Here is a 72,089-nt window from a genome sequence, read left to right as displayed (position 1 = left end):
TTTTAAATTTAAATTTAAAATGTCAATCATTAGGGTTAGGGAAAAGGGGGATTTGGTTAGGGTTAGGAAAAAGGGAAGTGGTTAGGATTAGAGAAGGGGAAGTGGATAGGGTTAGGATCTAGGGCTAGGTTAATGGTTAGGTTTAGGCATGGGGCCACTGGTTAGGGTTAGGGTTAGGGGTTAGGGTTAGGGAGTTAGGGTTAGTGTTAGGTAAGGGGATAATAGCCAAGTGTGTCCGCGTCCGGCTCTGCGGACACGCTATTTCCCGGGGTGCCAGAGACTCGGGACTTTGGCTACCCCCCCATTTTCAGGGGTGCTCTTTCCATTGGTGGCAGTGGCCGGCAGCTATGACCCATGGTTGTGGAGATATGGGCGAAAAACGACTCCCCGTGATAAGCAAATGGGACGGTCGGGAGTGAAACAGTGTGGAGGCCCAAATCGCTCCTCCAGAATAGTGTTAGGAGTACGTTTCAGGTCATATGGGTTAGGGGGTCAGGGTGTAGGGGCGAGAGGGGGTAAGAAGACGGCACAAACACTGAGATAAGCCATTCATCATGTGACCTTTGACCTTTGCGGAGGTCGCACGGGTCTGAAACTCGGCACAGCTGTCAGACCCCGACCCCTGACAAGCATATAGAGATTTCAGATCCCCGGTCCAAAGCCTCGATGAGTTATCAGAGATAAGGCCTTAAAGGGCCTGAGAGGCTGTATAGAACAAAAAGAGGGGTGTGTCTGACCTTTGCGGAGGTCGCACGGGTCTGAAACTCGGCACAACGGTCAGACCCCGTCCCCTGACAAGCATACAGAGATTTCAGATCCCCGGCCCAAAGCCTCGATGAGTTATCAGAGATAAGGCCTTAAAGGGCCTGAGAGGCTTTATAGAACAATAAGAGGGGTGTGTCTGACCTTTGCGGAGGTCGCACGGGTCTGAAACTCGGCACAGCGGTCAGACCCTGTCCCCTGACAAGCATACTCATTTTTCAGATCCCCTGCCCGAAGCCTCCATGAGTTATCAGAGATAAGGCCTTAAAGGGCTTGAGAGGCTTGATTTAAAAAAAAAAAAGCTTGGGTGTGGGTCTCTGAGCGGCCACCGGAGGGCCCTCCCTGAGCCCGAGCATCACATGTGCTGCAGACTGTAGCGGCTTTGCACAGACAGATCCAAAGTGTGTCTGGTGCGGGTCCCTGAGCGGCCACCAGAGGGTGGGCACGGCCCTCCCTGAGACCGAGCATAACATGTGGTGCAGACTGTAGCGGCTTTGCACAGACAGATTCAAAGTGAATCGCTTTTGATAGGAAGCTCGTAGAAAGATGAAACCCACGTTCCCAGCAGCACAACAGACACATATTACTACTATATTATTATAAATGTGATCATTATATAGTGTTATTATTATTACATACACACAGACAGATTCAAAGTGTGTTACTATTATTACTTTATTACATACTGTTGTTAACAATCACACGACCATCATGTCATCAGTACGGTTGCCATTAGTAGTAGTAGTAGTAGTACAAGTATATCATTCTATGGTTGTATTTCATTCTAATGTTGTATTTCATTCTATGGTTGTATTTCATTCTATTGTATTATGTATTGTATTTTAATTCAATAAAATCAATGTATTCAAGGCATTGTCCTTTGTAGCAAAATAAAACATGGATTTAAAACATCACACCAAACAGCAGCAACAGCAGCAACAGCAGCAACAACAACAACAACAAACTAAGTGAACAATAAATGATCATGATAATGAATGGGACGGTCAGGAGTGAAAAACTGTGGAGGTCCAAATCGTTCCTCCAGAATAGTGTTAAGCCTAGTTTATGCTTCTGCGCCACGTCTACGCCGTACCTACGCCGTAGGTCGTTGAGCATTCGAAGTTCTGCGTCGAGGGAACGCGTTGCTCTGCAATTCACCGCCATGCCGCTAGGGGGTGTAGCGGTGTGTTTGTGTGGTTATAGCCGAATCCTCGCTTTTTCTTCCGTAAAGTAAACAACAGTAAACAATGGTGACCGAGGTGGAGCAGCTGTATTTGTTGTTGGAGCTCATCAAAAATGAAGAACAAATGCTTATATTGCAAATGTTGAAGCGCAAGCTACAAAGAAAACGTTTGCGGAGTTGGTTTTTACGACGAGGAAGAAAGACCGGAAAAGCAACTGCCGGAACTTACGTTCTGAGCGGACCAATCACAGCGCTTACGGTCCACGTCGACGTCCGCGTAGTTAGGATATATGGGAGGCGCACGTCAGGCTACGGCGTAGGGGTCTGCGTCTACGGCGTCGACGTGACGCAGAAGCATAAACTAGGCTTTAGGAGCACGTTTCAGGTCATTTGTAGTCGTGGTGGTGGTGGTGGATTTTTTTTGGAGAGCATCCCATTTCTATTTCTACTGTAATTCTGTTCATATTTCCATATTTCTATTGATATTCCACTGATAATTTTGTTTCTATTTATACCGTTCATTCTGTTCATCCCACCATTTCTGCAATATTTATACTCTTGATATCATCTAGATTTGCCACTGCCTGTTTCTATCTTTGAATGACTTGTATTTTTGATATTTGATATTTCATGTTGAATGTTGTTTGCACCGGGGATAAGAGGGAAACACTATTTCAATTCTCTGTATGTCCTGCACACATGGCATTATTGATAAGTGACAAGTTGACTTGACTTGAAGACTGATAAAGTTGATTCAAGATGTTGAAGCTTGAAAAAACTGTTGTGATCAGTGGTCATTGACCTCCATCTGGTGGACGAAAAAAACCATTGCACCCACCTGATCAAGTCACAATCCCCATGATTCCCACACTCACAAAGCATTAAAAAGCATTGATTTTTAGTGAAAATCCAATGGAAATGCAGTCAGTGGAAGCCAAAGACTATTGTTAGCCAAAGTCAAGTGTTTTAGTGTTTCATCTTGGACAGGGCCGAGTGGCTGAATGTTTTTTTTTCCAATGAAGCAGCAGCAGAAGCACAACACATATTTCTAATATATTATTATAAATATTATCATTATATAGTATTATTGTTACATACTGTTGTTAACAATCACAATAGCATCATGTCATCAGTATACTCACCATAAGAAGTAGTAGTAGAACAAGTATTTCATTTTATTGTTGTATTTCATTCTATTGTGTTTTGTAATGTATTTTGGGGGGATGCCTTGCTCACACGTGTTCCTATTTATCGTGGTTAAAACAAAACGTCTGAGAATCTCAGTGTATTTACCATTTTTTGGTTAATTAGTGGATAAAATATATTTGTAAAGTTTAATTCTCATTGTTTGAGAGTGGGATGTGTATTTTAAGGAGAAAAAATTATTTTAAAGTTGTAAAAAATTCATAAGTAATTGAAATTTCTGAGTATGTTTTAAAATATTTTTTTTAATTTTAGGGAAATCCTTATTGTCTGTGCTGCTACTGAGCGAGTACCCTGTGCAGTCTGTCGATCGTCTGACTCTCTTGCTGGAAACCAGTGGTTTTAGCAACAAGCGGGGCATAGCCAAATATGGAGCGTCCGGCCGTGGCGTCACCAGACTGACACAGCCACAGTATTGCAAATTACTATACAGCATGCTGTCCTGCTGAGGTCATCCGCCACGCAATCAACCTTACTGATGTATTATTAGTTATTATTGTTATTCATATTATTGTTATTATTATTATTATTGTTGTTGTTATTGTTATTATTATTTCGACGTTTTGGTCAGTGTGGTGGCAATTTCTGTGAAACAAGCACAAAGTCAAACACTTCTTTCTGAAAGTTTAATTCAGCATCTGCAGATGGACTCATCAGTACACATCACCTGAATGACATGCACAAATGAGCAAAGAACATAGGAGAATCTGTGTTCTTATAACTCTCTGCCCCCTCCCACTAAGCATTCAAAGGTATATTACCCTCCTGTAGTTTCACTCAGTGGAGGAGACGTCCTGTCCATTTGTTTACATGTTCTGTGGATGACCCCCCTGTGAGACCCCAGGTGTGAGATCCCAATCAGAGATACCATGAGACACCATAAAGTTTTGGTTTCTCGGGGCCATACAACTCAAGTCTCTTAAGCCACCATCGTAAACCTTAAGGTTGCCCTTTCAGATAAACAATTTGGTGAACCATTTGGTCAGTCATCCACATACATGTCTGCTCATGCAATTACACATTCACAATACCAAGATGGCGCCACGAACGGTCGCCTCGGTGTGTTGGTGCGCACTTTTGTGTTTGTTTTTAGTATTTAATTCTGTTTACTGCGACCCTACTCGGATTACTTTCACGATGGACGAGCTTCTTTCCATCAGGGACACAACACCATCCAATTTATGTCCCAACTTTATCGCCTCTTCCGTGGATTTAGTGGACTTACTCATCAAAGGTGCGGCGGTCCTCGGACACGCAGTGAGACTTCGACGGAGACGACGAGGGAAGCGCGCTGGGGCCCTGGTGCGCTTCAGGGAGCGGGGACTACGCTCACCTCTCCCGAGCATCCTCCTCTCCAATATCCGCTCGCTGTGCAATAAGATGGACGAACTGCGCCTCCTCATCCGGACAAATAGAGACTTTTCCCTTACTTCTGTCTTGTGTTTCACGGAATCGTGGTTGACTGAAGCCACACCGGACTCCGCCGCACAGATGACCGGCTTCCAGCTGTTACGCGCGGACCGCGACCCGATCCTCTCACACAAGGCAAAAGGCGGAGGGATTTGTTTTTATATAAACCAGGGCTGGTGCAGCGACGTGAAAGTCATTTTACAGTCCTGTTCTCCGGACCTGGAAACTTTTTTCATTACCTGCCGACCGTTCTACTCTCCCCGTGAGTTCACCTCTTTCACCCTGGCCGGCGTGTACATCCCCCCGCAAGCTGACGTGCGCGAAGCACAAAGACAACTCGCCGAGCAGGTACTGGGGGTGGAGAGGAGGAGAGAGAACACTTATTCCCCTGTTATTGTCCTCGGGGACTTTAATAAGGGGAACTTATCTCAGGAACTCCCGAAATATAAACAGTTGATCAAATGCCCGACCAGGGGGGAGAACACTCTTGATCACTGCTACAGCACCATCACCAAGGCGTATCATGCAGTTACCCGCGCTGCTCTGGGCCTGTCCGACCACGCTCTTATTCACCTGATCCCAGCTTACAGGCAGAAACTCAAACTTTCTAAACCTGCTGTGCTGAGATCCAAGAACTGGAGCAACAGAGAAGCTGTGGAGGAGCTGCGTGATTGCCTGGATAACACTGACTGGGACATTTTTAGAACTGCTTCCAACAGCCTTGATGAATACACAGATGCAGTGACGTCATACATCAGCTTCTGTGAAGACAGATGTATCCCAACACGCACCAGGGTGAGCTATAACAACGACAAGCCCTGGTTCACTGCAAAACTCAAACAGCTTCGTTTGGAGAAGGAGGCGGCCTTCAAGAGTGGGGACATGGATAGTTTCAGACTGGCAAAATACTCGTTTGGCAAGGAGATTAAGGAGGCCAAACGACAGTACTCAAAGAAGCTGGAACAACAGTTTGCAGCCAACGACTCCTCGTCAGTCTGGAAGGGGCTGCGAGTGATCACCGGCTGCAAAACCAAATCCCCCCACTCTGTGGAAGACCTGAAACTTGCAAACGAACTGAATGACTTTTACTGTAGATTTGAAAGACAATGGACCAGTTCTAACCCAGACTCCCAGCCCCCCCACACAGCTATTACACCTCTTCACCCCAGCCTGGACAAAGACTCAACCCCCCTCCCCCCCATCACACCTCTCTCTATTCAGGAGAGAGATGTAAACAAGCTTCTGAAGAAGTTGAACCCCCGCAAGGCACCTGGACCCGACGCTGTCTCCCCCTCCACACTGAGGCACTGTGCAGACCAGCTTTCGCCAGTGTTCACGAACATTTTTAACACCTCACTGGCTGAATGTGCTGTACCCGCCTGTCTCAAAACATCCACCATCATCCCCGTTCCCAAGAAGCAGAGGATCACAGGCCTTAATGACTACAGACCGGTCGCCCTGACCTCTGTAGTAATGAAGACCTTTGAGCGCCTCGTGCTGACCCACCTCAAGACAATAACCAACCACCTCCTCGACCCACTGCAGTTTGCCTACAGAGCCAACAGGTCCGTAGACGACGCAGTCAACATGGGACTCCACTTCATCCTCCAGCACCTCGACTCCCCCAGCACCTACGCCAGGATCCTGTTTGTGGACTTCAGCTCCGCATTCAACACCATCGCCCCAGCTCTTCTCCGGGACAAGCTGACACAGCTGAGCGTGCCTGAGCCCACCTGTAGGTGGATCTCTAACTTCCTGACTGACAGGAAGCAGCGCGTGAGGCTGGGCAAGCTTGTCTCTGAGTCACGGACCATCAGCACTGGAGCCCCACAAGGTTGTGTGCTCTCCCCTCTACTGTTCTCCCTCTACACCAACAACTGCACCTCCAGCCATCCCTCTGTCAAACTCCTGAAGTTTGCAGACGACACGACCCTCATCGGATTAATCACCAATGGGGACGAAGCCGCCTACAGAGAGGAAGTTAACAGCCTGGCTTCCTGGTGCAGCCAGAACCACCTGGAGCTGAACGCTTTGAAAACTGTAGAGATGGTGGCAGACTTCAGGAGGAGCCCAGCCCAAACTGCCCCCCTCAGCCTGTGCAACTCCCCAGTTAAAACAGTGGAGTCCTTCAGATTCCTGGGGACCATCATTGCACAGGACTTGAGGTGGGCGGAGAACATCACCTCCGTCACCAAGAAGGCCCAGCAGAGGATGTTCTTCCTGCGGCAACTGAGGAAATTCAACATGCCGCAGAAAGTGATGGTTGAATTCTACACAGCCATCATTGAGTCCATCCTCACCTCATCAATCACCGTCTGGTTCGCTGCCTCCACTGCCAAGGACAAGGGCAGACTGCAGCGGATCATAAGGTCAGCTGAGAAGGTCATCGGCTGTGACCTGCCGGCCCTCCTAGACCTGTTCCACTCCAGGACCAGTAGGAGAGCAGGCAAGATCATTGCTGATCCTTCACATCCCGGTCACCACCTGTTCCAGAGACTTCCCTCCGGAAAAAGGTTTCGGGCCATCAGGACTAAAACCTCTCGCCATCTGAACAGTTTTTTCCCCGTAGCAGTGGGGCTCACAAACAAGCCCCCTGCATCACACTGACTCTGCACCGCACTGACTCTACCCCACCACACCCCACCCCCTGCACATAATTTATAATTTATTACTTATATACCACTAGCACTATCACCAATCTCTGCACCTTCGCACAGCACGTGCCCATAACCCTGTTAATCTGTTAATGTATATATGTATATTCTTTATTTTATTTTATTCTATTTTATTTTATTCAATTTCTTACATATTGTTGTTTTTTTATATTGTTGTTTTATGTACATAAGTAGTGCACCAATGACACCAAGGCAATTTCCTGTATGTGCAAACATACTTGGCAAATAAAAGAATTCTGATTCTGATTCTGACAAATGTAAAATTTCCATTACATTTCCCCCCTTTGAGCATTTCATGCTCACTAAACAACAATCATTTTTAGACAAACGCATCATCTTGAAATTGAGAATTTCATTCTAGATGAGGGCCCGGAAATTTAACATATCCAATTGCATTCTTGATTAAAGTACACAAATAGTACACAATCAATACACCAGACCAACAACACTTAAATACAAACAAAAATCTGAATCGATGTCAAAAATTCCAATGACACATTTTTTCACATTTAAAATTCACTATGACCACCAATTCCATGCTTCAGGAATCTGTGTGTCCTTGTTCTTTTCCTCAAACAATAGGCAATTTAAATGAAAAACAGTATGCATCAAATTGTCAGATGTATGTATGTATGTATGTGCAGCAATCAGATCAGATTATGTGACCAACACCTCCTTGGCTGGTGAGCATAATGTCCAAAGCCATCCTATTTCGCAGAGCCACATTTCTGAGGCCCTGAATATTGGGAGAAACAAAAATGAAAACCCAACCCCCACTAAGTACACTCCCATCTATTCTGTGTGTGTTGTTCGCACATTTCCCCACCATGGGAAGAGTCCCCCAAATCCTTTGGAGACACTTTCAATGTGGAACACTCAAATCTTCATAATAGTGAGTGCAATCTGTATGGAAGTAAGTGAGGTTAGGTCTCTCATTGATGATCTTTCCTCGCAGTTGTCTTCATGGCTGCATACCATGAATTGACTTCAGGCTTTGTCAGTTCAAACAAGAGTTTCCATTTTTTGTTTTTGCTTATGATGCTCAGTTTAGTTTGGTGTTGTTCTTCCTGCCAAGGTTTCACCTGCCATAGCAATGTTGGCAGGACGATGATGACTGTGAGCAAGGACAGGGAACACATCTTTTCCCTCGAACTGCATCCCAGTCGTCCCATCAGGTGTCACTTTTTGTCTGTCGGCGTCATCGTTTATCAGCAGCGTCACCCTAGCCAACCCCCTAATCAATGTGCCGCCTCTTCGTGAGATTGGAGACGTGTGGACCTAGAGATTTCCACCCCCTCCTTGCTCGCGGACACAAAGCAGTTGAAGGCTGAGGTGCACTCACTGACATCAATGCACGCTGTGTTCTGAAGAATCCACTCCTTGCTCAGGAACCTCCCTGCAATGGCTTGCAAACATCCAAGTTGATCTTTCAGCAGCCTTCACTGCCATCTATGGATTTTGGTAGGGCTTCCTTCACCTATCTGTGGATCTCAAAAAGCATAGGGGACAGGTTGCACAATAAAACATTTCCCTGAGCAGTGCCTTCGCAACTGCTGAAGAGTCCTGTTTAAATGTGGAGAAACACACATGTCAATAAAACCAAGACAGTATTGCTTTCCCTCACTTTGTTCTTCCATAAAATCCCTCAAACAGTTCACTTTATATAATCTGGATTCCTCTTTGTATATTATTATAGTACCAATTATATAACTCTAATGAAAATTTTAAAATAATTTGTGAGTAATTTGTGAGTTTGACAATTCTTTTGTAAACCAATATATCTGTATCTCTTCCTACATTTGGCATCCCCCCTTTGACACTTGGTTCTGACCATGTGTCAACTATGAGGAAACAGATATCTTTCTAAACAGGATTTCCTATTTGTTCCAGACCAAAATGTATAGCCACCAAACAATCCACTTTCCTTCAAACTGTTTTTTTGTTTGTTTTTAACTGAGCTGCCCTTATCTGCAGCTCCTGTAAATCTGTATTTAAATGTTAATGACCCATCAAATACATTAGGTGTTAATGACCTATCAGATTCAGAAACGCCTCGGACAAGCAGACTGTGCTTTGCTGCAGCTTTTGCAGCAGCTTCTGCTCTCACATTCCCCTGTGAAACTGAAAAGTCTTTAAAAAATAATGCTTCACATTTGCAGAACGCAATTAGTTTGAATAACAACACAGCATCAATCAGAACAGCAACCAATGTATGGTAGGTAATGGGTTTGAGAATTTCCCTTTAGCCAAAAATCTGCCAAATCATATACCACTCCCAATGCATACCTGCTACCAGTGTATATGTTGACACCTGTCACTTACATATTTGCATTTCTCAATCAATGCAACCAATTCTGCAGCTTCTGCAGAATAATGTAATGAGTGATTCAGCCAAATTTGTCATACAAAGTTGTAACGTCAAAACCCACTTGGCTTCTACCAGTTGCTGGATCTTTTAATGCTGAGTTGTCCACAAACAGCTTCATATCTGCATTTATCAGCTGTACTGTATCTGAGTCACTTAGCTTTTGAAAAGTGTTCAGTCTGACAATAATAAATTCCACAGTCCTAATTGCATTTATCACTGCAGAAATCTTTTGTGATTTACCTCTAAACCTCTGATTAAGTTATTTTTATTATTGGGATCTGATGTTTTTTCCCTTCCCATAACCCCTTTTGGTCCAAAGTTCCAAAACTTTCAATACCAATTGTTTTTGTTCTCCTTTGCTTAATAGAACATGGAGATCAGAATTTGATACCTTAAACAATTTGTCCAGTGAGTCAATCTAAGCTACTGAGACAACACAGTGATTACTGTTCTAGTATAACCAACCTAACCTATCGTTAATCTTTAATCTAACTTTCTCTATCACATTCTTTAACTACTTACTCTAACCTTCTCTACCATCCTTTGTGTTAGCATAACATCTGTAATTACATCTGGGTGAGTACCTCAGCATCTCACAAGTGTTACTTAGAGAGGTGAGGGAAGAGTTCAGAATCTTCAATTGATATGCATATATCAAATCCTCTAGTTACATCTACGCCTTGTGATGTTAAAATTAGCATATTACTCAATGAACACATCAAATCTCTACCAATAATATCTATCAGCCAGCGTGGTGACAACAAAAATTAATGTTTAAAATTTCCTTAACCTCATTTTTTTTTTTTTTTAAACAATGGTACAGTGTATCTCTCTAGCACTGTCGTACCTGTTGCTTCAATTGTTTTAAAACATCTCTAACATTCATTTTTGGAGTTATATTAAACTCTTCACATTAAATGACTGATTCTGTTTCACCTGAATCTACCAAAAATGTGGTGTCTTTACCATTTACTTTGATTGTGTGTTTTTGCATATATGCATAAGTTCTAACAGTAATTCACATGGTGTGCGTGTTACAGTGCTCTTACGAATTTGGTGAGTAGGTTGAAACTTTCTCTCTGTCTCCGCGTCTGCACCAGATGAATCCTTCACTGTCCCCAGCTCCACCGCTACTCAATCGCACTATGTGTATTGGTTCTCAGGGCAATCCCTGATCCAATGTCCAATTTTGCCACATTTGAAACAAGCGTCAGTTCTTCCACGTCCCCTTCCTCTCCCTCCATGACCTTTCTTGTGCCCGCAGACTTGGTTTCGATATGCTGTCAGCTGTGCCACTGCAGTCCCTCTGTCAACTGCGTTGCCTTTTTCTTTTTCTTGCTGTTCAAGAGTTTTTCTGCATGATCAGCATGACCCCATGCTGGATTCACCATTCTCCGCTCCTGTGCAGAGACGGATCTTGCCACTTTCGAATACTGAGTCCCCATCTCAGTCATCAGCAGTCTCTGCTGTTCAGTGCTGGTTCCAGTTGCACTGCATACCGCTCCCCCACTTAACACTTGTGGGAGAGATGAAATGGTAGGTTCTTTCATATTGGTGAATGTCCATGGTCTATAGATCAGCTGAGTGTTTCCATCTCCTGCAGCCACCTCCACCATCGGTGCTTGCGGGGTTGCATTCAAATCATAAATTGCCTCCTTCCCGGTGCGCCGTGGAGTATGTGCTGCCACATATGGAGTGGTGCATGATGGAGGCCTGTCCACCTCCTCTGCTGCAACAAGGTCGAGGTCTGGATGGAGGTTAGGGACGGCTGGAGCTGCCGCCTGCGCCCTCTGCACCGGTAGCAGCTGAGTGTCCTGCTGGTCATCACACTGCACCGCTGCTGGCTGTGGTTGTCCTCTTGGTGGAGCTGAGTCCAGATCAGGGTCTAGTCGGACACACTGAGACTTGGAGATTAGTTCAATCCCTACCTTTTGCAAACTGTCCCTGATATTCACTTCAGTTAACCAAAATTCACACGCTCCAGTACAAATATCCCTACATTTCTTTTTTCCTTCTAATTTGTCCCCACTAACTCATTCCTCTCTAACTCTACGCTTACCATCACTTATTAACATATACTGAACATTAAGAAAAGAAAGCTGAAGTGGATTAGCATTTTCCTTATCTTTCTTTCCTTTACAGATGTTTAAACCCATTTCTCTAGTAGGTTGTCTCAGCAGTTTTAACACAACTCTTATTTATCAATTTAAACTCCCAATTTGTTCAACAAAATACAAAATTTGGAAGACCAAAGTTATGCTGATATGGGAAAAGACATTTAGAAATTCCCTAATTTATTTTAATCCGTTCTTTCTTTTTAATTTCCTTTTGTTAAAAATTTGTTTTTAGGATTTTAATTTTAGGATTTAAGTCTTTCTTAATAACCTCAAAAAACCAATTATACCCCTAATATACTTAAGTTTACTTAAATTTACTTACCTTTACTTACCTTTGGCGGTTGAGAACTTCTCTCACTCTCTCTTTTTTTTTTTCTCTTATTAAAGCAGATTCATTGCAGTGTCGAGATTATCCTGGCTCAGGTCTCAGTCCTTCAGTCCCAGTCACATCTCCAGTGCAAAACTCTATTTACTATATTATATCATAGTTTGTTAAATCATGAGCTCGACGTCAGAACCCAATATAACAAGTGTATTAAAATCAACAAACACTACTCCTTAACTCTGTGACCTCCTCTCAGATCACCAACCTGTTTACTCTAATAACTACGTGATCTCCAAGATCATCAACAGGCTTATTCTATATTAACTCTGTGGTCTCCAAGACCACCCGTGACCTCCAAGATCACCCGAAGCTTCCTTGATTCTACATCGGTTCCAAACCTTGCCATGCAGACACGTCTGTCACACACGTCTGTCAAATCCAGAGTGTCCTCTCACACGAGTGATCCTGCCGACAACGCCAAAATTGTGGTGGCAATTTCTGTGAAACAAGCACAAAGTCAAACACTTCTTTCTGAAAGTTTAATTCAGCATCTGCAGATGGACTCATCAGTACACATCACCTGAATGACATGCACAAATGAGCAAAGAACATAGGAGAATCTGTGTTCTTATAACTCTCTGCCCCCTCCCACTAAGCATTCAAAGGTATTTATTACCCTCCTGTAGTTTCACTCAGTGGAGGAGACGTCCTGTCCATTTGTTTACATGTTCTGTGGATGACCCCCCTGTGAGACCCCAGGTGTGAGATCCCAATCAGAGATACCATGAGACACCATAAAGTTTTGGTTTCTCGGGGCCATACAACTCAAGTCTCTTAAGCCACCATCTTAAACCTTAAGGTTGCCCTTTCAGATAAACAATTTGGTGAACCATTTGGTCAGTCATCCACATACATGTCTGCTCATGCAATTACACATTCACAAATGTAAAATTTCCATTACAGTCAGTCAGCATATAATTATTGGACACCAACCAATCACAGCTATGAAATCAGCTCTATTCATTCATTCATTCTCTCACTTCACCTGGCAGATTCTTTGAAATCAAGTGAAAGAAAGAAACATGGAACATCTGTAACAAATTCCAAGTAAGTAACTGAGGCTGATTTCAGAAAAACCATTGTTGCAACAAAGTCCTCAAATTACAATGCATGCTCCAAATTAAGGGCTTCTATTACCTCAATACAAAAGGCCTGATATAACAAGTTTTCTTGTTCTGTGAAGGTGAGAGACAGTTTATAGGCCAACGTTAAACAATAGTCCACCTGAGTCGCAGTGGTTTCTGTGAATATTTCTGCTACCAACACCTGAACTCTTCTTCAGTATTCAACAGTTCAACATTCATTCCACGCTGCTCTACAACCCTCACAGACAAAAGAGATCAAATAATCAGGCACATGCAAAAACTTACATATTGCAACCTTGTAATGGTTGACTTGTTATTTTTAGTGACACTGTTGCGGTGTAATGTTCAATAACATGATTCAATCTTGTGATTGAATTAAGTTTCCAAGTGTTAATAATTCAATCATATGTATTTTCCAAGTTGACGAAACTATTACACTTGAGTTCGACCAGGAACATATCAGATGCTATTATATTCCACTGTTTAAAAAAACAAATCCAGGTTTTTTTTTAAAAAAGGTGGTTTGTGATAAACAACACAATAGTTTCCCCCCAGTATTTATTGTATGCAAAATAATTCATTAGACTTATTTATCTCAAAATGAGTTTTTCATTTGGCTCAATATTCATATATTTGCTTATTATTTTAATTACCACAAGAAGTTTTAAAAAGATGTAACAGGTGGTGAATATGTTTCATGACAGATTTATAAAAATTTTAATTTGGTTGGTCAATGTTCAACAGACACAAAGATGTTGGTAATGTGACTCAAACCGAGAGGTATAGTAGGTTCAGTGTCGTCATAGTGGGAATGGAATGGATGACATGCTTCCCGATGGTATGTTGACCATACAACCCTTACTACAGCGTGAGAGAACCTAAATATTCTAGAAGCTTACAAGCTCTGACCAGGTCGATGGCATCATCATGTCTCTGCAGAGGACATTAGTCAGGACTTCCACTAAGAGCTCAAGTGGGTGATCTGGAGGTCTATTCATAGACTGAGTGGTTTAGAGTTATGCTTCCAGACATACAGAGACACTGAGAGTGAGTTTGGACTGTGGTATGTTAATAGAGAGGTTTATACTGTGTTAACCACAGTTAATATTCCACGTTACTGAAAGGGAAGCCCTCTGTTGTTTGTCTTTGCTCTCATATGTACAGGGTGGCCAGCCTTTTCAAATCAGTCTTACTACTACATTACTTCACCACACACGGTAACCTGTTCAACAATGTAACTGTAATAAAATCTCTGCAAATTCAGTTTCACATGCAGATTAAATCAAGTGAAACTAGCAGCAGGAAGGTTGGAATGCATGTACAACACTATAGCTTTGTGAGATGATTAGGAAGGACTGTCAATGATTTGTAGCAAATTTCAAAGCAGAGACAGTGGTTGTTTAATGTAGACGGCAGTTTTTCTTCCCATGGAGTTGGCACATGTGGCACTTTGCCAGAGCTCCTCCCCCTGCCCCATTATCCTTCTAGTCCGACAAGCCCCCCCACCCCTGGCAGTGAGGGGCCTGGCTGTATTACACTTCACCGTGGCTTGAATACCAAGGAACACTCCGAAGGGAAGGACTGAATCCAAATGACTAAATGAGTCCACCAACTGTTTACACAGGATAAAGCTTCAGGAACACATGCACACATACCTGCACACGCACACATGTCAAGAAAAGCAACAACAGCAGAGTTTAGTGATCTGTGTTGATGGGTGAGATTAAATTTAAATACCAGAGAAAAGCTTAATGCTCCCAGACCCTGGTGAATTATGTAATTCTATTTCAATTTCTCCCCCCAAAAAATCTTACCTTTATAGTACTGACTTCAGTGCAGCAATCAAGCATTCACTTGGCTCTGTGGTCCATTGCTTCTTTAGTCTTAGTCTCAGTGAACTTTATTGTCAACCAAACAATGCAACAGGTCACAGAGGATTCAAATTGCGTTTCCCCATACTCCAAATGTGCAAGTAATATATAACACACAACTTATAACAAACAACAAATAGTGCAAACAAACAACAACAAGTCAAACAGACAATGGACCTATAAGTTGTATAAGAAAAAATAAATGAATAAATAAAATAAAATGAAAATAAAATGAAATTCACAGTGTGACAGAGTGTATTCATGACAATAAAAGTAATTCTTCTTTTTCTTCTTCTATTCAAATTTTGAGGTATGTTATCAAGGGGCTATAATGAAGATGCAACACGGAAAAGTGCAAAGTGTAAAAAGTGGTAAGGGGGAGGTGCAGCCATACAGTATATCTGGGTGTCAAACACTGTTGGATCCACCTGAGATTTATTTTCCTTTTATTTTCAGTGTATAATCTTCAGCAGTCCTTTTCAACTGCAGCCCATTGGGCCAAAGTGTGTTTGGGTTCTGAGGGTTCTGCTTCCCCCCCCAACACAATAGAGGTATTTATCTCAATATACAGTACAGACAAATCCAACAACAACTCTTTCTGGGACACTTTACATCCCTTAAGTCCCTGTTACTATAATCAACCAATTGCAGACTACTTTTATTTTCTGAATCTGAATAATGCTTTAGAAAGTTTCTCCAAATGGTCTTTAGAGTGAATATCCTTTCACAGCCAATGTCTCATCCATCTATCAGTTTATCAAATGAGTAAAACCAGAGGTGGGAAGTAACAAAGTACAAATATTTCATTACTGTACTTAAGTAGATTTTTCAGGTATCTACTCCTTAAATTCTCAAAACTGGCTCGTTACTTGTTTCAACCTCCACGGATGACAACACGACATAAGAAAACACATCAACACAGAGAGGACCTCACTAAACCATCCAATCTATGGTAGTGACAGGTGGTGTGTACAAAGGGCAGGGACTTAATCAACCCGAACACATTCCACATCCATTTATTCCCTGTAGTCTTTATTATTCTGTCTGAAATTTGGCAGCAAAACTAGATGTGTGTCCAGTGATTTTTTTTCTCAGTACCAGTTCTGTGTAGGTTGATACCAAAAGAGGAAAACTATCCTATATCCTAGAAAAAGCATTGTGTATCATTGAAGTTAAAAATTCATTTTTACTTTTTACTCATATACTTGAGAACATTTCAGAGCCTGTACTTGAGTTAAGGAGTTGTATCAGTACTTTTACTTTTACCAGAGTCTTTTTTTACTCAAGTATCTGTATTTCTACTTTAGTAAAGAATGTGAGTACCTTTGCCACCTCTGAGTAACACAGTGTAATGCTTAAATATGCAGTGACAACCTGAGCTACTGTCCCGAGATTAGAAGTTCAGTGAAAGGTTTCACAATGAACTACACTGGCCATGCTCTTTCTGCAGATTTATTGCAGAGTTTAAACAGCAACATGGATTTGTTATTATGTTCAGTTAATAATGAAATTGCCTTTACACCACAGTGATGGACATGAATTGGAAAGAGAGAGAGAGCTGAGGGAGAGTTCAAGACAATAAGAAAACAATTACTCTTTCTTAAGTAATTATTCACTGACAAAAATGATCACCTCCGATAAAATGTGAAGATCGATACCTAACACCATAATTCTCACAAAGTCATCAGGATTAATTGTTCTCTTTAAATTTACCAGCTGGGGGCAGATGTTTATTTAACACTGTGCCATCCTCTCTTTTTATGTTGTTGAAAGATAAAAGGATATTCAAATTTCTTCTGTTATTCTATTGAGGAAATGTCAAAGACAAAGGCCTGTGAGGCTGGACGTCATCCAGCACTTCCTGTTTTGCAAACTTGTTACTTATGGCATATTTACCAGGAGCATAAGCCTGCATCCTCTAAGAGAGGATGTGGTCATCTTAGTATTTCATGTAAATGAATTGGCAAGTCACGGGTCCTTAAATATCTATTGACAACATTAAACAACTTTACAATAAACCTTTGAATAATATTGACAAGCTGCGGGAATGGGGATTGTCTGTCTAATGGAAGGAGACAGTGTGTAAACTGAGGTCTGCTGGGAGTCAGTCAGTAAGCCACCATCGTAAACCTTAAAGTTGCCCTTTTCGATTAACAATTTGGTCAACCATTTGGTCAGTCCTCCACATATATCTTTGCTCATGCAATTATACATACACAAATGTAACATTTCCATTACAGTGCTAAAAGTGTTCGAGCTGAGCAGGGATCAGTGAGGATGAGGTCGTATTTAAAGAGACCACTTTGGTGAGAGAATGGGCTGTGATTGGTTCGTGACTGACGAGCACCCATAAACCTATCGGTAGCTGAGCATATGACTCTGTGTTCTGCATGAACTAACACAATGCTTCATTAGTCACAATTCAAGTTCAGGATTTCTACGATGACATTCTCACTTTAAACTTAATGTCCCATGATGATAGTATTCTAAGAGTTTGAGGACTGATGCCTAAAATTTATGTCCTTGGTTTTTGTCACATTTAGTAGTAAAAATGCACAGTCACACCAATACAGATTCACAATCCACAATGGGACCATGGTTGTTCTCATCTGCATGGAGGAGACTGACTGTCACAGAGTCATCAGCAAATTTGAAAAGTAATCTGTTGTCATGCCAGCTGCGGCAGTCATCAGTATACACATTATAGAGGGGAGGTGAAAGGACACAGGAGGAGACCCTGTGGATGATGACAATATGTCTTACATGCATTACTTTCTGTGTCAGTTGTCAGTTGCAGCTCGAGGCATGTATCCAAAATTATCTTTTCCAGGCACTATACTGATACTGTAGTCACTACAAGTTACGCATGTTGCCTGGGGGGACATTTAAAACAAACCAGTCTACAACACAATAAAAATCACATGAAAATCAACCTCCCTCCTCATCTTTTCATATTTTTTTACTCCTCCATTTTTTAATGTGGATTTAGAATTTAATACTGAGCATAGCCGTGAAATTGCCCCCCCAAATAGAAATGGTACAAGTTGTCAAATAAATGTTATCTACATAAATCCCCACAGATTTCAAAAACATTCTCAGAACACAGTTAACATCACAGTATATTGTAAGGTATCACATTTTTTATTACTCACCTTATTGATGGAACCTCAACCATATTTACTGTCCCTGGCTCAGACTCTCTCTCAAGCATCTACAGTGGGTGTTTTCATTCCCAAAACACAGGCTCTCTTGTGGTTCCAAGAGTCTGTAAGAGTAGAACAGGAGGTAGAGCATTCAGCTACCAGGCAGACAGCTTCTGTGCATTTACGGTTAAACTTAAAACATTCCTTTTTGATAAAGCCTTGCTGGATCAGGTGAGTCCTGAACCATCCCTTAGCTGCTATAGGTCTAGACTGCAGGGGAAACTCCCATCATCCACAGAGCTCCTTGAGATAATGTATATTATGATTTGGCGCTATACAAATAAAATTGAATTGAATTGAATAGGTGTTGGGATGATAATAACAATAATTAATTGAACAGTACTATTGCAATATATTCAGTAGACTTTTCAAAAATAATGTTTTTTTTTCTTTCATGAACATATTTTCCATTTCATATTATGCACTTACCAACCTTTAACTGTGGGCTGAGTTTCCTGAGCACATATACACATTCACCTAACACACTGGTAAATATTAACCATTACTATGAGGAACTAATACCTGAAAAAGGGAGTATTTGAATGAACAATACATGGACACAAACTTTTCTCAAATCATGTGCATTATGACTGAAGGGAGTAAGCAAGGTGTCTCTTAACGTTCCTCAAAAGCTACATGCTCCCTCTGCTGGATCCCTCTGGTAACTACACCTGCTCTTACTGCTGCTGGTGTTAGAATAACTTGTTGAAAATAAAACACAAGAATACACAAAAATACTGTTCTCTAACTGCTGCAACTGACAGTAAACATTATAACCATAACATGAATATGCTCAAGTATTAGAATATGAGAAATTTAATGTTACTCTGCTACTTCAGCTAACTTGCTGGTGAAGCACAATATTCCTTGTGTCACAAAAGCAACACGTGTCAGAACCTGTCTGACTGCCTAATTCAACCAGCTACAACTTTTTTTCTTTCGCGCCTGAGGACACCAGGCCGAAATAGGTGGATGGGCTTTCTGTAAAGAAGGCTCCTGTTGTGGTTTCAAACCTCTCCATGCTTTCTGGCATTTGCTGGAGGCCCGTCAAATTGCAATCTATAATGAAAGGGGAATCAGAAGTTAGTGTAAATCCCATTATCAATGCCTAGTATATGCTGGCCCCTCATTTCAGCCAAATAAGCCTCAAACTGTTTGAAAGTTACACCTTTGCGATCACGTAGGCCCCCCGATCAACATTCTTCCCTCTCATACCCATATGTACTCTGTACGGCTATGAAAATGGAGCCCTTAGAAATGGGCTTAATTGATACCAAAGGTCACAAAGGTCACCTGGGACCTTCTGCGGTTTTGGTGAAAATCAGTAATGCAGGCTCAAAGAGCCCCTCATGACCAGTGGGTCAAATTTGGGGCTCCTAGGCCCTTGGGAAGGCCCCGAAAGGGATCGTAATTTTCCCAAAAATCTCCAGAACCAAGAGGCTGCGAACCCTGTTTAGGCCCCTGACCAGCTAGAGGGCTGAAATCCAAGTGACAACTCATGTAGCGTTGATAAGAAATTCCCTCAAGCAGTCCAAGTTACCAGATATAATGACATTTCCCTTCTGACAGTCCTAACATATCACATTGACAGTGGCGTTACGCTGACCTTTAACTTCGAAGGGAATAAAATCCTTCATCTTTGAATTGAAGTTAATATTTTTACCAAGTTTGACGACATTCCCATAGGCTGATCTTGATATATCATTTTAAGGAAACATATTAACATACTTTGTGAGAACACTGTGACATTTGGCTACCAAAATGAAATCCAAATTCATGTGAATGTTTGTGCCAAATATGAAAGAATTCCCTGAAGGCATTTTGGATATATATCGCATATACAAGGCAAGAAGTGTGCTTTGTGAGGTGCTAGTGACCTTGCCATTTGATCTTTGACAACTTGATTGAGTCCAAATGAATGTTTGTGCCACATGTAATGATATTTCCTTTGGACAATCTTGATAAATTGTATTCAAAACAATGCAAAGTTATGTGAGCTTGACCTTTTGACCTTTGACTAATATAACGTAGTTGTTCATGAGATATCGCATTCACATGAATGGGACAGACAGATGGATGGACAACTTGAAAACATAATGCCTCTGGCCATACTGAATGTGAAAATGGTAAAGAAATAAATATAGCAATACATGATAAATAATTTGTTCCATGTTCTTTTATTTTACATGGATGATTTCTTGACAAAACAAGCCAACTCTATAAATGTGAACTGAGTGTCAGAAATTAACATGACATTCATAGCATATGCAAACAATTTTCCCCCACAAATTTCTGTAACTTTCTGAGAATCTACATCACAGTATATTGTAAAATATCATGTGTTTCAATACTCACCTTATTGATGGAACCTCAGTGATGTCTACTGTCCCTGGCTCAGACACTCTCTCACGCATCTACAGTACATGTCAAGACAGGTAATGGTAGCATTAAAATAACATTAGATATCTACAATTCAGTTGAACTATTATAGTTTCAGATATTAACCATTTAATTCCGAGTTCAGTCAGGAACCCTTTGTTATGATTTACCCATTTGTTGCAAATGGGGACACAGTTATGATTGGCGCTGAAGGCTCCATTCTTTGGATGTTCCCTGGTTAGCCGAGCAGCGTGCTAAGATAAAACAGGGAACATATGCAGAACCCCCCAGTGGGCGTAGCAGGCAAGGTACTTTGGTTAAGATGATTTACCACAACCGTGTTTGTACTCTGAGCTGTGGTGGCAATTTCTGTGAAACAAGCAAATGTCAAACACTTCTTTATCTAATTTTAATTCAGAATCTGCAGATGGACTCATTAGTACACGTCACCTGATTGACATGCACAAATGAGCAAAGAACATAGGAGAATCTGTGTTCTTATAACTCACAGCCCCCTCCCACTAAGCATGCAAAGGTATATATTACCCTTCTGTAGTTTCACTCAGTGGAGGAGACATCCTGTCCTTTTGTTTACATGTTCTGTGGATGACCCCCCCCCCCCCCGTGAGATCCCAGTTGTTTGATCCCAATCAGAGATACAACGAGATACCATAAAGTTGTGGTTTCTCGAGGCCATAAAACTCAAGTCTCTTAAGCCACCATCGTAAACCTTAAAGTTGCACTTTTAGATTAACAATTTGTTGGTCCTCGACATACAGTACATGTCTGCTCATGCAATTATACATACACAAATGTAACATTTCCATTACAGTGCTAAAAGTGTTATAGCTGAGCAGGGATCAGTGAGGATGAGGTCATATTTAAAGGGACCGCTTTGGTGAGAGAATGGGCTGTGATTGGTGAGTGACTGACGAGCACCCATGAACCTATCGGTAGCTGAGCACATGACTCCGTGTCCTGCATGAACTAACACAATGCTTCATTAGTCACTATTTAAGTTCAGGATTTCCACAATGACATTCTCACTTTAAACTTAATTGAAGGTATCTCGAATTGAGGCAAATTAAAGCTGACCTTGAATTGTGATCAGTCACAATCAAATTGTCATATATCACAAATCATAAACTGGATTTATTTTCATAATTAATTATGGATAAAATTACAAGGTATGTTGCAGAAATCTGGAATGGATATCTATATCATTGAGCATTGTACAAGTTACATTGTACAAGTACATGTTCTACTGAATAAGGGATCAGCCACTTGCTATCTGTAAACCCCCAACCCCCAAGTGAATCTCCTAATATTATGCTAGGTGTTGTTTGGGCAAAGAAAAACTTAAAAGAAAAAAAGTCTAATTTCTGCATTTCAGCAGGTGCTCTTAATAAAAATGTTCCCTTTTTAGCACCATGCATCTTATCCACTGAAATATCCACACTTACATCACTGATATAAACATATACCTATTGAGATTTAAATAAAGTAAATGGAGAATTACAGGATTACCTCCACATTTGCTATGGTTTGAGATACTGCTGCTAGTGCGACATCTAGTGGCAGTGAATATCGCTAATGAATATCATATGTACATAAACACTCTCAGAGGTGGGTAGTAGAACCTGTGGTGAACTTCAGCTGACATAAAAACTCAAAAGCTTTAGTTTGTCCAGTTTGGACGCGCTCCTGATGTAAATATAAAGTATTTAAATCTAGCAGGGCCCATTCTGTTCAATCTGTACAATTTTGACGATTGCCCACTGGTGGATTATTTTATATTCAATTCTTGCCAATAGATCACTTTCTCCTAAGTCTTATACACTGGACCTTTTAAGAAAATACTTCATTCAATACATTGTACTCATTTTCTTGTGGACAGTTTTTCATGCTCAAAAATCTTTGCTTTAACCCTCCGTTTAAGTGAATTGTTCTTTACTTTATTTGAAGTAAGAGTAGTTCAGTTAAAGAAGTCAAAGTACATTTCAGAACCTGTACTTTTATACTTTTACTTGGTTAAAGAATCCGAAACAGTGGTTAAACTTCTTTATTTTTAATACAAGTATCTGTACCTCTACTTGAGTAAAGAATGTGTGTGCTTTTATCACCTCTGCACACACATACACACACACAGTGGATTTTTTTTAACAACAGGGAGACCACAACTTCACAATAACACAACGATACCCACAAGCAACAGTTAAATTCGAAAAAACAAGCTGCAAAGCAACCAAACTCACGCCATGCAGTAGCAAACTGTCAATAACAACTGCCTGGACACTGCCTGGACACTCCAAACAATTTGTAGAGCAACACATAATGTCCTGAGCACGTACTTACATAGGCATCAGGACAAACACCAAATGTTAGCTCTCAACTTGAACCCGGTTATGATGCTGTGGCAAGACTTTAGAGTACAGCATGAATGTACAGTTCATGCTCAAAAACCTATGTGCTGGATTTTAAAAAGTCCTGCAATGGCAATGGTTCAAAAATTCCTCCACAGGGATGTAAAAGACTTAAAGTTATTGCAAATAGAACAGTATTTAGGTTTTGGGGTGGATTACCTTTTAATGGGGGATTTAGATTAACTCTTTCCTTTCAATAAATCCAATGATATACTCACATTGTCTTTACCTTATATTAAAATGTGTTTGATGATCTGCAACATTGCTCGAAAAACATTCCTCTGTTACGTCATGCTGTCAAAAAATAACTTGATGATGTGAAGAGCTATTTGTTTCTCTTATCTGTGAAGATAGTTCTTGATAAATCTTTATAAGGCTATATGTTTGGAGTCATTGCTATGTGCATGATTGTATTATGCATGTTATTAATTATAATATTTTTGCACGGCACTAAATACAAACGATTTCTGCATCATCATGCCACTTTCAATTAACATACAGAAACAGAAGCAAATGAGACAGAGCTGTGGTTGTTCTCTAAGATGTGATACAGTTACATTTTGTTCTGTTGTTGCCTTTTAACTGAAGTGCCAGTATGTATGACATGTGTCAGATCAGCCTATGTTGTGGTGGCTGGTCATTATCCTGTCTGGTCCATCGGCCATCACGGACCAACATCCTGTCTGGTCAACAGACTGAGGCCCCTGCTGAAGAAATACAGAGTCACTGTGTACTTGTCTGGCCATGACCACAATCTGCAGGTATGTAAGTGAGTGCACGCTCAATCATAAAAAATATCATGTGTAAATGATACACATCAAGGAAGTGTATCTCAGTGTGTTGTTATTTGTCTGTCTGTCTCTTTGACAGTTATTTATTCTTTTTCATATCCCACTTATCACACTGTGTTTGAGAAGAGCATGTGCAAGATTGCCCCTCTCTGTACAGGAGGTGGCATTCACTAGTGGGTGCTACAAAGACTGTACTTGTTGATAGTTCAAAGCTAGTTTGCATCATTTTCTGGCACCAAGACTGGCATGTCACAGGTTTTATACATTTCCAAAAATTAGAAACCATCCAGATAGTTATTGGGTTAAATGATACTTTGTTTCAACGGATATTACTGGTCAATATAATTAGTCATAAAGATGAAATCTTATTTATTTTATATGAGCACAGTGTTGACATATTGTTCCAGGAAGATGAGCATTTGTTTTTCCTGCAGTAGTATAACTTACAGTCCAACAATTGGCTTCAACTTATCTCAATGAAGTAAATGATTGCACAATGTGATGGCTACTGAGTAAAGACAGCCTTAAGAATGGTACACTGTAAGCCTTATCTTCACTATGCAAGTCTGTATGGCACAAAATGACCGTAAAAAAACTAAAGTCACTGCACAACAGAAGCAGAAAGGGAGGGGGGATTGAAAAGATGGAAACAATAACATAGAATGATACACTGTGATGGAATATCTGGTAACTTCATCTACCACTTGTATGATATGGTTTTATATTTAATTTTATAATTACCACAACATTATGAAGTTATCTGTGTCTCTGTAAAACACGTTGGAGCAAGCGGAATCTACTGTGCAATGTGAGTGTTGCAGTCTAAGCATACAGATGTGTTGATTGTCAATATGTGTGTGTCAGTGTAAGAGGGAATCAATGTGCTGCATAAAGCCCTACAATGAAATAAGATTGGAAACAAGTGGTTGATATGAGAACAGTTAAATCAGGAGAGACTTTAACTTGACAGTTGAATATTTTTTTTTATTTCTATGCAATTAAGACTTTTGGCATTTTGACCCCTATGTGATGTCATTGGCATCAGAGGGGTTGATGGAGAAATAATTATGAATGACTCTGCTGGACTGGACCATGGCTTCGGATTAAACCGGAGGAGATTGGGTTGAAGGGGAGTTACAGCGGATCACTAATGACAGCTGACTGCCGGAGAGAGGAGAAAGGATTTCAAATTTGATCACAACCGCACGACTGGCTGGATGAGATTGCGGCAATATCTGAATGGGCATTCAAAATGCCCACAATCAGCTGATTAATAAGAAAAAATATATATAGAGAGATAGATTTGTGAGTAATTGAATATTTCAAATTTCAAATTTATATAGCACGGTATCACAACAAGCAGTTGTCTAAGGGTGCTGCACAAAAGTCCAAGTCCAAGAAGAAACACAAAATCCAACTTGTTCCACACCGAGCAAGCATGAGCAACAGCGGGGAGGAAAAACTCCCAGGTGTAAGAAACCTCCGGCAGAACTGGGCTCTTTGTGGACGGCCTCTGCCAGGAACGGTTTATGAGAAAGTTTTCCTGAATTATACTTCCTACTTATACTGTGCAGCTTCATGTTGCAGCTGAATACCCCTCATCTTACCCTCCTCTTCCAAACATGAAAGAGAACCTGTGGCAGCCTTCACTTGTCATAAAAACTCAAGAGGCGTTTAGTTTGTCCAGTTTTTACTACTGTAAAAACATGGCGGCCTCTGTAGAGAGGACCTGCTCCCCATGTAAATATAAAGTATTTAAATATAGATGGCTCATTCTAAGAAAACAACAATCATACAATTTAGATAAAACACACTAGTGAAAACATCACTAGGATTGCTTTGTATTCACTTTCTGCTCCCTTTCACCTAAATCTTACACACTGAACCTTTAATGAATTTTGTCGCTGTATCTTGGTCTAATTGAGCACAACATTGATGCCTTTAATGCTGTCTGTCTCTGTACTTTTAACAGTTCATCAGAGAGGATGATGGGAGCTCATATGTAGTCAGTGGGAGTGGGGTGGTCAGCGATCCTGACACCACTCACAAGGACAGTGTTCCTCAGTCCTGGCAGCTCTACTCCAGTCCTGTCAATCACACAATAGGAGGCGTGGCTTACTTCCAGGTCACTGAGCATAAGATGACAGTCACCTTCATGCAGACTAACGGGAAATGTGTTTACTGCACAGAGCTGCCAATACGTATAGTCAGAAGTAATGGCATGCTCTAAAACTGAAGATATGATTACTGATATCTTTGGGCGATGGCATGTTACTATTAAGTGAAATGTGTATATATTAAGATATATTCATAGTATTTTGTACTGTATGTAATGTTTGACACATGTAACAAAATACAAACTGTTTTATGTCTTTTGTTGTGCATTGTATTTCATGATGGAGGCCTCAATGTGCAGGATAAAATATAGCTCTACTTGCATACAAGTAAGTAGTAGTGCAATAGTAGAGCCAAGTAGAGCATTGTTAGGTTTGCAACCAAAACATCTGCTCTGCCATTTTCACTCAAAATTGGACCAAATTAATATTTGATTGTCATATTACTGCTTTTATTTGTTCAAGTTTGTATTTACTTTGCTTGCTTTTCAGTCAAAGCACTTCCGTTTTTTAAAGTGCTATATGAATAAAGTGTATTAGTAGTATCAATATTATTATTATTATTATAGTATTCAAGTGAGTTTACTATGAGTGAGTGACTACAACAAGTTTCTGGAATCAGTGTGGGCGCCCATCTGCCTTGACTAGAGGAGAATAATGGAGGAGAGGAGAGATGAGTGGATAAGAGGGGAGAGAAGAGAGAGACAGAGAGAGACTGTTGTTGTCATAAAAATATAAATATAATGAATAGTGATACATTGAGATGCAATTATATTATTAATAATAACAGTTTATCATCATCATCATAATCATAATATGGTGGTAGTATTAGTAGTGAAATTTGGAGAGAGAGGGAGAGAGATAGATAGATGGAAGCACAAACAATGGACTTTAATTACATGAAGTAATATGATAAAAATATGGGGCCACAGGCACAGTTCAGTGCATGTTGGGAGTTGTAGAAGAAAATTGTTGTTGTTTTCTCTATTTCTTTTGATATTTTTATGCACCTTTCAAGTTCCTGCTTTTCTTCATGACATCGATCTTTGTGTTTACTGTATCTACTTTCCCAGGAGGATGGCTTTTGAGACAGCTTTCCTGATTACATGTTGTTATGGCCTGGCTGGCTGAGACCATAACAATAATAATAATAAATGTATTTATACATAAAATGCAGCTAAAATGTATTATCATAGCAACAAGTCTTGAGTTGTTTCTTAAAACTATCAACAGAAGAAGCATGTCTGATGTGTGGTGGGAGTTTGTTCCAAACCTTTGGATAGCATAGCATAGGAAAGAGAAGCAAGAGAAAGCTGCTTCCCCAAACCTTTTATAGTTTGTTTTGGGGACATTGAGCAAGCCCGCTGTAGACGACCTGAGGGAATGATTCGTAACATATTCCCATAAACAGTCAGAGATGTATGACGGTGCTGTACCATTAAGAGAATTAAAAACAAGCAAAATAATTTTAAAATCAATCCTCAGTGATGCTAGAATCCAGTGTAAAGACACTAAAATAAGAGTAATATGGAATCTTTTCCTATTTCTCATTAAAACCATGGCTGCTGAATTTTGCAAAAACTGTAGGCGATCGATGGATTTTTTCGGTAATCCTGAATATAGTGCATTACAGTAGTCCAGGCGAGAAAGTATAAAAGCATGAATCAACTTTTTGGCAGTTTCCAAAGTGAGGTACAGTCTTACTCTTGCAATGTTTCTTAAATGATAAAAGGCAATCTTTGTGACATTGTTTATGTGTGGATTAAAATCTAGTCCTGAGTAACACCCAGGTTCTTTATTTTTGATTTGTTTTGCTGCTCCAACTTTGCCGATAATCTTTTGTCCTTGAACATTACAAGATTTTCAGTTTTATTTTCACAGGCAATTTATAACTTGGTTTGGCGCATCAGAGTCATCTGGCACTAAATAAGGGAAGACACATGATGGATCAGATTTTTCTAACAAAAAGTAATTTTCAAAGAACTAAAACAAAAAAGAAATTCAACTGATAAGGCTGACAGGAACTGAATTCCAGACCAAAACAAGATCAAATTAATGCTACAGAAATCAAAACTCATCTGAATGGCAGGATGAGCATGGCTATTATTATATGAGGCAGTGGCCAGCTACCTCTACTTCACTGATGGCCCCCAGCTCCAGCCAAAGCAGGATCTTGCAACACAAGACACACAAGCAAGTAAACCTAGGCAAGATGCTGAACCCCAAATTGCCCTTCATTGAAAAAAAAACTGTATGAATATGTGTGTGAATGGGTGAATTGCAAACTGTATTGTAAAGTGCTTTGAGTGATCATCAAGACTAGAAAGGTGCTATATAAATACAAACCATTCACAAGCTCTCACATCACAGTGTGAATTCAATTTACTTGAACCCCCAATGCATACAGATATGCCACATCAGCAGGGGTGCTGAAGGTGTTTATCACATGACTTAGTGAATGATTGGAGCATAATTGTATAATAAATTAGCCTGTCCAGGACTTCCTGGAGTTGTATTCACATTTGTTTTCACAGAGACCCCTCCATCGGCAAAGAGATGAGTAGATAATGAGTGAATTTTCTTTTTGCGTTGAACTATCCATTTAAGTGATGATACAAAAACCTAAACTCTGAATGTTGTCCATTAGAAAGAATTGTACCGCCTTGTGTGATGTCTCTCCCCACTCTGCAGTGAGTAAAACACATCTGAACAAGCCACAACATTTTTATTCTTTCACAGAATTCCCCAAGCGGTCGACAGGTAACAAATGCATGGACTACTTTTTCAGCATTCTTTGAGACGAGATGTTTCTCATTTTCATATTTTGTAGGTGGAAGAAGGCTGTCCCAGAGGCTTGTTTTCATGTAACTCCAAGGTTCCCCACAGTAAAGCTGGGGGCCAGGCTTAAGCCATGCAAGATAACTGGGTTCAGACCTCTTTATATACAGTCTATGGTTCAGACAATGTTTCTCTGAGACATTTAAGTACTTCTCTTTTGTTTGCCGTAAACCATATTATATTGTATGGCATCAAGATGTAATTATCTGTAGAAATGTCAGTCTGTGAATGTAACAAATGGTTTCATTTGAGGTTTAATTGATGGGTGCAGAATGGCCCTGAAACACGATATTTCCTTTGATTACTATCCTACCTCATTACCTCTACCTTCACTGTGGCTCTTCATATTGTAGGCATGGACAAGGCTATTCTTAATTCTTGGTTATTTACCCAAATTTGTAAAAGACTATGGTTTATCTTTTCTACTTTGTATTTGTATTTTGGTTTTCTTACATGATGCCCATGGGTGATCATGACCATCTCATTGCTGAATATTAGTTGTGAAAACTTATTGTTGTTTCTATCTTGGCATAGAAATTGTGTTATCTCCCTGCTAAAATTTGTAGAATCAACAAAATGCATTCTGTCCACTTTACTGTTTGGATTGACTAAATGAAAATAATGAAGTTAATCTGGGTAACTTTACAGCTTTAACTGTAACTGGTGAGATAGTAGTAATATGTGTCAGTTGTGCTGCTGCTGCTGCTTCAATCATTTCAGCTTTAAATACCTCGAGGTCCACTTCAGTGACGACCTCACCTGGACATTAAACGCCACACAGCTAGTCATGAAGGCTCAACAGCGGCTGTACTTCCTGAGGAGGCTGAGGAAGTTTGGGATGACTCCTAAGATCCTCAGCAACTTCTACAGCTGCATCATAGAGAGCATATTGACCAGCTGCATCACCGTGTGGTACGACAGCACATTTACTATGGACCGCAAACGCCTGCAGAGAGTGGTGAAGACAGCAGAAAAAATCATCAAGAACTCACTCACATTTACCACCGCAGGCAGGGTTCACAGGAGAGCTGCCTCCATTATTAAACTATCTCCACTTGCACAGTTTACATTTACATTGCATACATTTGCACTGCTCAGTTTTGCAAAATCCTCACCCTATTCACCTCATTACCCTTGTTTTCACCTTACTCTTAAACATGTTTCATATTCTTACTGTATTTGATGTCAATATTGTATTTGAATGTCAATTTTGGTCGGCTGGTTTTCCAGAAAGGACAGCACAAGAATTTCAATTCACAGGGGAACGTGTGTTCTCGTGTGTATTGGACAGTAAAAATTGTTGAATCTTGAATTGGCAAGAAAACATTCAGCCACTCAGCCCTTTATGGAATAGTTTGGACATGGCTACAGACAAATAACAAAGGCCGTGTCCAAGATGAAACACTAAAACACTTGACTTCTGCTAACGATAGTCTTTGGTTTCCACTGACTGCATTTCCATTGGATTTGCACTCAAAATCATTGATTTTTAATGGTTTGTGAGTGTAGGAATAATGGGGATTGTGACTTGATTAGGTGGGTGCAATGGTTTTTTCCGTCCACTAGATGGAGGTCATTGACCACGGATCACAACAGTTTTTCCAAGATTCAACATCTTGAATCAACTTTATCAGTGTTCAAGTCAAGTCAACTTTATGATCAATAATGCCATATGTGCAGGAAGTACAGAGAATTGAAATAGCTTTTCCCTCTTATCCCCAGTGCAAACAGCATTCAACATGAAATATAAAATATCAAAAATTGAAGTCATTCAAAGATATAAACAGGCAGTGGCAAATCTAGACCATATCAAGAGTATAAATATGGCAGATATGGCGGGATGAACAGAATGAATGGTATAAATATAAACAGAATTATCAGTGGAATATAAATATGGCAGTATGTACAGAATTACAGTACTAATATAAATGTGATGCTCTCCCAAAAAAGTCCAGCACTACAAACCACCACCACCACGACTACAAATAACCTGAAACGTGCTCCTAACACTATTCTGGAGGAACGATTTGGGCCTCCACACTTGGTGAAACTTTCACTACTGACCATCCCATTCGCTTTTAATGGGGAGTGTTTTTCCCTGAATATCTCAGGGACCGAAGGTCATAGCTGCCGGGCACTGCCACCGACAGAAAGAGCACCCCTGAAAATGGGGGGGGTTTGCCAAACTAATAATAATATAGTAGTAATATGTGTCAGTTGTGCTGCTGCTGCTGCTTCAATCATTTCAGCTTTAAATACCTCGGGGTCCACTTCAGTGACAACCTCACCTGGACATTAAACGCCACACAGCTAGTCATGAAGGCTCAACAGCGGCTGTACTTCCTGAGGAGGCTGAGGAAGTTTGGGATGACTCCTAAGATCCTCAGCAACTTCTACAGCTGCATCATTGAGAGCATATTGACCAGCTGCATCACCGTGTGGTACGACAGCACATTTACTATGGACCGCAAACGCCTGCAGAGAGTGGTGAAGACAGCAGAAAAAATCATCAAGAACTCACTGCCCTCTCTGCAGAGCATTTACCACCGCAGGCAGGGTTCACAGGAGAGCTGCCTCCATTATTAAACTATGTCCATTTGTACTGTTTACATTTACATTGCATACATTTGCACTGCTCAGTTTTGCAAAATCCTCACCCTATTCACCTCATTACCCTTGTTTTCACCTTACTCTTAAACATGTTTCATATTCTTATTGTATTTGATGTCAATATTGTATTTGAATGTCAATTTTGGTCAGCTGGTTTTCCAGAAAGGACAGCACAAGAATTTCAATTCACAGGGGAACGTGTGTTCTGCTGTGTATTTGACAGTAAAAATTGTTGCATCTTGAATTGGCAAGAAAACATTCAGCCACTCGGCCCTTTATGGAATAGTTTGGACATGGCTACAGACAAATAACAAAGGCAGTGTCCAAGATGAAACACTAAAACACTTGACTTCTGCTAACAATAGTCTTTGGTTTCCACTGACTGCATTTCCATTGGATTTGCACTCAAAATCATTGATTTTTAATGGTTTGTGAGTGTAGGAATAATGGGGATTGTGACTTGATTAGGTGGGTGCAATGGTTTTTTCCGTCCACTAGATGGAGGTCATTGAACACGGATCACAACAGTTCTTCCAAGATTCAACATCTTGAATCAACTTTATCAGTGTTCAAGTCAAGTCAACTTTATGATCAATAATTACATATGTGCAGGACATATAGAGAATTGAAATAGTGTTTCCCTCTTATCCCCGGTGCAAACAGCATTCAACTTGAAATATAAAATATCAAAAATAGAAGTCATTCAAAGATATAAACAGGCAGTGGCAAATCTAGATGATATCAAAGATTCGCAGTTTGGACCCCTGACCAGCTAGAGCTCTGACATTTTGCACACTGGATCTCCTCTCACCCCAGAAGGCTCCATATGTGTTATTAAAGCTCTGGGTGTTGCAGGTCAAGAGATCTAATTTTTTCCACCTACCTCCTACCTCAGTTCGAGCCCAAAACCACCCAGGGGCCCCAAGTTTTCAGTAGAGGTTCCCCCAGGGACCCAGGAAGCACAACTACATTCGGGTCGCCGTAGCCGGAAGTTGTTTTTATAGTGTAAAATACCTGAAAAAGGGAGTATTTGAGTGAACGATAAATGGACACATACCTTTCTCAGATCATGTGTATTATGACTCATTATCAGGGTAACCACCTACCGTAAATACAAATGCCACAATGTGTACAATTACTGCTGAATATCTACCGAACTGAAATATTACATACGTCAATAGACTATACTGAAATATTACTATAGACAATGTACATCCAGACAGACATTTAACATGTCTTATCTGTCACCTAGCACTTGCATTCATCAAACAACTTTGGATACCAGTAATAACGTAAACATAAGCATGTAAGATAAACAAATACAGCATTTCACAAAATATTCTTTAACTCGGCTTACTTCTAATATACTGATAATATATTGCAACTCACAATTTAGAACAGTACACTCACTCAGTAACGCAAATATTTCTGAAAAAATAAATTTAAAATACCCTGCTTGCAACAACACTAGTCATATAGTTTTTCCACAGCCACGGTGTACTACTATTGCACAGACGGCGCACAGTTAGCATTGCAGGAGATTAATGTGCCTTATGTTGACTTAATCGTCGTCATGTAATTATCAATATTACTTCACGCTACACGAACAGACCGTATTACAAATAGTTTCCTGAGCACATATACACATTCACCTAACACACTGGTAAATATTAACCATTACTTTGAGGTACTGCTGTCAAAATGGAACTTCAAAAATTGGCTTAATTGATACCAAAGGTCACAGAGGTCACCTGGGCCCCTCTGCGGTTTTGGTGAAAATGGGTAATGCAGGCTCAAAGAGCCTCTCGTGACCAGTGGGTCAAATATGGGGCTCCTAGGCCCTTGGGAAGGCCCCGAAAGGGATCCTAATTTTCCCAAAAGCTCCAGAACCAAGAGGCTGCCAACCCAGTCACACTACCCAAGTTGGAAGCACCTTGTGAGGCATGCCTGCTGGACAATTGGTGGCACTTTTCCTAGATGTAAAATGCCTACAAGTTTCTGAGTCGTGTCTTTTTGGCCCCTGTTTAGGCCCCTGACCAGGTAGAGGGCTAAAATCCAAGAGACAACTCATGTAACATTGATAAGAAATTCACTCAAGCAGTGACTCCAAGTTACCAGATATAATGAAATTCCCTACTGACAGTCCTAACATATCACATTTACAGTGACTTGAGGTTACTCTGACCTTTAACTTCGAAGGGAATAAAATCGTTCATCTTTGAGTTGAAGTTACTGTTTTTACCAAGTTTGACGAGATTCCCATGAGCTGATCTTTAGATGTCATTTTCAGGAAAAATATTAACATACTTTGTGAGAACACTGTGACATTTGGCCACCAAAATTGAATCCAATGTCATGCGAATGTTGGTGCCAAATGTGAAAGAATTCCCTCAAGGCATTTCGGATATATCGCATTTACAAGGCAAGAAGTGTGTTTTGTGAGGTCCTAGTGACCTTGCCATTTGATCTTTGACAACTGAATTCTATTCAAGTTATCATTGAGTCCAAGTGAATGTTTGTGCCACATGTAATGATATTTCCTTTGTATTCAAAACAATGCAAAGTCAAGTGAGCTTGACCTTTCGACCTTTGACTTACATAATGTAGTTGTTCATGAGATATCGCTTTCACATGAATGGGACAGACAGATGGATGGACAAGCTGAAAACATAATGCCTCTGGCCACACTGAAAGTGAAAATGGTAAAGAAATAAATATAGCAATACATGATGAATAATTTGTTCCCTGTTCTTTTAATTTACATGGATGATTTCTTGACAAAACAAGCCAACTCTATAAATGTGAACTGAGTGTCAGAAATTAACACGACATTCATAGCATCTGCAAACAATTTTCCCCCACAAATTTCTGTAACTTTCTGAGAATCTACTTCACAGTATATTGTAAAATATCATGCGTTTCAATACTCACATTATTGATGGAACCTCAGTGATGTCTACTGTCCCTGGCTCAGACACTCTCTCAAGCATCTACAGTACATGTCAAGACAGGTAATGGTAGAATTAAAATAACATTAGATATCTACAATTCATTTGAACTATTGTAGTTTCAGAAATTCATTTTATTCCGAGTTCAGTCAGGAACTCTTTGTCATGATTTACCCATTTGTTGCAAATGGGGACACAGTTATGATTGGCGCTGAAGTCTCCATTCTATGGATGTTCCCTGGTTAGCCGAGCAGCGTGCTGAGATAAAACAGGGAACATATGCAGAGCCCCCAGTGGGCGTAGCAGGCAAGGTACCTTTGTTTAAGATGATTTACCACAACCGTGTTTGGACTCGGTGCTGTGGTGGCAGTTTCTGTGAAACAAGCACAAAGTCAAACACTTCTTTCTTTAAGTTTAATTCAGCATCTGCAGATGGACTCATTGGTACACATCACCTTAATGACATGCACAAATAAGCAAAGAACATAGGAGAATCTGTGTTCTTATAAATCACCGCCCCCTCCCACTAAGCATGCAAAGGTATATATTACCCTTCTGTATTTTCACTCAGTGGAGGAGACATCCTGTCCTTTTGTTTACATGTTCTGTGGATGACTCCCCCCCCCCTGTGAGATCCCAGTTGTTTGATCCCAATCAGAGATACGAGATACCATAAAGTTGTGGTTTCTCAAGGCCATAAAACTCAAGTTTCTTAAGCCATCACCGTAAACCTTAAAGTTGCCCTTTTAGATGAACAATTTGGTCAACCATTTGGTCAGTCCTCCACATACATGTCTGTTTATGCATTTATACACACACAAATGTAAAATTTCCATTACAGTGCTAAAAGTGTTATAGCTTAGCAGGGATCAGTGAGGATGAGGTTGTATTTAAAGGGACCGCTTTGGTGAGAGAATGGGCTGTGATTGGTGGGTGACTGACGAGCACCCATAAACCTATCGGTATAGCTGAGCACATGACTCCGTGTCCTGCATGAACTAACACAATGCTTCATTAATCACAATTCTAGTTTAGGATTTCCACAATGACATTCTAACTTTAAACTTCATTTAAGGTATCTTGAATTGAGGCAAATTAAAGCTGACCTTGAATTATGATCAGTCAGAATCAAATTGTCATATATCACAAATCATAAACTGGATTTATTTTCATAATTAATTATGGATACAATTCCAAGGTATGTTGCAGAAATCTGGAATGGATATCTATATCATTGAGCATTGTACAAGAAGACAAGTAAATTATTTTTAAATAAACAGCATGGAACATGGACATGTTACTACATGTTCTACTGAATAAGGGATCAGCCACATGCTATCCGTAATACAAACAGCCATCATCAGGGACATAGTCATCAGAGAGATCATAGTTAATGTTCATCCCAAGGTACTTGTAGTTCTTTACAAAGTCTATCACCTGCCCCTTGATGATAGTACTCAGAGTTTGAGGGCTGATGCCTAAAACTCATGTCCTTGGTTTTTGTCACATTTAGTAGTAAAAATGCAGTCACAGCAATACAGATTCACAATCCACAATGGGACCATGGCTGTTCTCATCCGCATGGAGGAGACTGACTGTCACAGAGTCATCAGCAAGTTTGAAAAGTAATCTGTTGTCATGCCAGCTGCGGCAGTCATCAGTATACACATTACAGAGTGAAAAGACACAGGAGAAGACCCTGTGGATGATGACAATGCCTCTTACGTGCATTTGTTTACCCTCACTTTCTGTGTTACTTGTCAGTTGCAGCTCGAGGCATCATGCATGTATCCAATATTATCTTTTCCAGGCACTATACTGGTACTGTAGTACCTACAAGTTATGCACGTTCCATTTTGCATGGGGACATTTAAAACAAACCAGTCTACAACATAGTAAAAATCACATGAAAATCAACTGCCCTCCTCATCTTTTCATATGTTTTTACTCCCCAATTTTTTAATGTGGATTTAGAATTTGATACTGAGCATAGCCGTGAAATTGGCTCCCCAATAGAAATGGTACAAGTTGTCAAATTAATGTTACCTACATAAATCCCCACAGATTTACAAAACATTCTCAGAACACAGTTTACATCAGAGTAAGGTATCACATTTTTTATTACTCACCTTATTGATGGAACCTCAACCATATTTACTGTCCCTGGCTCAGACTCTCTCTCAAGCATCTACAGTAGGTGTTTTCGTTCCCAAAACACAGTCTCTCTTGTGGTTTCAAGAGTCTGTAAGAGTAGAACATGAGGTAGAGCATTCAGCTACCAGGCAGACACCTTCTGTGCATTTAAGGTTAAACTTAAAACATTCCTTTTTGATAAAGCCTGGCTGGATCAGGTGAGTCCTGAACCCCCACACACACTCATTTATTTATTTTAATAAATGTCAATAACTATGTTATTGACGTGTCTTTTTTCTCCCATGTCCCTCTCTCTGTTTCTCTCTCATTGCAGGTATCTCTGACTCCAGAACTGAAGGAGAACAACTATTATTATTATCATTATTATTATTAACAACAATACTTAATTAATTATTATATTAATTGTTGCTGCTATCATTAATAATCAATAACTTCTTTACACTGTTATCGTTTACATTTTAACTAGTCAGAGCTGCTACCTGATGTTGCTCAAGTGTTCTGGTCTTTCGCCTCCCCCTCCCCACTGTTTCTCTTCTCTCCCCATTTTTCTCTGCTCACCCCAACCAGTAGAGGCAGATGACCGTCCACATTGAACCTGGTTCTGCTAGAGGTTTCTCCCTGTATATGAGGGAGTTTTTACTCTTCACAGTCACCAAAGTGCTTGCTCATTGTGGGAACTGTTAGGTTTCTCTATATTAAACAATATTTTAATGTCTTGACCTTCTATGTAAAGCTCCTTGAGATAATGTATATTATCATTTGGTGCTATACAAATAAAATTTAATTGAATTTGTAGCACCGGTATCACACCACTTACTGCGCCACTGGACCAGTTCTAGGTTCTAAGGCAGGGGTGGGGAACGTCCGGCCTCCGGGCCGTATACGGCCCGCGAGGCCATTTCAACTGGCCCGCAATGCAATACAATTTTTATATTTTATATCTTCATATATGCATACATGAATAAAAAAAAAAATCAGGAAAAAAAAAATATCGCCCGTCATTAGTTTTCCGAGAGAGAGTCCTATGTCCGAGTCAACGTCAGGGTCAGTGAACACAGCATGTGATGTACGTACCACTGCATTGGGTCGGAGTGACTGACACATGACAAGTACCGACACAAACAAGTGATGCATCATGGCGACTGTCAAGAAAAGGAAGGTGGACGGAGAATGCCGCGTATTTCAGGAAAAATGGACAAATGACTTTTTCTTTGTTGAAGTGAAAGGCAAGCCAGTGTGCCTAGTTTGTGGCGAGGCGCTTGCGGTGATGAAAAAGGCCAATGTCGAGCGCCATTACAGCTCGAAACATGCTAAACTCGACGAGTTGAAAGGACAAATGCGTTTGGATAAAATTAACGCTCTTCGTCGGAGTTTGGGTGCTCAACAGGCAGCTATCACACGGCCACAGACTGACAGAGAGAATATTACGCGTGCAAGTTTTGTGGTGAGTGAACTGATAGCCACGAAGCTGAAACCTCACGCTGAAGGAGAGTTCGTGAAGGAGTGCCTCGTAGCCGCCGCGGAGCTGCTAGCCCCCGACAAAGTGAAATCATTTCAAAGCGTCAGTTTGTCCCGGAGAACCGTTTCAGAAAGGATTACTGATATGGCGCAAGATATTGAAAAAACACTCAAGAACACTGCAAGAGACTTCGAGTATTTTTCTCTGGCCTGTGACGAGACAACAGACATCACACACACAGCGCAGCTTGCAATTTTTCTGCGTGGGATTACGTCTGAGTTTGAAACAAAGGAGGAGTTGCTGTCTTTGCAAGCCATGCATGGCACTACTAAAGGTGAGGATTTGTTCAATCAAGTTATTGTGGCCATGAACAATTTTGAACTGCCATTTGAGAAGTTGAGCGGCATCGCCACTGACGGAGCTCCCGCAATGGTTGGCGCGCAAAAAGGATTGACTGCTTTAGTCAAAAAAGAAATGAGCCGACTGAGTCTGGATCCAAGTGATTTAGTTGTATGCCACTGTATCATACATCAAGAGAGTTTGTGTGCACATTCCCTGAAGCTTAACAATGTGATGACAACAGTTGTGTCCACCATAAACTTCATTAAAAGCAGAGGGCTGAACAACCGCCAGTTCAAGGAGTTACTCAGCGAGCTTGAGTCAGAGTATGGTGATCTGGTTTATCATTGTGAAGTGTGATGGCTGAGTCGTGCAAATATGCTCGCACGGTTTTATACACTGCGGGAAGAAGTCAGACGCTTCATGGAGATGAAGGGTGGACCTGTCATGGAGCTCAGTGATGGCAAGTTCCTCCGTGATCTGGCCTTCATGGTGGACATCAGCAAGCACCTGTCAGAGCTAAAAATCAAGCTGCAAGGTCCCAACCAGCTCATCAGCTCTCTGCTTTCAAATGTGAAATCATTTGAAGTGAAGTTAAGGCTGTGGCAAGGACAGCTGGAAAGGGGAAACACTGTGAACTTTCCCACCCTACAAGAACAAAAGCCTGATGTTACGACTGAATATGCTGGTGAGTGTGCAAAACTCATCCAGGCACTTGATGAGAGGTTTCATGATGTGAAAAATATACAAAAGGAACTCGACGTGTTTGCGACACCATTTAATGTGCAACCGTCTGATGTGCCAGACAACCTCCAAATGGAAATAATTGATCTGCAAAACAACAACGAGCTCAAAGCCAAGTACCACAACCTTTCTCTGCTGGACTTTTACAAACTGTATGTTCGTGCTGAGGATTTTCCCATCCTGAGGAGACATGCCCTGAAGTTTGCATCTCTGTTTGGGACAACGTATCGCTGTGAACAGTTCTTTTCAAAACTGACTCTTGCAAAGACTCGCTTCCGCTCAAGACTGACTGACTCAAACTTGGAAAACCAGCTTCGAGTAGCATCATCATCACTGCCAGCTAATATCAGACGCCTTGCTAGAGAAAAACAGTTCCAGCCATCACATTAGGTGAGTCTAGACATGCAGCAAACATGAGGCTTAGTAACGCAGCAGTTATAGACTTTTTTTGTCTTTTTTTTCATCTTTAGTTATGTGTTCATAATGGTATGGCCCTCTGAGGACTTTGGAAAAATTGAAATGGCCCTTGATGTGAAAAAGATTCCCCACCCCTGTTCTAAGGAGTGGGAAGCAAGACTAATCACACCAGAGACCGTTGCTCTAAGTACAAAAGGCCGGCAATTTACTGAATGCAAAACACACATATAAAATACAGTACACAAAACAAAACAAATACCCTGCAGGTTCCTAATACTAAGGCAAGTATAATTGAAAAGAGTATTTCACTTTTTCCTTTCGTAGCTAATCTAAGTTAAGTTAGACCAGTCTTTTTTCTCCTCAGTTCAATTTAGTCCGAAAAAAATAACAAATCAATCAGTTCAGTTCAAACTAGTTCCTGATACTCCTACCACTGAGTCACCATACGCCGAAGATTTCCTCACTGGCGCGAAGGAGTAGATGAGTTGAAGGTGAAGGTCTGGGTCTGGCTCGCCATCTTGAATCCCGTCTGTGTGTGCACAGTCCTTGCTCCGACCCAGCTTCAAACCGAGCAAAAACCCTGACCTGTGTAACATGTCATAAACACAAATAATCTCTTTTTAAATCCTCAAATCACACAATTAAATGTTTCACAGTTTCTGAGTTGTAACGTTACTGCTGCGGTGTTTTTTCGTCTCAAAATGGCAGCGGAGCGGTCTCTTTCAACTCACGGCTCCGTCTCCCACACAAACTACAGCGCATACCTTTCATTTATACAGCTTACACACACTTTTGTAACATTTACAGTCTTCATAAACCCAAAAAAATAACTGATAAACAGGTTATGACGGAGCATTTCCTTGTGAATAGCTACGTTTTTAGCATTAGCTTTCCGCTAAAAAGGTACAACGCAGCAAAATTGCAAGAAAATAAACACAAAACTCACCAAAACCGGTGTGACTTAGTTCTCATAAAATCCCCGTCAGTTCCCGACCAGGTAAGTTATATTTTTCAACTGCTAAATCAACTTTTTTCACTCTTTTTCTGCTTATTAATCGCAGCTCGTTTTTCTCCGTTTTCTCCTCTGCTCTCTCCCTATGGTCTCTGCTGCAGCATCACGCAGGCGCTGCGTTGAGTGTCACTAGTCCCTTAAAGGGGCAGGCATGAAATTTCTGTCAGCATACTTTTAATCTTAAATAGACATTAAATTATTGTTGTATGAACATTTCTAATTAACTTTGATGAATTGACTTACATAAAATGGATCACTAATTTTAAACTTATTTATGCAGCCTTTAAACTATTTATTCTTATTTATATCATATCTTGACATGGGTTACAAATTGAATAGGTGATGGGATAATAATAGTAATTAATTGAGCAGTAGTCAAAGTCAAAGTCAAAGTCAAAGTAGCTTTATTGTCAACTATTTCACATGTAAACATACAAAGCAGTCGAAAGAACGTTTCCCACTCTCCCCACAGTGAAACATATAAAGTGCACAGGCACAACAGATAAACAACAGATAAACATTACATTACAGCAGTGCAAGTTAAAAGAGGTAAAAGTGATAAGTGATAAAAAAGTGATAAAGTGATAAAGTGCAGAGACAGTTTGTTTCAGAGTCCTGAGTGATTTTTGGAGGGGGGGGGGATTTCAGCCTGTTGTCAGATGGTCGGATATGGCTGGGGGGAGTGAGTGGAGAGAATTTAGCTTCCTGACAGCTTGGTGGATGAAGCTATTGCTGAGTCTGGTGGTGCGGGAACGGAGGGTCCTATACCTTCTTCCAGAGGGTAGGAGGCTGAAAAGGCTGTGTGCGGGGTGGCTGGTGTCCCTCGCAATCGAGGTGGCTTTCCGGGTGAGGCGGGTGGTGTATATGCTTTGCAAGGAGGGGAGTGGGGCACCAATGATCCTAGCAGCTGTGTTCACCACGCGTTGCAGTGCTTTTCGGCTGTATTCAGTGCAGCTACTGCCCCACACAGTGATGCAGCATGACAGGATGCTTTCAATGGTGCCCCTGTAGAATGTGTTCAGGATGGGAGTGGGGGCTTTTGCTTTCTTGAGCTTGCGGAGGAAGTAGAGGCGCCGCTGGGCTTTCTTCGCTAGTGATGCAGAGTTGGTGGCCCAGGAGAGGTCCTCACTGATGTGCACCCCCAGGAATTTGGTGCTGCTCACTCGCTCCACAGCAGCACCATCGATGGTCAGTGGTGGGTGTTCAGTGTGTCTTCTCCTGAAGTCAACCACAATCTCCTTTGTTTTGCTGACATTCAGCAGGAGGTTGTTGTCTCTGCACCACGTGGTCAAGAGGTTGACCTCCTTCCTGTAGTAGGTCTCATCGTTCTTGGTGATGAGACCCACCAGAGTAGTGTCGTCCGCAAACTTTACCAAGTGATTGGTGCTGTAGGTAGGTGTGCAGTCGTGAGTCAGCAGGGTGAAGAGCAGGGGACTGAGCACACAGCCTTGTGGGGCCCCTGTGCTCAGTGTGATGCTGCTCGAGATGTTGTTGCCGACTCGTACTGCTTGTGGCCGCTCGCTGAGGAAGTCCAACACCCAGTTGCAAAGGGAGGTGTTGAGCCCCAGCTGGTCCAGTTTACAGATGAGTTGTTGTGGGATAATGGTGTTAAAAGCTGAACTGAAGTCTATGAAAAGCATTCTTACATGTGAGTCTGCTTTTTCCAGGTGTGTGAGGGCTGGGTGGAGAGCAGAGCAGATTGCGTCTTCTGTGGAACGTTTGGCCCGGTATGCAAACTGAAAGGGGTCCATGGTGGGGGGGAGGATGGTCTTGATGTGTGACATGACTAGCCGTTCAAAGCACTTCATTATGATGGGGGTAAGTGCCACAGGGCGATAGTCATTGAAGCAGGATGGAGCCGGTTTCTTTGGTACAGGTATGATGATGGAGGTCTTGAAATGTGATGGAACAGCAGCTTGACTCAGAGAAGTGTTGAAGATAACTGTGAAGATATCCTTAAGCTCCTCTGCGCAGTCCCTCAGTACACGGCCTGGAATGTTGTCTGGGCCTGTTGCTTTTCGGGGGTTGATAGTGGCGAGTGCCCTCTTCACACTTTCTGCAGACAGGCAAAGAGCCTGGTCGTGGGGGGGGGGGCTGGAGTTTTCTGTGGGCTTGTGTTGTTGGTTGCTTCAAACCTTGCAAAGAAGCTGTTGAGGTCGTTGAGCAGAGAGATGTTGTCGTCGCAGGTCTGTGATGCAGGCTTGTAATCCGTGATGGTCTGGATGCCCTGCCACAGGCTGCGCGTGTCTCTGCTGTCCTTGAAGTGGCTTGTAATCTTTTTTGTGAAGTCCTGTTTAGCTGTTTTGATGCCACGGGACAGGCTGGCTCTCGCTGTTCTTAGGCCAATCCTATCCCCGGCTCTGAAGGCTTTGTCCCTGGCCCTCAGCAGCTGATGGACAGCTCCTGTCAGCCATGGCTTCTTGTTAGCCCGAGTGATGATGGTCTTTGTGTGGGTCACATCATCCATGCATTTGCGGATGTAAGAGCAAACAGTGTCTGTGAGCTCCTCATTGTCAATGAGGTTGTTGTGAGTGGCTGCTTGCTTGAACATGTCCCAGTCTGTTGTCTCAAGACAGTCTTGAAGAGCACTCATTGATCCCTCCGGCCACACTGAAATCTCTTTCCGAACCGGTTTTTCCACTCTCACTCTGGGCCGATATGCTGGCATTAGTATAACAGTGATGTGGTCAGAAAGTCCGATGTGGGGGAGGGGGGAGGCTTTGTATGCACCTTTGTGTGAAGTGTAAACCAAGTCCAAGGTGTTTTTCTCCCTTGTTGGGAAATTAACATGCTGGTGAAGTTTGGGGAGTAGTGTTTTCAGATTGGCATGATTAAAGTCTCCAGCGACGATAGTGAATCCATCTGGGTGTGCTGTCTGTTGTTCACTGATGGCCTGATGTAATTCACAGAGTGCCGCATTCCTGTCACTGCTGCTGGAGGTTGGAGGGATATAAACCGCGATTATCAAAACCGCAGTAAATTCCCTCGGCAGGTAGAAAGGACGGCACTTTAGAATCATAAACTCCGCCAGTGGTGAACAGTGTCTGCCTACTACCACAATGTCCTGGCACCACGCGTCACGAATGTAAACACAGACTCCTCCTCCGCGTTGTTTACACCCGTTAACGTGGGCTCTGTCCGCTCGATAGCATGTTAGCTGCTCAAGATGTACAGCAGAGTCGGGGATGTTGTCAGTTAGCCATGTTTCAGTGAAGACAAGCACACAGCAGTTACTCACTGTTCGGTTCGCTGATCTCAGCAGTTGTATGTGGTCCATTTTGTTGTCCAGGGATCTTACGTTGGCCATGAGGATGGATGGTATGGCTGGGCGAGTTGGGCTAGCCGCTAGCCTGGCTCGGATACCTCCACGCTTGCCCCTCTTCTGCACTCTCGCACACCGCTTCCGACGTCTCCTGATCGGGGCTGTAGTCCGGTGTGGGTCCGGTGTAGTCCGGTGTGGGTCCGGTGTAGTCCAGGGCTGGCGAAGTAGTCCGAGCTCCTTGATTGTTTTCTCTGTTGTAGTGTCCAACACGTTGTTATTGTTGCTTTTACGGATGTTCAGCAGAGCCTGTTGACTGTACTTGTAATCCAACGCATACAGACGAGACGACAAGACAAACTTTCGGACAAACACTTATTAAGTAAACAAAACACCGCTTTTTCGGGAGCGTGGGTGGTCGCTGCGTCTACACGCGCCGCCATCTGGGTCGCAATATATTCAGTAAACTGTACAAAAATTGATATTTATTAAAATAAATAAATGAGTGTGTGTGTGTGGGGGGGGGGGGGGGGGGGGGGGGGTAGGATTAGGGGTTAGGGGTTAGGGTTAGGGTTAGGGTTAGGTAGGGGCATAATAGCCAAGCGTGTCGGCGTCCGGCTCGGTGGACACGTAATTTCCCGGGGTGCGAGAGACTCAGGACTTTGGCTACCTCCCCATTTTCAGGGGTGCTCTTTCCGTTGGTGGCAGTGGCCGGCAGCTACGACCTTCCGTCCCTGAGATATTCAGGGAAAAACACTCTCCATTATAAGCGAATGGGACGGTCAGTAGTGAATGATGCAGCAGTAGCAGCAGCACAACAGACCCATATTACTACTATATTGTTATAAATATGATTATTATATAGTGTTATTATTATTACATACACACAGAGAGATCCAAAGTGTGTTGTTATTATTACATTATTACATACTAGATATTTTATATTTCATGTTGAATGCTGTTTGCACCGGGGATAAGAGGGAAAAGCTATTTCTATTCTCTGTATGTCCTGCACATATGGCATTATTGATCATAAAGTTGACTTGACTTGAACACTGATAAAGTTGATTCAAGATGTTGAAGCTTGAAAAAACTATTGTGATCAGTGGTCAATGACCTCCATCTGGTGGACGTAAAAAACCATTGCACCCACCTGATCAAGTCACAATCCCCATGATTCCCACACTCACAAAGCGTGTCCGCGTCCGGCTCTGCAGACATGCTATTTCCCGGGGTGCCAGAGACTCGGGACATTGGCTACCCCCACCCCCCCATTTTTAGGGGTGCTCTTTCCGTTGCTGGCAGTGGCCGGCAGCTACGACCTACGGTTGCGGAGATATGGGCGAAAAACGACTCCCCGTGATAAGCGAATGGGACGGTCGGGAGTGAAACAGTGTGGAGGCCCAAATCGCTCCTCCAGAATAGTGTTAGGAGCATGTTTCAGGTCATAAGGGTTAGGGTGTTAGGGTATAGGGGCAAGAGGGGGTAAGAAGACAGCACAAACACTGAGATAAGCCATCCATCATGTGACCTTTGACCTTTGCGGAGGTCGCACGGGTCTGAAACTCGGCACAGCGGTCAGACCCCGCCCCCTGATAAGCAAATGGAGATTTCAGATCCCCGGTCCAAAGCCTCGATGAGTTATCAGAGATAAGGCCTTAAAGGGCCTGAGAGGCTGTATAGAACAAAAAGAGGGGTGTGTCTGACCTTTGCGGAGGTTGCACGGGTCTGAAACTCGGCACAGCGGTCAGACCCCGTCCCCTGACAGGCATACTCATTTTTCAGATCCCCTGCCCAAAGCCTCCATGAGTTATCAGAGATAAGGGCCTTAAAGGGCCTGAGAGGCTTTATAGAACAAAAAGAGGGGTGTGTCTGACCTTTGCGGAAGTCGCACAGGTCCGAAACTTGGCACAGCGGTCAGACCCCGTCCCCTGACAAGCATACGGATATTTCAGATCCCCGGCCCAAAGCCTCGATGAGTTATCAGAGATAAGGCCTTAAAGGGCCTGAGAGGCTTTATAGAACAAAAAGAGGGGTGTGTCTGACCTTTGCGGAGGTCGCACGGGTCTGAAACTCGGCACAGCGGTCAGACCCCGTCCCCTGACAAGCATACTCATTTTTCAGATCCCCTGCCCGAAGCCTCCATGAGTTATCAGAGATAAGGCCTTAAAGGGCTTGAGAGGCTTGATTTAAAAAATTAGCTCGGGAGTGGGTCTCTGAGCGGCCACCGGAGGGCGGGCACGGCCCTCCCTGAGACCGAGCATCACATGTGGTGCAGACTGTAGCGGCTTTGCACAGAGAGATCCAAAGTGAACCGCTTTTGATAGGAAGCTCGTAGAAAGATGAAACCCACGTTCCCAGCAGCACAACAGACACATATTACTACTATATTATTATAAATGTGATCATTATATAGTGTTATTATTATTACATACACACAGACAGATTCAAAGTGTGTTACTATTATTACATTATTACATACTGTTGTTAACAATCACACGACCATCATGTCATCAGTACGGTTGCCATTAGTAGTAGTAGTAGTAATACAAGTATTTCATTCTATGGTTGTATTTCATTCTATGGTTGTATTTCATTCTATGGTTGTATTGCATTCTATTGTTGTATTTCATTCTATTGTATTATGTATTGTATTTTAATGCAATAAAATCAATGTATTCAAGGCATTGTCCTTTGTAGCACAATAAAACATGGATTTAAAACATCACACCAAACAGCAGCAACAGCAGCAGCAACAACAACAACAACAAACTAAGAGAACAATAAATGATCATGATAATGAATGCGACGGTCAGGAGTGAAAAAAGTGTGGAGGCTGAAATCGTTCCTCCAGAATAGTGTTAGGAGCACGTTTCAGGTAATTTGTAGTCATGGTGGTGGTGGTGGATTTTATTTGGAGAGCATCCCATTTCTATTTCTACTGTAATTCTGTTCATATTTCCATATTTCTATTGATATTCCACTGATAATTCTGTTTCTATTTATACCGTTCATTCTGTTCATCCCACCATATCTGCAATATTTATACTCTTGATATCATCTAGATTTGCCACTGCCTGTTTCTATCTTTGAATGACTTGTATTTTTGATATTTGATATTTCATGTTGAATGTTGTTTGCACCGGGGATAAGAGGGAAACACTATTTCAATTGTCTGTATGTCCTGCACACATGGCATTATTGATAAGTGACAAGTTGACTTGACTTGAACACTGATGAAGTTGATTCAAGATGTTGAAGCTTGAAAAAACTGTTGTGCTCAGTGGTCAATGACCTCCATCTGGTGGACAAAAAAAACAATTGCACCCACCTGATCAAGTCACAATCCCCATGATTCCCACACTCACAAAGCATTAAAAAGCATTGATTTTGAGTGCAAATCCAATGGAAATGCAGTCAGTGGAAGCCAAAGACTATTGTTAGCCGAAGTCAAGTGTTTTAGTGTTTCATCATGGACAGGGCCGAGTGGCTGAATGTTTTTTTTTTCCAATGAAGCAGCAGCAGAAGCACAACACATATTTCTAATATATTATTAGAAATATTATCATTATATAGTATTATTGTTACATACTGTTGTTAACAATCACAATAGCATCATGTCATCAGTATACTCACCATAAGTAGTAGTAGTAGTAGTAGAACAAGTATTTCATTTTATTGTTGTATTTCATTCTATTGTGTTTTGTCATGTATTTTGGGGGGAAGTCTTGCTCACACGTGTTCCTATTTATCGTGGTTAAAACAAAACATCTGAGAATCTCAGTGTATTTACCATTTTTTGGTTAATTAGTGGATAAAATTTATTTGTAAAGTTTAATTCTTATTGTTTGAGAGTGGGATGTGTATTTTAAGGAGAAAAAATTATTTTAAAGTTGTAAAATATTCATAAGTAATTGAAATTTCTGAGTATGTTTTAAAATATTTTTTTTAATTTTAGGGAAATCCTTATTGGGATAGTAATTTGTTTATGATTCAAACTTTTGTTTAGGATTGGTGGTTGATATAAGGGAAATGAATGGAGAAAAATTCATTATTTAATCAACTCCCTTGATCCTTTGGGAGTAGTGGAGCCAATCAGAGGAAAACTTTATTTTTATCAAGTTTAAAACTTGTTGTTGTATGTAAAATATTGTTTACAATCTAGTTTGAGTTGTAAAATAGAATTAGGAATAACATTTAAAATATCTCCTTATTAATTAATTCGTATATTTAAAAAAAAAAAATTCATAAAAGTGATTTGGTTTGGAATCCTCCTTTTCATATTTTTTTATACCATTCATATAATAAGGGTAGCAGAGTCAAGGAGAGAAGCCTGTCTGGGCTAAGCCCTCCCCACCTGTTCGGGCTGTGAACTCTGCCTCCCCCTACTCCCTCACTTTCATGAGGGAAGAGAGGTAAGGAAAGTGATTTTGTTTAAAAAAATGTCTAACTTTTTTAAGGAATTGTTTCAATTGATTTAAATTAGATTGGATAAATAATATTAATAGTAATAGTAATAATAATAATAATAATGATAATGATAATGATAATGATAATGATAATGATAATAATAATAATAATAATAAAAAATAATAATGTATGTGTACATGCATACACACATACAACTATATATGTACATATATACACACACACACAAACATAAAATAATATGTTTATTTATTCCATCTTGTTTCATAACTATTTTTGTTTTATTTGTTTAAAGGGGAGAATCTGCTCCAGGTTTGTTCTGGCCACAGTCATGAACAGAACCTGTTGGCTCCATTCTTTGGCTTACGGCCTTGAGCATTAGTCCTGTGTTTGTCATCATTTTCATCCCCTTTTTTAAAATTTTTAAAATTTTGATTTAAAATGTTAATCATTAGGGTTAGGGAAAAGGGGGATTTGGTTAGGGTTAGGAAAAAGGGAAGTGGTTAGGATTAGAGAAGGGGAAGTGGTTAGCGTTAGGATCTAGGGCTAGGTTAATGGTTAGGTTTAGGCATGGGGCCACTGGTTAGGGGTTAGGGTAAGGGGTTAGGGTTAGGGGTTAGGGTTAGGGAGTTAGGGTTAGGGTTAGGTAAGGGGATAATAGCCGAGTGTGTCCGCGTCCGGCCCTGCGGACACGCTATTTCCCGGGGTGCCAGAGACTCGGGACTTTGGCTACCCCCCCCATTTTCAGGGGTGCTCTTTCCATTGGTGGCAGTGGCCGGCAGCTACGACCTACGGTTGTGGAGATATGGGCGAAAAACGACTCCCTGTGATAAGTGAATGGGACGGTCGGGAGTGAAACAATGTGGAGGCCCAAATCGCTCCTCCAGAATAGTGTTAGGAGCATGTTTCAGGTCATAAGGGTTAGGGGGTCAGGGTATAGGGGCGAGAGGGGGTAAGAAGACAGCACAAACACTGAGATAAGCCATCCATCATGTGACCTTTGACCTTTGCGGAGGTCGCACGGGTCTGAAACTCGGCACAGCGGTCAGACCCTGTCCCCTGACAAGCATACTCATTTTTCAGATCCCCTGCCCGAAGCCTCCATGAGTTATCAGAGATAAGGCCTTAAAGGGCTTGAGAGGCTTGATTTAAAAAAAAAAAAGCTCGGGTGTGGGTCTCTGAGCGGCCACCGGAGGGCGGGCACAGCCCTCCCTGAGCCCGAGCATCACATGTGCTGCAGACTGTAGCGGCTTTGCACAGACAGATCCAAAGTGTGTCTGGTGCAGGTCCCTGAGCGGCCACCGGAGGGTGGGCACGGCCCTCCCTGAGACCGAGCATCACATGTGGTGCAGACTGTAGCGGCTTTGCACAGAGAGATCCAAAGTGAACCGCTTTTGATTGGAAGCTCGTAGAAAGATGAAACCCACGTTCCCAGCAGCACAACAGTGTTTGCACCGGGGATAAGAGGGAAACACTATTTCAATTCTCTGTATGTCCTGCACATATGGCATTATTGATAAGTGACAAGTTGACTTGACTTGAAGACTGATAAAGTTGATTCAAGATGTTGAAGCTTGAAAAAACTGTTGTGCTCAGTGGTCATTGACCTCCATCTGGTGGATGAAAAAAACCATTGCACCCACCTGATCAAGTCACAATCCCCATGATTCCCACACTCACAAAGCATTAAAAAGCAGTGATTTTGAGTGCAAATCAAATGGAAATGCAGTCAGTGGAAGCCAAAGACTATTGTTAGCCAAAGTTAAGTGTTTTAGTGTTTCATCTTGCACAGGGCCGAGTGGCTGAATGTTTTTTTTTCCAATGAAGCAGCAGCAGAAGCACAACACATATTTCTCATATATTATTGTAAATATTATTATTATATAGTATTATTGTTACATACTGTTGTTAAGAATCACAATAGCATCATGTCATCAGTATACTCACCATAAGTAGTAGTAGTAGTAGAACAAGTATTTCATTTTATTGTTGAATTTCATTCTATTGTGTTTTGTAATGTATTTTGGGGGGGAGTCTTGCTCACACGTGTTCCTATTTATCGTGGTTAAAACAAAACGTCTGAGAATCTCAGTGTATTTACCATTTTTTGGTTAATTAGTGGATAAAATATATTTGTAAAGTTTAATTCTCATGTTTTGAGAGTGGGATGTGTATTTTAAGGAGAAAAAATTATTTTAAAGTTGTAAAAATTCATAAGTAATTGAAATTTCTGAGTATTTTTTTAAATATTTTTTTTAATTTTAGGGAAATCCTTATTGGGATAGTAATTTGTTTATGATTCCAACTTTTGTTTAGGATTGGTGGTTGATATAAGGGAAATGAATGGAGAAAAATTCATTATTTAATCAACTCCCATGATCCTTTGGGAGTAGTGGAGCCAATCAGAGGAAAACGTTATTTTTATCAAGTTTAAAACCTGTTGTTGAATGTAAAATATTGTTTATAATCTAGTTTGAGTTGTAAAATAGAATTAGGAATAACATTTAAAATATCTCCTTATTAATTAATTCGTATATTTAAAAAAAAAAAATCATAAAAGTGATTTGGTTTGGAATCCTCCTTTTCATATTCTTTTATACCATTCATATATTAAGGGTAGCAGAGTCAGGGAGAGAAGCCTGTCCGGGCTAAGCCCTCCCCCGCCTGTTCGGGCTGTGAACTCTGCCTCCCCCTACTCCCTCACTTTCATGAGGGAAAAGAGGTGAGGAAAGTGATTTTGTTTAAAAAAATGTCTAACTTTTTTAGGAATTGTTTCAATTGATTTAAATTAAATTGGATAAATAATATTATTGTGATAGTAATAGTAATAATAATAATAATAATGATAATGATAATGATAATGATAATGATAATGATAATAATAATAATAAAAAATAATAATGTATGCGTACATGTATACACACATACAACTATATATGTACATATACTATACACACACAAACACATATAAAATAATATGTTTATTTATTCCATCTTGTTTCATAACTATTTTTGTTTTATTTGTTTAAAGGGAAGAATCTGCTCCAGGTTTGTTCTGGTCACAGTCATGAACAGAACCTGTTGGTTCCATTCTTTGGCTTACCGCCTTGAGCATTAGTCCTGTGTTTGTCATCATTTTCATCCCCTTATTTAAAATTTTTTAAATTTAAATTTAAAATGTCAATCATTAGGGTTAGGGAAAAGGGGGATTTGGTTAGGGTTAGGAAAAAGAGAAGTGGTTAGGATTAGAGAAGGGGAAGTGGATAGGGTTAGGATCTAGGGCTAGGTTAATGGTTAGGTTTAGGCATGGGGCCACTGGTTAGGGTTAGGGTTAGGGGTTAGGGTTAGGGGTTAGGGTTAGGGAGTTAGGGTTAGTGTTAGGTAAGGGGATAATAGCCAAGTGTGTCCGCGTCCGGCTCTGCGGACACGCTATTTCCCGGGGTGCCAGAGACTCGGGACTTTGGCTACCCCCCCATTTTCAGGGGTGCTCTTTCCATTGGTGGCAGTGGCCGGCAGCTATGACCCATGGTTGTGGAGATATGGTATCCCCGTGATAAGCAAATGGGACGGTCGGGAGTGAAACAGTGTGGAGGCCCAAATCGCTCCTCCAGAATAGTGTTAGGAGTACGTTTCAGGTCATATGGGTTAGGGGGTCAGGGTGTAGGGGCGAGAGGGGGTAAGAAGACGGCACAAACACTGAGATAAGCCATTCATCATGTGACCTTTGACCTTTGCGGAGGTCGCACGGGTCTGAAACTCGGCACAGCTGTCAGACCCCGACCCCTGACAAGCATATAGAGATTTCAGATCCCCGGTCCAAAGCCTCGATGAGTTATCAGAGATAAGGCCTTAAAGGGCCTGAGAGGCTGTATAGAACAAAAAGAGGGGTGTGTCTGACCTTTGCGGAGGTCGCACGGGTCTGAAACTCGGCACAACGGTCAGACCCCGTCCCCTGACAAGCATACAGAGATTTCAGATCCCCGGCCCAAAGCCTCGATGAGTTATCAGAGATAAGGCCTTAAAGGGCCTGAGAGGCTTTATAGAACAATAAGAGGGGTGTGTCTGACCTTTGCGGAGGTCGCACGGGTCTGAAACTCGGCACAGCGGTCAGACCCTGTCCCCTGACAAGCATACTCATTTTTCAGATCCCCTGCCCGAAGCCTCCATGAGTTATCAGAGATAAGGCCTTAAAGGGCTTGAGAGGCTTGATTTTAAAAAAAAAAAGCTCGGGAGTGGGTCTCTGAGCGGCCACCGGAGTGCCCTCCCTGAGCCCGAGCATCACATGTGCTGCAGACTGTAGCGGCTTTGCACAGACAGATCCAAAGTGTGTCTGGTGCGGGTCCCTGAGCGGCCACCAGAGGGTGGGCACGGCCCTCCCTGAGACCGAGCATAACATGTGGTGCAGACTGTAGCGGCTTTGCACAGACAGATCCAAAGTGAATCGCTTTTGATAGGAAGCTCGTAGAAAGATGAAACCCACGTTCCCAGCAGCACAACAGACACATATTACTACTATATTATTATAAATGTGATCATTATATAGTGTTATTATTATTACATACACACAGACAGATTCAAAGTGTGTTACTATTATTACTTTATTACATACTGTTGTTAACAATCACACGACCATCATGTCATCAGTACGGTTGCCATTAGTAGTAGTAGTAGTAGTACAAGTATATCATTCTATGGTTGTATTTCATTCTAATGTTGTATTTCATTCTATGGTTGTATTTCATTCTATTGTATTATGTATTGTATTTTAATTCAATAAAATCAATGTATTCAAGGCATTGTCCTTTGTAGCAAAATAAAACATGGATTTAAAACATCACACCAAACAGCAGCAACAGCAGCAACAGCAGCAACAGCAGCAACAACAACAACAACAAACTAAGTGAACAATAAATGATCATGATAATGAATGGGACGGTCAGGAGTGAAAAACTGTGGAGGTCCAAATCGTTCCTCCAGAATAGTGTTAAGCCTAGTTTATGCTTCTGCGTCACGTCTACGCCGTACCTACGCCGTAGGTCGTTGAGCATTCGAAGTTCTGCATCGAGGGAACGCGTTGCTCTGCAATTCACCGCCATGCCGCTAGGGGGTGTAGCGGTGTGTTTGTGTGGTTATAGCCGAATCCTCGCTTTTTCTTCCGTAAAGTAAACAACAGTAAACAATGGTGACCGAGGTGGAGCAGCTGTATTTGTTGTTGGAGCTCATCAAAAATGAAGAACAAATGCTTATATTGCAAATGTTGAAGCGCAAGCTACAAAGAAAACGTTTGCGGAGTTGGTTTTTACGACGAGGAAGAAAGACCGGAAAAGCAACTGCCGGAACTTACGTTCTGAGCGGACCAATCACAGCGCTTACGGTCCGCGTCGACGTCCGCGTAGTTAGGATTTTTGGGAGAGCGTAGGGGTCTGCGTCTACGGCGTAGCTACGCCGTAGCTACGGCGTCGACGTGACGCAGAAGCATAAACTAGGCTTTAGGAGCACGTTTCAGGTCATTTGTAGTCGTGGTGGTGGTGGTGGATTTTTTTTGGAGAGCATCCCATTTCTATTTCTACTGTAATTCTGTTCATATTTCCATATTTCTATTGATATTCCACTGATAATTTTGTTTCTATTTATACCGTTCATTCTGTTCATCCCACCATTTCTGCAATATTTATACTCTTGATATCATCTAGATTTGCCACTGCCTGTTTCTATCTTTGAATGACTTGTATTTTTGATATTTGATATTTCATGTTGAATGTTGTTTGCACCGGGGATAAGAGGGAAACACTATTTCAATTCTCTGTATGTCCTGCACACATGGCATTATTGATAAGTGACAAGTTGACTTGACTTGAAGACTGATAAAGTTGATTCAAGATGTTGAAGCTTGAAAAAACTGTTGTGATCAGTGGTCATTGACCTCCATCTGGTGGACGAAAAAAACCATTGCACCCACCTGATCAAGTCACAATCCCCATGATTCCCACACTCACAAAGCATTAAAAAGCATTGATTTTTAGTGAAAATCCAATGGAAATGCAGTCAGTGGAAGCCAAAGACTATTGTTAGCCGAAGTCAAGTGTTTTAGTGTTTCATCTTGGACAGGGCCGAGTGGCTGAATGTTTTTTTTTCCAATGAAGCAGCAGCAGAAGCACAACACATATTTCTAATATATTATTAGAAATATTATCATTATATAGTATTATTGTTACATACTGTTGTTAAGAATCACAATAGCATCATGTCATCAGTATACTCACCATAAGAAGTAGTAGTAGAACAAGTATTTCATTTTATTGTTGTATTTCATTCTATTGTGTTTTGTAATGTATTTTGGGGGGATGCCTTGCTCACACGTGTTCCTATTTATCGTGGTTAAAACAAAACGTCTGAGAATCTCAGTGTATTTACCATTTTTTGGTTAATTAGTGGATAAAATATATTTGTAAAGTTTAATTCTCATTGTTTGAGAGTGGGATGTGTATTTTAAGGAGAAAAAATTATTCTAAAGTTGTAAAAAATTCATAAGTAATTGAAATTTCTGAGTATGTTTTAAAATATTTTTTTTAATTTTAGGGAAATCCTTATTGGGACAGTAATTTGTTTATGATTCCAACTTTTTTTAGGATTGGTGGTTGATATAAGGGAAATGAATGGAGAAAAATTCATTAAATATATATATATATATATAATATCTCCTTATTAATTAATTCGTATATTTAAAAAAAAAAAAATTAATGAAAGTGATTTGGTTTGGAATCCTCCTTTTCATATTTTTTTATACCATTCATATAATAAGGGTAGCAGAGTCGGGGAGAGAAGCCTGTCTGGGCTAAGCCCTACCCCGCCTGTTCGGGCTGTGAACTCTGCCTCCCCCTACTCCCTCACTTTCATGAGGGAAGAGAGGTGAGGAAAGTGATTTTGTTTTAAAAAATGTCTAACTTTTTTAGGAATTGTTTCAATTGATTTAAATTAAATTGGATAAATAATAGTAATAGTAATAGTAATAGTAATAATAATGATAATGATAATGATAATGATAATAAAAAATAATAATGTATGGGTACATGCATACACACATACAACTATATATGTACATATATACACACACCCACATATATAAAATAATATGTTTATTTATTCCATCTTGTTTCATAACTATTTTTGTTTTATTTGTGTTGATACAGTTACATTTTGTTCTGTTGTTGCCTTTTAACTGAAGTGCCAGTATGTATGACATGTGTCAGATCAGCCTATGTTGTGGTGGCTGGTCATTATCCTGTCTGGTCAACAGACTGAGGCCCCTGCTGAAGAAATACAGAGTCACTGTGTACTTGTCTGGCCATGACCACAATCTGCAGGTATGTAAGTGAGTGCACGCTCAATCATAAAAAATATCATGTGTACATAGATTCATCAAGGAAGTGTATCTCAGTGTGTTGTTATTTGTCTGTCTGTCTCTTTGACAGTTATTTATTCTTTTTCATATCCCACTTATCACACTGTGTTTGAGAAGAGTATGTGCAAGATTGCCCCTCTCTGTACAGGCGGTGGCATTCACTAGTGGGTGCTACAAAGACTGTACTTGTTGATAGTTCAAAGCTAGTTGGCATCATTTTCTGGCACCAAGACTGGCATGTGCCCACATTACACAATCACAGGTTTTATACATTTCCAAAAATTAGAAACCATCCAGATAGTTATTGGGTTAAATGATACTTTGTTTCATTGGATATTACTGGTCAATATAATTAGTCATAAAGATGAAATCTTATTTATTTTATATGAGCACAGTGTTGACATATTGTTCCAGGAAGATGAGCATTTGTTTTTCCTGCAGTAGTATAACTTACAGTCCAACAATTGGCTTCAACTTATCTCAATGAAGTAAATGATTGCACAATGTGATGGCTACTGAGTAAAGACAGCATTAAGAATGGTACACTGTAAGCCTTATCTTCACTATGCAAGTCTGTATGGCACAAAATGACTGTAAAAAAACTAAAGTCACTGCACAACAGAAGCAGAAAGGGAGGGGGGATTGAAAAGATGGAAACAATAACATAGAATGATACACTGTGATGGAATATCTGGTAACTTCATCTACCACTTGTATGATATGGTTCTATATTTAATTTTATAATTACCTCAACATTATGAAGTTATCTGTGTGTCTGTAAAACACGTTGGAGCAAGAGGAATCTACTGTGCAACGTGAGTGTTGCAGTCTAAGCATACAGATGTGTTGATTGTCAATATGTGTGTGTCAGTGTAAGAGGGAATCAATGTGCTGCATAAAGCCCTACAATGAAATAAGATTGGAAACAAGTGGTGGATATGAGAACAGTTCAATCAGGAGAGACTTTAACTTGACAGTTGAATAATTTTTTTTATTTCTATGCAATTAAGTCTTTTGGCATTTTGACCCCTATGTGATGTCATCGGCATCAGAGGGGTTGATGGAGAAATAATTATGAATGACTCTGCTGGACTGGACCATGGCTTCGGATTAAACCGGAGGAGATTGGGTTGAAGGGGAGTTACAGCGGATCACTAATGATAGCTGACTGCCGGGGAGAGGAGAAAGGATTTCAAATTTGATCACAACCGCACGACTGGCTGGATGAGATTGTGGCAATATCTGAATGGCCATTCAAAATGCCCACAATCAGCTGATTAATAAGAAGAAATATATATAGAGAGATAGATTTGTGAGTAATTGAATATTTCAAATTTCAAATTTATATAGCACAGTATCACAACAAGCAGTTGTCTAAGTATGCTGCACAAAAGTCCAAGTCCAAGAAGAAACACAAAATCCAACTTGTTCCACACCGAGCAAGCATGAGCAACAGCGGGGAGGAAAAACTCCCAGGTGTAAGAAACCTCCGGCAGAACTGGGCTCTGTGTGGACGGCCTCTGCCAGGAACGGTTTATGAGAAAGTCTTCCTGAATTATACTTCCTACTTATACTGCGCAGCATCATGTTGCAGCTGAATACCCCTCATCTTACCCTCCTCTTCCAAACATGAAAGAGAACCTGTGGCAGCCTTCACTTGTCATAAAAACTCAAGAGGCATTTAGTTTGTCCAGTTTTTACTACTGTAAAAACATGGCGGACTCTGTAGAGAGGACCTGCTCATCATGTAAATATAAAGTATTTGAATATAAATGGCTCATTCTAAGAAAAAGACAATCGTACAATTTAGATAAAACACACTAGTGAAAACATCACTAGGATTACTTTGTATTCAGTTTCTGCTCCCTTTCACCTAAATCATACACACTGAACCTTTAATGAATTTTGTCGCTGTATTTTGGTCTAATTGAGCACAACATTGATGCCTTTAATGCTGTCTGTCTCTGTATTTTTAACAGTTCATCAGAGAGGATGATGGGAGCTCATATGTAGTCAGTGGGAGTGGGGTGGTCAGCGATCCTGACACCACTCACCAGGACAGTGTTCCTCAGTCCTGGCAGCTCTACTCCAGTCCTGTCAATCACACCATAGGAGGTGTGGCTTACTTCCAGGTCACTGAGCATAAGATGACAGTCACCTTCATGCAGACTAACGGAAATGTGTTTACCGCACAGAGCTGCCAACACGTATAGTCAGAAGTAATGGAATGCTCTAAAACTGAAGATATGATTACTGATATCTTTGGGTGATGGCATGTTACTATTAAGTGAAATGTGTATATTCATAGTATTTTGTACTGTATGTCATGTTTTACACATGTAACAAAATATAAACTGTTTTATGTCTTTTGTTGTGCATTGTATTTCATGATGGAGGCCTCAATGTGCAGGATGAATTATAGCTCTACTTGCATACAAGTAAGTAGTAGAGCAATAGTAGAGCCAAGTTGAGCATTGTTAGGTTTGCAACCAAAACATCTGCTCTGGCATTTTCACTCAAAATTGGACCAAATTAATATTTGATTGTCATATTACTGCTTTTATTTGTTCAAGTTTTTATTTACTTTGCTTGCTTTTCAGTCAAAGCACTTCCGTTTTTTAAAGTGCTATATGAATAAAGTGTATTAGTAGTAGTAGTATCAATATTATTATTATCGTATAGTATTCAAGTGAGTTTACTATGAGTGAGTGACGACAACAAGTTTCTGGAATCAGTGTGGGCGCCCATCTGCCTTGACTAGAGGAGAATAATGGAGGAGAGGAGAGATGAGTGGATAAGAGGGGAGAGAAGAGAGAGAGAGAGACAGAGAGAGACTGTTGTTGTCATAAAAATATAAATATAATGAATAGTGATACATTGAGATGCAATTATATTATTAATAATAACAGTTTATCATCATCAGCATAATCATAATATGGTGGTAGTATTAGTAGTGAAATTTGGAGAGAGAGGGAGAGAGATAGAGAGATGGAAGCACAAACAATGGACTTTAGTTACATGAAGTAATATGATAAAAATATGGGGCCACAGGCACAGTTCAGTGCATGTTGGGAGTTGTAGAAGAAAATTGTTGTTGTTTTCTCTATTTCATTTGATATTTTTATGCACCTTTCAAGTTCCTGCTTTTCTTCATGACATCGATCTTTGTGTTTACTGTATCTACTTTCCCAGGAGGATGGCTTTTGAGACAGCTTTCCTGATTACATGTTGTTATGGCCTGGCTGCCTGAGACCATAACAATAATAATAATAAATGTATTTATACATAAAATGCAGCTAAAATGTATTATCATAGCAACAGGTCTTGAGTTGTTTCTTAAAACTATCAACAGAAGAAGCTTGTCTGATGTGTGGTGGGAGTTTGTTCCAAACCTTTGGATAGCATAGCATAGGAAAGCATAGCAAGAGAAAGCTGCTTCCCCAAACCTTTTATAGTTTGTTTTTGGGACATTGAGCAAGCCCGCTGTAGACGACCTGAGGGAATGATTTGTAACATATTCTGATAAACAGTCAGAGATGTATGACGGTGCTGTACCATTAAGAGAATTAAAAACAAGTAAAATATTTTTAAAATCAATCCTCAGTGATGCTAGAAGCCAGTGTAAAGACACTAAAATAAGAGTAATATGGAATCTTTTACTATTTCTCATTAAAACCATGGCTGCTGAATTTTGCAAAAGCTGTAGGCGATCGATGGATTTTTTCAGTAATCCTGAATAAAGTGCATTACAGTAGTCCAGGCAAGAAAGTATAAAAGCATGAATCAACTTTTTGGCAGTTTCCAAAGTGAGGTACAGTCTTACTCTTGCAATGTTTCTTAAATGATAAAAGGCAATCTTTGTGACATTGTTATGTGTGGATTAAAATCTAGTCCTGAGCAACACCCAGGTTCTTTATTTTTGATTTGTTTTGCTGCTCTAACTTTGCTGATAATCTTTTGTCCTTGAACATCAGTACCAATTACAAGATTTTCAGTTTTATTTTCACAGGCAATTTATAACTTGGTTTGGCGCATTAGAGTCATCTGGCACTAAATAAGGGAAGACACATGATGGATCAGATTTTTCAAAGAACTAAAACAAAAAAGAAATTCAACTGATAAGGCTGACAGGAACTGAATTCCAGACCAAAACAATATCAAATTAATGCTACAGAAATCAAAACTCATCTGAATGGCAGGATAAGCATGGCTATTATTATATGAGGCAGTGGCCAGCTACCTCTACTTCACTGATGGCCCCCAGCTCCAGCCAAAGCAGGATCTTGCAACACAAGACACACAAGCAAGTATACCTAGGCAAGATGCTGAACCCCAAATTGCCCTTCATTGAAATAAAAACTGTATGAATATGTGTGTGAATGGGTGAATTGCAAACTGTATTGTAAAGTGCTTTGAGTGATCATCAAGACTAGAAAGGTGCTATATAAATACAAACCATTTACAAGCTCTCACATCACAGTGTGAATTCAATTTACTTGAACCCCCAATGCATACAGATATGCCACATCAGCAGGGGTGCTGAAGGTGTTTATCACATGACTTAGTGAATGATTGGAACATAATTGTATAATAAATTAGCCTGTCCAGGACTTCCTGGAGTTGTATTCACATTTATTTTCACAGAGACCCCTCCATCGGCAAAGAGATGAGTAGATAATGAGTGAATTTTCTTTTTGCGTTGAACTATCCATTTAAGTGATGATTCAAAACCTAAACTCTGAATGTTGACCATTAGAAAGAATTGTACTGCCTTGTGTGATGTCTCTCCCCACTCTGCAGTGAGTAAAACACATCTGAACAAGCCACAACATTTTTATTCTTTCACAGAATTCCCCAAGTGGTCGACAGGTAACAAATGCATGGAATACTTTTTCAGCATTCTTTGAGACGAGATGTTTCTCATTTTCATATTTTGTAGGTGGAAGAAGGCTGTCCCAGAGGCTTGTTTTCATGTAACTCCAAGGTTCCCCACAGTAAAGCTGGGGGCCAGGCTTAAGCCATGCAAGATAACTGGGTTCAGACCAAGCTGCAACATCCCGGGCTGAGCGCTGAGGCCAATACGGAAGTGCAAATAACTGCAGTTCACTGGGTGGCCAATTGAGACTGGCTCCAACGCCAGACTTTAGAGCAGAATTAAACCTGTTTACAGCCTGGTTCAAAAAACGGTTTTATTCTCAAACAGTAAGTTCTTCCTTCATGACAACTCTGGGGAGGGGTGATTTTTTTTCTAACTCGCTCGTTTAGATAATATAGAGGTTTGAAATTGTGAATGATTATCACTTGATTGACATGTGACGTCACCGTTAGCTCGTCACTCTGGCTGTTAGCCTGTGGTCTGCTCGGCTTCACCTGAGCTAACAGGCCAATCCCCGTCACCTAGCACGAGCGGAGTCTGTGGAGGAGTTTTCACTCACATGTCGGATGAATATCATCGTTTGTTGTTCGGCTGATGTCCTGACGGAGAAGTGGAAGACGTCTGTGCTGCAGTGTCTGTGGTGAGTAAAGTACTGTCTTTGATTTACGTGTCAGTAGTGATGAGGCCTCCTTGAGGCCTCCTTGAGCTCACCGGTCGTAGCCAGAGGTGTGTTCCATCCAGGGCCGAAGGTGATGTTGCTTACTGCGGGGTTAACCCCCTTCACTTTCACCAGCAATTGGAAAACAACACACCGGAGCTCCGCTTCATATCAACTCGTTACGCTATAATGTGATCCATATAACGTTATTAAAGATTTAAAAAACAACAAAGATCTTACCAGCCTATACACCTCTCCTACACAGGGGAAGACCACGCCTCCACGACACACACTTTCATCAGAAATGAAACTTATCTCTCTCTCTCTCTCACGTGTCTGTGTGTGTCGGGTCAGATCAAGGTGATCAGTGGGACCTTTCATGTGACACCTGCATTTAGAGACGCGGTCTTTCAGTCGCCTGCAAAGACCCCCTCCTTTGCGCTTACCGCTCTGAACGCTGTCTCTGTCCATGCGCACTGTATGGAAGCCCTTGATGGTGGTGTTGTCGTCGGGAACATCCTGGTGCAGCCATGTCTCCGTAAAGCACATTAAACTACACTCACGATACTCCTTCTGACTTTGGACCAGTGCAGTCAGCTCGTCCATCTTATTCCCCAGCGATCTTACGTTTCCCATGACAACGGAGGGAAGACTCGGCTTATAGCTCTTCTTGATAAGTCTTTGTTGTTTCACAGCCTCCCTTTTCCTCTGTAGTTTTTTGCGTCCTCTGCATCCCCTGTGTGTCCGTATCAAGATTTCAGCCGGAATATCGTTGTCCGTGGTCACCGGAGGTCGCTCGCTCTCTCCAACTCCACGCAGGGAAAGACCGCGTCTCTAAATGCAGGTGTCACATGAAAGGTCCCGCTGACCACCTTGATCTGACCCGACGCACACACACACACACACACACACACACAGACACGTGAGAGAGAGATAAGTTTCATTTGTGTGTGTCGTGGAGGCGTTGTCTTTCCCTGTGTGGCAGGAAAGGTGCAAAGGTAAGATCTTTCTTGTTTTTAATTTTTAATAACATTATACGGCTCACATTATAGCGTAACGGGTTGATATGATGAAATTATCAAATGTCTGCTGCAGAAGAGTGTTGTAAGAGTAGTGTGGCTCCTTTAAGAGAAGGGGCAGTGTATATGTGTACGCCACACATATACACGCTGTATGGAGTGGGAGAGAGCGAGCAAGAGAGAGCGAGTGGGAAGGATGAGAGACGGTGAAGGCAGCAGGGGCAGACAAGTCCCTTTCAGGTAATGCAATAACTTTATTACAGTTTCCCTTTTTCCAAATGAACAACTGAGACGATCCCTCATGCGATTAGTTTATCATTAATACCATGGCTATTTTGTATGCTACTTCAACTGTTCTTTTATGGGGTGCAGTTTGTAAAGCAGCTCACGCTGAAAATAACAGCAACATTTTGTCACATTTAGCTTCAAACCATGTTTAAAAAAATTTTGAGAGTCACTTTTTTGCACATTTACAACAATATTTGTTAACTTAGAGATATTTTGAATATTTAAATCCAAATGTTAAATGTTACACTTAAATGTTAAATATAAATGCTAAATATAAACCTAAATGTTAAATTTAAATCTAAATCTAAATCTAACTATGCAATCTAAATGTTAAATCTAAAAGTTAAATCTGAATCTAAAACTAAATGTTAAATCTAAACTAAATGTTAAATCTAAATCTGAATGTTAAATCTGAAACTAAATCTAAATTTTAAATCTAAATGTTAAATCTAAATCTAAATGTTAAATCTGAAACTAAATCTAAATTTTAAATCTAAATGTTAAATCTAAATCTAAATGTTAAATCTTAATCTAAGTCTAAATGTTAAATCTAAATGTTAATTCTAAATCTAAATATTAATTCTAAATCTAAATGTTAATTCTAAATCTAAATGTTAAATCTGAATCTAAATCTAAATATTAAATCTAAATGTTTCGGGTGAAACTAATTATTTAACTAATATGCAAATTCAAATGCCGGTAACAGGAAGTACCAAAATAAAAGCTCGAGGAGGTCAGAGTGTGTTTATAGTGGCAAATAATGGGAAAAAAAACATCTTATCCGGGGAAATGGACTCTTGGACATGGAATATCGTGTTAATAACTACATAAAATAACAAACACGTTTGGAGAAACTTTATTTGAAGAGTACTTTGAGTTTTTAGTGTCACTTTTATGAAGACGATTCACGATATTCCATGTCCAAGACTGTTTATTTGTATAGCGCTAAATCATAATATACATTATCTCAAGGAACTATACATAGAAGGTCAAGACCTTCAAATCTTGTTTAATATAAAGAAACATAACAGTTCCCACAATGAGCAAGCACTTTGGTGACTGTGAAGAGTAAAAACTCCCTCACTTACAGGGAGAAACCTCTAGCAGAACCAGGTTCAATATGGACGGTCATCTGCCTCTACTGGTTGGGGTGAGCAGAGAAAAATGGGGAGAGAAGAGAAATAGTGGGGAGGGGGAGGCGAGAGAGACCTTACTCTAGTTCTCTTACTAGTTCTAGTTACTTACTAGTCAGCTCTTACTAGTTAAAATGTAAACAAACACAGTGTAAAGAAGTTATTGATTATCAATGATGGCAGCACCAATTAATATAATAATTAATTAAGTATTGTTGTTAATAATAATAATAATAATAATAATAGTTGTTCTCCTTCGGTTCTGGAGTCAGAGGTATCTGCAATGAGAGAGAGAAAGAGAGAGAGGGACTATGGGAGAAAAGAGACACGTCAATAACATAGTTTTTGACATTTATTAAAAAAAATAAATGAGTGGGGGGGGGGGGGCAGAGAGACAGAGAGAAGTGGAAAAGTGCTCTGTGGATGATGGGAGTTTCCCCTGCAGTCTAGACCTATAGCAGCTTAAGGGATGGTTCAGGACTCACCTGATCCAGCAAGGCTTTATCAAAAAGGAATGTTTTAAGTTTAACCGTAAATGCACAGAAGTTGTCTGCCTGGTAGCTGAATGCTCTACCTCCTCTTCTACTCTTACAGACTCTTGGAACCACAAGAGAGCCTGTGTTTTGGGAATGAAAACACCTACTGTAGATGCTTGAGAGAGAGTCTGAGCCAGGGACAGTAAATATGGTTGAGGTTCCATCAATAAGGTGAGTAATAAAAAATGTGATACCTTACAATATACTGTGATGTTAACTGTGTTCTGAGAATGTTTTTGAAATCTGTGGGGATTTATGTAGATAACATTTATTTGACAACTTGTACCATTTCTATTTGGGGGGGCAATTCACGGCTATGCTCAGTATCAAATTCTAAATCCACATTAAAAAATTGAGGAGTAAAAAAATATGAAAAGATGAGGAGGGGGGTTGATTTTCATGTGATTTTTATTGTGTTGTAGACTGGTTTGTTTTAAATGTCCCCCAGGCAAAATGGAACGTGCGTAACTTGTAGTGACTACAGTATCAGTATAGTGCCTGGAAAAGATAATTTTGGATACATGCCTCGAGCTGCAACTGACAACTGACACAGAAAGTAATGCATGTAAGACACATTGTCATCATCCACAGGGTCTCCTCCTGTGTCCTTTCACCTCCCCTCTATAATGTGTATACTGATGACTGCCGCAGCTGGCATGACAACAGATTACTTTTCAAATTTGCTGATGACTCTGTGACAGTCAGTCTCCTCCATGCCTTGGGATGATTATTAACTATGATCTCTCTGATGTTCCTGATGATGGCTGTTTGTATTACAGATAGCAAGTGGCTGATCCCTTATTCAGTAGAACATGTACTTGTACAATGTAACTTGTACAATGCTCAATGATATATATATCCATTTCAGATTTCTGCAACATACCTTGTAATTTTATCCATAATTAATTATGAAAATAAATCCTGTTTATGATTTTTGATATATGACAATTTGATTGTGACTGATCATAATTCAAGGTCAGCTTTAATTTGCCTCAATTCAAGATACTTTAAATTAAGTTTAAAGTGAGAATGTCATCGTAGAAATCCTGAACTTGAATTGTGACTAATGAAGCATTGTGTTAGTTCATGCAGGACACAGAGTCATGTGCTCAGCTACCGATAGGTTTATGGGTACTCGTCAGTCACCCACCAATCACAGCCCATTCTCTCACCAAATTGGTCTCTTTAAATACGACCTCATCCTCACTGATCCCTGCTCAGCTCTAACACTTTTAGCACTGTAATGGAAATGTTACATTTTTGTATGTATGGTGGCTTAAGAGACTTGAGTTTTATGGCCTTGAGAAACCACAACTTTATGGTATCTTTTAGTATCTCTGATTGGGATCAAACAACTGGGTTCTCACAGGGGGGTCATCCACAGAACATGTAAACAAAAGGACAGGATGTCTCCTCCAGTGAGTGAAACTAAAGAAGGGTAATATATACCTTTGCATGCTTAGTGGGAGGGGGCTGTGAGTTATAAGAACACAGATTATCCTATGTTCTTTGCTCATTTGTGCATGTCAATCAGGTGATGTGTACTAATGAGTCCATCTGCAGATGCTGAATTAAACTTATAGAAAGAAGTGTTTGACTTTGTGCTTGTTTCACAGAAATTGCCGCCGCAGCAGAGAGTACAAACACGGTTGTGGTAAATTATCTTAACCAAAGTACCTTGCCTGCTACGCCCACTGGGGGGTTCTGCATATGTTCCCTGTCTTAACTTAGCACGCTGCTCAGCTAACCAGGGAACATCCAAAGAATGGAGCCTTCAGCGCCAATCATAACTGTGTCCCCATTGGCAACAAATGGGTAAATCATAACAAAGGGTTCCTGACTGAACTCGGAATTAAATGGTTAATATCTGAAACTATAATAGTTCAACTGAATTGTAGTTATCTAATGTTATTTTAATGCTACCATTACCTGTCTTGACATGTACTGTAGATGTTTGAGAGAGTGTCTGAGCCAGGGACAGTAGACATCACTGAGGTTCCATCAATAAGGTGAGTATTGAAACACATGATATTCTACAATATACTGTGATGTAGATTCTCAGAAAGTTACAGAAATTTGTGGGGAAAAATTGTTTGCAGATGCTATGAATGTCGTGTTAATTTCTGACACTCAGTTCACATTTATAGAGTTGGCTTGTTTTGTCAAGAAACCATCCATGTAAAATAAAAGAACATGGAAGAAATTATTTATCATGTATTGCTATATTTATTTCTTTATCTGAATTCTCTGAATTTTTATCAGAACTAGTTCTTAAAACAGATCAAATCATTATAGCCGGTGATTTCAATATTCATGTAGATGTTGCCAATGACAGCCTTAGTTCAGCATTTAAATCAATAATAGACTCGATTGGTTTCACTCAACATGTGAATCAACCGACCCACTGCCTGAATCACACTCTTGATCTTGTCCTGACATATGGCATTGACATAGAAAATATAACAATATTCCAACAGAACCCGCTTCTGTCTGACCATTTTTTACTTACATTTGAATTCTGAATTGTTAATTACGTCAATTCTGGACGGAAAGTCTATTACAGTCGATGTTTATCTGACAAAACTGTTCACAAATTTAAACAACTGCTCCCCTTCTCACTTCCCTTCCCTCTCAGCCATGTGTCAGTACAATACAAGAAGATTATCAAAACCTTACTCCCACACTAGTTGATAACTTTGTAAATAGTACTGCAGCCTCACTAAAAACAGCACTTGAAGCTGTCACCCCATTAAAAAAGAAGAAAGTAAATCAGAGGAGATTAGCTCCGTGGTATAATTCCCAAACGCGCGTTCTAAAACAGACATCGCGGAAGCTAGAAAGGAAGTGGCGTTCCACCAATCGCCAAGACTTCCACCTAGCCTGGAAGAATAGCCTTATAAATTACAAAAAAGCACTTAGAAATGCCCAAACCTCTTATTATTCATTACTAATAGAAGAAAATAGGAACAACCCCAGGTTCCTCTTCAGCACTGTAGCCAGGCTGACAGAAAGTCACACCTCTACTGACCCATCTATTCCTCTAGATCTGAGAAGCAATGACTTCATGAGCTTCTTCGCCAATAAAATTACAACCATCAGGGATAAAATCCACCACCACCTCCCAGTGAATAACACGGATACATTGTCTGGTCCTGAAACCGTAGCACCAGATTTATGTCTAAACAAATTTTACTCTATTGATCTTCCTGAACTGACCTCGTTAGTTTCATCATCTAAACCAACTACTTGTCAGCTGGACTCTGTTCCAACTAGACTTTTTAAAGAAGTCCTCCCCCTAATTGACAGTTCCATTTTAAATCAGATTAATATGTCTTTGCTAACCGGCTACGTACCACAGGCTTTTAAGGTAGCCGTTATTAAACCTCTGCTTAAAAAGCCTACGCTTGATCCAGAGGTTTTAGCTAACTATAGACCCATATCCAACCTGCCCTTCATTTCCAAAATCCTAGAAAAAGCCGTTGCTAACCAGCTGTGTGGTTACTTAGATAGTAACGGTTTATTGGAAAAATTTCAGTCAGGATTTAGAACCTATCACAGCACAGAAACAGCACTATTGAAAGTCACTAATGACCTTCTTATGGCATCAGATGATGGACTTGTCTCTGTCCTCGTCTTGTTGGACCTTAATGCAGCCTTCGACACAATAGATCATAAGATTCTGCTACAGAGATTAGAACAACATATAGGAATTAAAGGAACAGCACTACACTGGTTTAAATCATATTTATCAGATAGATTCCAATTTGTTAATGTTAACAATGACTCCTCCATGCACATGCAAGTTAATCATGGAGTTCCACAAGGTTCTGTCCTTGGACCAATACTGTTCACCTTATATATGCTCTCCTTAGGCAACATTATCAGACAGCACCACATACAATTCCACTGCTATGCAGATGACACCCAATTGTATATTTCCATGAAGCATGATGAATCTAATCGCCTAGTTCAACTTCAGGAATGTCTCAAAGATATCAAGGCGTGGATGACCCAAAATTTTCTACTTTTAAACTCAGACAAAACTGAGGTTGTTGTAATTGGCCCTAAACATCTCAGACAAACACTGTCTGACCAGATAGTCACTTTGGATGGTGTCAGTCTGGCTTCCAGCTCCACTGTGAGGAACCTTGGAGTGTTGTTCGACCAAGACATGTCATTTGACCCCCATATTAAACTAGTGTCTAGGACGGCTTTCTTCCATCTGCGCAATATTAACAAAATTAGAAACATCCTGTCTAAGCAGGATGCTGAAAAACTAGTCCACGCGTTTGTAACCTCTAGATTAGATTACTGCAACTCTCTATTAGCAGGATGCTCCATGAAGACTGTTAAAAGTCTCCAGTTGGTCCAAAATGCGGCAGCACGAGTGCTGACAGGAACTAGAAAGAGAGATCATATCACTCCTGTCTTAGCTTCCTTACATTGGCTCCCGGTAAAATTTAGAATAGAATTCAAGATCCTGCTCCTCACTTTTAAAGCCCTCAACAATCACGCCCCCTCATATATCAAAGAGCTGATAACACCTTATTATCCAAGTAGATCACTTCGTTCCCAAAACACAGGCTCTCTAGTGGTTCCAAGAGTCTGTAAGAGTAGAGCAGGAGGTAGAACATTTAGATATCAGGCTCCTCTCCTGTGGAACCAGCTCCCACTCTGGGTTCGGGAGGCAGACACTGTCTCAGCATTTAAAGTAAAACTAAAAACCTTCCTCTTTGACAAAGCCTATACTTAGGGCTGGATCAGGTGAGTCCTGAACCATCCTTTAGTTGTGCTGCTATAGGTTTAGACTGCTGGGGGAACTCCCATCATGCACTGAGCACTTCTTCACTTCCCTCTGTCTCTCTGCCCCCCACACCTGTTTATTTATTTATTTATTAGTTTTAACATGTCATCATGTCAAAGTGTCACTTTGTCCTCCCATAGTCCCTCTGGCTCTTCTCTCTATCTCGTTTCAGATAACTCCGGCACCGGGACTACAGGACAACAACGACCACCATCACCATTGTCTTCATTTATTACAATAACTCAGCAATTCATTAATATATCTAGTCATGTTGTAGATCTATACATTGTTATTGTTATGGTTAGTCTTGATTTTGATGGTGCCAAATTGTTACTGGTCTCTCTCTCTCCACCTCATCTCTCTCTTCTCTCCCCCGCTTTCCAACCATCTCTCCTTTCCTCCCCCCTTACTTTTCTTTCCTCACCCCAACCGGTCGAGGCAGATGACCGCCCACATTGAGCCTGGTTCTGCCAGAGGTTTCTCCCTGTTAATGAGGGAGTTTTTCCTCTCCACAGTCGCCTGTGCTTGCTCATTGTGGGAACTGTTGGGTTTCTCTATGTTAATATTGTTTTAAGGTCTTGACCTTTAAATGTAAAGTGCCTTGAGATAATGTAAATTATGACTTGGCGCTATATAAATAAAATTGAATTGAATTGAATTGAATTTACCATTTGCACATTCAGTATGGCCAGAGGCATTATGTTTTCAAGTTGTCCATCCATCTGTCAGTCCCATTCATGTGAATGCAATATCTCATGAACAACTACGTTATGTTAGTCAAAGGTCAAAAAGTCAAGCTCACATGGCTTTGCATTGTTTTGAATATAATTTATCAAGATTGTCCAAAGGAAATATAATTACATGTGGCACAAACATTCATTTGGACTCAATGATGACTTGAATAGAATTCAGTTGTCAAAGATCAAATGGCAAGGTCACTAGGAGCTCACAAAGCACACTTCTTGCCTTGTATATGTGATATATCCGAAATGCCTTCAGGGAATTCTTTCACATTTGCCACAAACATTCACATGAATTTGGGTTTCATTTTGGTAGCCAAATGTCACAGTGTTCTCACAAAGTATGTAAATATTTTTCCTTAAATTGATATCTAAAGATCAGCTCATGGGAATGTCGTCAAACTTGGTAAAAATATTAAATTCAATTCAAAGATGAAGGGTTTTATTCCATTCGAAGTTAAAGGTCAGAGTAACATCACTGTGAATGTGATATGTTAGGACTGTCAGTAGGGAATTTCATTACATCTGGTAACTTCGACTGCTTGAGGGAATTTCTTATCAACGTTACATGAGTTGTCACTTGGATTTCAGCCCTCTAGCTGGTCAGGGGCCTAAACAGGGTTTGCAGACTCTTGGTTCTGGAGCTTTTTGGAAAAATTACAATCCCTTTCAGGGCCTTCCCAAGGGCCTAGGAGCCCCAAATTTGACCCACTGGTCACGATGGGCTCTTTGAGCCTGCATAACTGATTTTCACCAAAACTGCAGAGGGGCCCAGGTGACCTTTGTGACTTTTGGTATCAATTAAGCCCATTTCTGAAGTTCCATTTTGATAGCAGCACCTCATAGTAATGGTTAATATTTACCAGTGTGTTAGGTGAATGTGTATATGTGCTCAGGAAACTATTTGTAATACGGTATGTTCTTGTAGCGTGAAGTAATGTTGATAATTACATGACGACGATTAAGCTAACATTAGGCACATTAATCTCCTGCAATGCTAACTGTGCGTCGTCTGTGGAATAGTAGTACACCGTGGCTGTGGAGAAACTATTGGCTATTCTATATTTGCGTTACTGAGTGAGTATAGTGTTCTTAATTGTGAGTTGCAATATATTATCAGTGTTGGGACCTGGTATCTGTGAACCATAGTTGGGCCTACATGTGTAGTCAAAAGCCTGACCGCATGTCTCCTTTGCTCTGGAGACAAAGTAGAGCTTCCAGAACTCAGTCTCCCAGGGTGCTTCATCTTCACACATAGGTGGTAAAACTGCTCCTGGAGACAACTCTCAACCACTATTGGTCACTGTGTGCCCCATGACCCACGAGGTCACCAGGCCAATATTAGCCGAGTTTCCCCTCTCCTCGCCCTCTTCTCTCTTCGCTTCTTCTCTCTTCTCTTCCCCTGCTGACCTCTCCTGGAGGAGTAGGGTCTGGCCCTGCTCTCCCAGCCAGGGAGACTTCCTCCCTCCACAAGCTCCTCAACTTCCAGCAGACCTGCCTGGAGCAGACTGCTAAAAAAACCTTCCAAAGGCAGCGACGCGAGAGCCTTCCTAAGAACTTCAGCACAACTGGCCACGACACAAGGTCTGACCAGCAAGTGCACAACATTAATGGTGCCCCCGTGTGAGGGAAAGTCATTAATACCAACATTAATGATGCCCTGTGTGAGGCAGAGTACAGTTGGCAATAATTCATAATTATGCAATATTGAAAAAGAAAAAAAAAACTGAAATAAGTGGAATCCTGAATTTTCAGTCAAGCCAAAGTTTGAATTGAATTCCACTAGTCTGCCACCGGAGTAGACATTCAACCGTACTTACAAACAAGTGTATTGTGGTGAAATTGTATTTGTGATTGAACCCTTTATTAATAATAAATTATTAATAACAACCATTCTAAGTCCTCATAGTGTTACACTTAAAGCTTGCTATTGGTGCTAATAACTCCAATTGAATATTCCTTGTCAAATTTTAAGAATGTCTTTTAACATTTGAATATCTCATATTCAATGTTAACTGGTCAAGCTGTCAAATTTCCTGTAACTGTTAAGTGCTGTAATTAAGACATAGCGTGGCCCCGGCCCTATGTAACAGAGCTTATACCTGACTGTTACTGCCAAGCATTTCAGCCTAAGTTGGATAAGAGAGCCTGAGAAAGAGCCACAGCGTGCTTCCAGCCCTGTGAATTTATAGAACCCCTAACTGTCACTGCCCTGCATATCATTTAGTGTGATTAAACCATTTTGGTGAACTGATTTACCCACCATAATTTTGGTTAGGCTAGTGTACGACCAAAACTACACTACAAGGTGTCTGCCAGAGCAACACCGTAGCCAACCACACTGATTTGTTGATTTATATACCTTGTAAATCTAATCCTTGTATTTCAGACCCAACAATGGAGAACCCCTGTGTAGAACAGTTTGTTTCTTCCCTTGCACAAAGCCTGAACCCTGG

At 40.7% G+C, this 72,089-nt stretch overlaps 3 long non-coding RNA genes across 4 annotated transcripts; 1 reads left to right on the top strand and 2 right to left on the bottom strand.

Annotated features, from left to right (window-relative positions):
- Positions 1–12,426: 12,426 nt before the first annotated feature.
- LOC138404905 (uncharacterized) lies at positions 12,427–18,344 on the bottom strand. Its single transcript, XR_011238650.1, has 2 exons — positions 18,212–18,344; positions 12,427–12,541 (listed from the first exon to the last, which is right to left on the bottom strand). It is a non-coding gene; the product is annotated as an uncharacterized lncRNA (long non-coding RNA).
- A 12,751-nt stretch (positions 18,345–31,095) lies between these two features.
- LOC138404904 (uncharacterized) lies at positions 31,096–40,577 on the bottom strand. 2 transcript variants are annotated; one of them, XR_011238649.1, is made up of 8 exons: positions 40,425–40,577; positions 39,910–40,063; positions 36,495–36,607; positions 34,681–34,738; positions 34,349–34,407; positions 34,016–34,104; positions 32,301–32,431; positions 31,096–31,282 (listed from the first exon to the last, which is right to left on the bottom strand). It is a non-coding gene; the product is annotated as an uncharacterized lncRNA (long non-coding RNA). The 2 variants fall into 2 exon arrangements; XR_011238648.1 differs by lacking the exons at positions 31,096–31,282; positions 32,301–32,431; positions 34,016–34,104; positions 34,349–34,407 and having other exon boundaries at positions 34,602–34,738; positions 40,425–40,576.
- Positions 40,578–66,029: 25,452 nt separating this feature from the next.
- On the top strand, positions 66,030–69,556 carry LOC138413828 (uncharacterized). Its single transcript, XR_011246228.1, has 2 exons — positions 66,030–66,098; positions 69,066–69,556. It is a non-coding gene; the product is annotated as an uncharacterized lncRNA (long non-coding RNA).
- Positions 69,557–72,089: the final 2,533 nt, after the last annotated feature.

This window comes from Paralichthys olivaceus, chromosome 15, assembly GCF_024713975.1.
Source record: "Paralichthys olivaceus isolate ysfri-2021 chromosome 15, ASM2471397v2, whole genome shotgun sequence".
NCBI lineage: Eukaryota > Metazoa > Chordata > Actinopteri > Pleuronectiformes > Paralichthyidae > Paralichthys > Paralichthys olivaceus.
Note: the sequence above shows the minus strand (reverse complement) of the source record. Positions and strands in the feature narration are given on the sequence as shown.